The sequence below is a fragment of the Ursus maritimus genome, unplaced genomic scaffold (assembly GCF_017311325.1).
Source record: "Ursus maritimus isolate PB19 unplaced genomic scaffold, ASM1731132v1 scaffold_3, whole genome shotgun sequence".
NCBI classification, from domain to species: domain Eukaryota; kingdom Metazoa; phylum Chordata; class Mammalia; order Carnivora; family Ursidae; genus Ursus; species Ursus maritimus.
The window spans coordinates 51068791-51129738 of record NW_024425563.1 but is presented as its reverse complement, the minus strand read 5'-3'; the positions used below and the strand labels follow the sequence as shown (position 1 = coordinate 51129738).

Here is a 60948-nt window from a genome sequence, read left to right as displayed (position 1 = left end):
ATATGTATTGATGTAAATGTATGTCTATAGTATGTATCTCCTAGCAATGCTCACAAAAGGGCTTGGGAGCAAATACCTCATAAGAGCAATGAGAAAATTTAAAGCTCAAAAATTGGCCTTTAAGTACCATTGAAAGACCCATGACTCCTGGAAGAAATGGCTGATTCTACGACTAGATCACAGAAAGTATAAGACTCTGGAGCATCTTTTGGGCCAAAGAGTAAAGAAGTGCTCAAAGAATTAATGGGCTGTGTCAAAAAACAAAGGAACTGGGGCGCCTGGGTGGCACAGCGGTTAAGCGTCTGCCTTCAGCTCAGGGCGTGATCCCGGTGTTATGGGATCGAGCCCCACATCGGGCTCCTCTGCTGGGAGCCTGCTTCTTCCTCTCCCACTCCCCCTGCTTGTGTTCCCTCTCTCGCTGGCTGTCCCTGTCTCTGTCAAATAAATAAATAAAATCTTTAAAAAAAAAAAAAAAAAAACAAAGGAACTTACAGGTCTCTCACTGGCCAAATTGAGGATGATTTGAACCTCAAAATAATGATAGTAATAGATTATAACCCACTGAATAAAACTGGAAAATTGGAGACCATATTGATAGGAATAAATAAGTGAAAGAATCAAAAAGCTTGGGGTGGAATGGCATTTTTATACTTTCAATGTATCTCTTCACAAAATCCTTATTAATAACAAAGATGAAAAGAGTCATCGGCAGACACCACCTTAACCAGGTGATCAAAGTGAACACTTCAGGTAATGGGTCAAATTGAAATCGTGCACAACCTGAGAGGTGCAATGTGAACACCATGGCATCATTTCTGCGATAATCCTGCCAAAGATGCTTAAGCTGAATCCAATCACAAGAAAACATCAGATAAATCTGCACTGAGGAACTTCTACAAAGTAACTAGCTGTTAAGGTCTTGAAAGTCAAAGAAAGACTGAGGAAATGTTCCAGAATGAAGGAGGCTAAAGAAATATGGGTAAGGCTAAATAAATAAAAAAAGAAATATGAATAGGCAACAATAATTCTAAACTGGATCCTTTTCTTTTAAAGACATTGGGCAGGGGCGCCTGGGTGGCTCAGTCGTTAAGCGTCTGCCTTCGGCTCAGGGCGTGATCCCGGCGTTCTGGGATTGAGCCCCACATCAGGCTCCTCCGCTGGAAGCCTGCTTCTTCCTCTCCCACTCCCCCTACTTGTGTTCCCTCTCTCTCTGGCTGTCTCTCTATCAAATGAATAAATAAAATCTTTAAAAAAAAATAAAAAAAATAAAAAATAAATAAAGACATTGGGGCATTTGGCAAAACATGAACAGAATTTAAGGATTAGATAGTAGTAATACATCAATATTAACGTCCTGATTATGGTAATTGTACTGTGGTTATTTAAGAGAATGTCTTCGTTTGTAGGAAATAAAGTATTCGGGTGATGGGGCACCAGGTTTGCAATATAGTCTGTTATACTGTGTTTGTTAATTTTCAATATGTTTCAAGATAAGTGAATTGATTTTTTTTTTTTAAGTAAACTCTACAACCCAACGTGGGGCTTGAACTCAGGACCCTGAGATCAAGAGTTGCATGCTCTATTGCCTGAGCCAGCCAGGGGCCCCACTTAATTTTTTTTTTTTTTTAATAAACTAGGTTTAAATAAACTTGGGCATTGAGCTTACTTAAAAACTTTAAACTATGTTGTAGCAGTTATTCCCAGTGCTCCTGTAGATTCCACTGTACTCAAAATCCAAAGATGTGTGCAAGAATAATAGCCAATCATCTTAAATCACCAGGGACAAACCTGTAATCCAACAAAGTCATACTTATTGCCTCCTGGCAACCAAGGAGACAGCGAACCATAGGAATGGTAGGGTGTCTCACCATACAAAGGAAAAGACAACTGTAAGATTTGTGGGCTAGGTGGATTTTAGGTAAAATTTTATAAGCTCAAAGCAAAGCAGAGCTGTGTGCAAAGGCATCAACATCGGATCTGGACGGAGAAGTGGATATAGGATCATGTTACCTTGGAAACTACAAAATTAAGAAAAATACGTAATGTTCTTTACAGGATACCTTATCAGAAACTGCACCTGGGTAGAAATCGATACTGCTTCTCTGTGTCTAAGTGTCTTAGTTTCTCCAGGCAAGAGTGGGATGTTTCATTCTTACTGATACAATTTCAAACAGCAGCGTGTACATGGACTTTAAAGAACTAGCTTTCTCAGAGTGTAAGAATGTAGTGTTGATCCAAAGATGGGGTTATGATACTTTTCAGTTGCAGTCTGTCCTTGAAGGAAACACTGTTTCCTGTTTACCTTATAACTGACTTTTATCCGTTATCCACCTGACGAATGGCTGCGAGGATTTTTACTCTCAACAGTACGAATGAAAAATACAACTCGGTCTTTCAAACCACAACTATTCCACCCCTCCAGAGCCCTGCTGAAAATCTAAATTTCCTTAACCTGCTTTCCTCTCATTTCGGACCCTCAAGCTTTCCTTGAAGTCCGACGCCCCGCACCACGCACAAACGCGCCTCTTCCTCCACGTTAACCATTCAAGCATTCCGCTTTCCCAAGCCCAACTCAGTGAGTGGGGGCCGCCCCGCTCTTCTCAAATCCTATTGGGTAAAACCCACGCCTCTCATCCCAGGGCAGGACAAGAGAGAGAGGGGGGCGCGAGAAGATGACGTCACGGTAACAGGGAGGGACCTTCGGTTGCTTTGGGCTCTCCGTCCGCTGAGGGTGCTGACTGAAGGCCGTTCCGTGGGCGACGCCGTCGCAATGACCATTTGTCAGTTCTTCCTTCAAGGCCGGTGCCGCTTTGGAGACCGGTGCTGGAACGAACATCCCGGCGCCGGGGGTGCGGGCGGAGGACGGCAGCAACAGCCCTCAGGTGACGTTCTCCTTTATCCTCCGCGGCTGGTGGAGAAGGGGAAGGCCTGGCGCCAGCGCCGTCCGGCTGAGAACCGGCGTCCGGCGTGGGGCCCGCCGCTCGGCACAGCGCGGCGGCGCACCCGTCAAGTGACGCTGACGTGCCCGCGTCGTCCCTTTTTCGGCCCCGCCCACCGATCCCGGCTCAGGTTCTCTCCGCTGCTCCTCTCGGCTGTGTAGGGATTCGGCTGATTGTTGTTGAGGGGATGAAGACAGGGTACTAATCGAAACGATGTGTTTAGGTCGGAAGTACGTGTCAAAACTACCTTGTCTGTGGGTGGTAATGGTCTGGAGAATTGGTGTAGGTCGACCCAGACGCCTCCTTGCCTTCTGGGTACTGTTTTTTTTTCCCTTGACACCCAAAATATAATTTTTACTAAACTTTTTTTAAGAGGCTAGCAGCTGGGGTCAAAGCCTGGATTCTTAACGCTAGTTGGGGAAGTCGCAGACTCCTTTAAAAAACCTAATAATAGCTGCAAAGCTATACCGTATGCTCATAACAGTGGAGGTAAAACTGGAAGGGTGGGTTGCCCAGTTAAGAACTCTGAGCTATGAGGGAAGGGGGTGTGGAGGACCGCGTTGACCTACTTCCTGGGTCTAAGTCATTGTCAAAATTTTTGGAATTATTTAAGCCACTTGCGGACGATGTAAGGACTGTGTCCAAGGAGAGGAGGGATCGGAAATGAAACCACGCAACACAAGGTTTTACAGGTCAGATGAATAGTTAGGTTTTTATTTTCTTAGGATTGAAACTTAGTACTTAAAAGTATCAGGAAGTGGGGCGCCTGGGTGGCTCAGTTGGTTAGGCGTCTGCCTTCGGCTCAGGTCGTGGTCTTTGGGTCATGGTCTTGGGGTCCTGGGATCGAGCCGGCGTCAGGCTCCCTGCTCGTCAGGGAGCCTGCTTCTTCCTCTCCCACTCCCTCTGCTTTTGCGCGCGCTCTCTCTCTCTCACTCTCTCTCTCTGTCAAATGAATAAATAAAATCTTAAAAAAAAAAATATCACAAGATGCTGACACCCCTACCTTCCCCTTCCTTCCCTACCCTCTTTTAGGACTGTTCATCTGACCCTTAATCTACGTTGCGTTATGGTTTCACGTCTGATCCCTCTTCTTGAAGACAGCCCTTTTGCATCACCCACTATTAGTCTTGTGAAATATTTCAAACCAAAAATTAGGACTGTGGGTCTGATAATTGTGACTGTATTTCCTGAAAAAGTGTTACTTAATAGTTGACATTCTGTGGATATTCACTCTAGATGTAGTAATTAGAAAATATTGAATGGGTTGATGGATGAAGAAAGTATAAATAAAACTCATCAAGTAAACAGTATTTATCTCCCAGAAATGAATGCTTCTATAATTAATAAGTGAAGGCCAAAAGCTATATACAAAGGAAAAAAATGAACTATTTCAGTTGTGTCACCCCCCCCAAAGGATTTGGAACTTCAGAAAAATAAAATATCATTAATCCTTAAATGAGGGATCTGGCCCAGCAATCTGTTCCTTTTTCTCTTGGGTTTTATTAAGTAGTTTTAGAGTTGGGAGATGAATTTTCATGAAGGAATATATCTCCCATCATTCCAGTTTTTAATATATTTCATGGCATATCTCTTAATTCAGGCAGAAACAAGGCAAATTATCCTGGCCCCATCTAGAAAGCGATGAGTAAATGAGGTAGTTTAAGTGATAAGATTTTTTATTTATTTATTTTTAATGTATTTAAGATGTTTTTTAATTTATTTGACAGAGAGCACGAGTAGGGGGAGTGGCGGGCAGAGGAAGAGGGAAGAGGGAGCCTGATGAAGGGCTTGTTGCGGGACTCAATCCCAGGACCTTGGGATCATGACCTGAGCGAAAGGCACATGCTTAACTGACTGAGCCACCTAGGCACCCCAAGATGTTTTACAGAGACAGGAAGAGAGTCCTATTGTCTCATTGTGATAATTATGAAATAATAGAATTTGCTAATAGAACTGAATGCATTTTATTCACATGTAAATTATAATCACCCTGTGGAAGATAGGTGGGTAGGTGGTGTTTTCCCAGAGGGAAGACTAAGTCAAATAGATTTAAGCATCTTTTCAAAGACGGAGAGTAGAATCTAATTTTTTATATTCAACAAACTCTTTAGTGCATTGTCCATTTTTCAGACTTTACTACCGTATAGGCCCCAGTAGGAGAGCAAAGAATGATAAAAGACAGCTTTTTATCCTGAAGGACTTATGATTTAGGATACATCCTAAATCTACTATCAAGCAATTATTTACTTAATAAGCTTATATCAGCTGAACTTACTAATATATCATTATTTTTCTATGGATTTGCAGTCCTCTCAATCTTGTTAAACAAAAAATGCCATTAGACCATTACATGATTTGTTGGTTACAAGTAACTAAGTCAAAAATGAAGAGTTTTGTGATTTAAAATGAGTGGAAATGTGATACTTGTTGAATCTTTGCATAATGTCTGCACATTGTAAGATAATATAATGAAATTTTTAGACATTTAAAAGAGGAATTTCCCATAAAATTGTTTTATTGTTTATTTTCAGGTAGTAACAGACGTGGGTGGAATACCACCAGTCAAAGATATTCCAGTGTTATCCAGCCATCCAGTTTCTCCAAGTCAACACCATGGGGGGGCAGCAGAGATCAAGAAAAGCCATCTTTCGGTTCCTTCGATTCTGGAGCTTCAACTAGCAGGAACAGAGGATTTGGATTGTCCCAGAACCCATTTGCTTCACCCAGCTCTGATGGGCAGAAAGATGAAAAGAAACTTCTGTAAGTGGAAGCCTTCAGAGAAATTACTACTGATTTGCTAATTTTTTTCAAAAGTACCTACGGTATTTTCTTTAAAAAAGAAGTAATACATTATTAAAAAATCAGAATAAGCAGAAGAAAAAGCACCCATGATCCTATCACTCAGAGATAACCACTATTTTGCATATGTCGTAGTATATTTTATTTCACTTAAAACTATGTCACCTTTCCATACCAGCACAGTGACTTCTCAGGGCTAATTATGCTTTTTCCATTTTTCTATTGATAATCCCATATTGTGAATATCTTTCTAAGGTAGTTCTGCTTAAGTTTGTTGTAAATTATTAGTTCTTTACAAAGTATGAGGTAATTTAAAGCAATTTTTACTCTTGATGGTCACTTACAGCATCTGGTATTTTTCTTTCTAAAACTTTTACTTCAGCTACTCCGTTGAAACTGGTTTCATTTGATTTCCTTCATTACTGTGGAGTCCCTATTATTTCCTGAGCATGGTAGAATGTATGACTCAAAATAGTCCCTGGCTCTCTGTAACTGTTGCCTCAGCTCCCAGGACAGAACTTAAATATAGTCATTAGTCTTTTATTTCCCATAATAAATTAGAATGAGTGGTAAACATTTGAGCCATGTATCATATACAATTGGTTTTTTTTTTTTTAAGGTAAAAAAGCAAACAAAGCCCTCCTTCCTATATTTGATGTTGTAAAAATCCTGAATTTAATACAGTATCTCTGTGGTAGCTACCCTTTTATTGATTGTAGCATTCTGGATGGGGGAGGGAAACATTTAATTTAGAGTCAAATCTGTCCACAGCTTTGCCAATAAATTAACTATGTGGGCATGGGTCTGTTTTCCCCTTTTGCAAAATATGAGAATTAGACAAAATGATCTCTAAAGTCCTACCCACTTTAAAAATTTTATGGTTCTATATTACTTAACATGGTGCTTTCTGTCTTTTTCCAGTTAAATGATTATTGATGTTTATGATAATGAACAAAGAAAAATTGAAGTTAGTATTATATATTTTATTATATTTTAGTTCTTTAAAATATGTATAGTTTGATAGTTCTCACTTACTAAATATATTGGTTAATGGTTCAGTTTACTGGAAAACTGAAGCTATGAACTTCTTTGATATAATATTTAAAATCATGAAATATAGTTCTTAGTCCATAAATTGTGCTTTAAAGAATACTCTTCAGAAAATACAATGGGAAAAATCTAGGGGCACCTGGTGGCTCAGTCAGTTAAGCATCCAACTCTTGATTTCAGCTCAGGTTGTAATCTCAGGGTCCTGAGCTTAAGCCCTGTGTTGGGCTCCACCCTCAGCGAGGAGTCTGCTGCTCCCTCTCCCCCCCCTTTGCATGTGTGCTCTCTCTCTAAAAATAAATAAAATCTTTAAAAAAAAAAAAAAAGAAAAAATCTGAAATTATATATTTACTACAATTTAAAATTTTAATCATTGAAAATTATAAACAATAAGTTTTAACAAGCAGATGAAAAAGATCCTTTGCTCTTTTTTTCCCCCAGGGAAGGAATTATAAAAGATATGGAAATTTGGGAATCATCAGGGCAGTGGATGTTTTCTGTTTATTCGCCAATGAAAAAGAAACCTAATATTTCAGGTAATTGAGAAATTGTATGTTTTTATATACATTTTACAACTCTTATTTTCTAAAACCAAGATCATGCCAAGTAAACTAACCACAAACTTAGCTAGTTAGGAAGGTTTGGACATTGTTTAAAGTATATCAGAGATAGAGATTAGAAGATACAGTTTTGTTTTGTTTTGTTTTGTTTTTAGAAGATACAGTTCTTTTAAGATACGTAGTTCTCACGAGAAGATACTGAATCAGTACCCACCACAATTCTAATTCTGTAAGCCCCCAAAGAGTCTCTGCTTTCTTGCTTCCCTATAGGTGCAACTTCAGAACCTCTTAGCTGCCTGCAATGAATAGAAGACTCACATCCTACTTGCCATTAAGGCCTTGCCTGCCTATTCTGTTCTCCCTTTCCTCCCTATATTTCCTTCTAAAGATAGTTATTTTTTGTAAAGCATGTTGAGACCTATCCTGGAGATAATATGTGAACGTAAAGAGCTTTAGATGGGCCACAGGATAGCATTTCTTTAGAACACCCTTTTTCCTCCTGTTTTCTTTGGTCCATAGTCCCTAAGCCCTTTCTGAGTGGAAACCTAGAGCACCACACTTTTGTTTTTTTTTTAAGATTTTATTTATTTATTTGACAGAGAGAGACAGCCAGCGAGAAAGAGAACACAAGCAGGGGGAGTGGGAGAAGAAGAAGCAGGCTCCCAGCAGAGCAGGGAGCCCCATGTGGGGCTTGATCCTAGGACTCTGGGATCACGCCCTGAGCTGAAGGCAGACACTTAACAACTGAGCCACCCAGGTGCCCCAACACCACACTTTTCTAATCCCACTTTGGGTGGTCCAGGACCTCTGCCCCATTGAGTAAACAGCAAGTACCTAGCAGATGAGAGCCCTTGCAGTTCCTCAGAACTCTGGAATCCCTGCTCTGTCTCAGCTCTACCTGCTCATTCCCTGTGATCATTGGTGTCACACCAGTCCTTAGTTATTTATTCACTCAGTCGTTCACTTACAGAATTTCTTTTGTGCCAGGCCCTATTCTAAGTTCTAATGAGCAAGGCAGACAAGGTCCTTCCCTTACAGAGCTTATGTTCTTGAGGCAGGGAGACAATAAGTAATACAAATAAATAATTTCAGTAGTGGTTTTTTTTTAGATTTATTTATTTATTCCAGAGAGAGAGAGAGACAGAGTGCACGAGCCAGGGGAGGGGCAGAGGAGAGGGGGAGCAGACTCCCTGCCGAGCCAGGAACCCAGCACAGGGCTCGATCCCACAACCCGTGAGATCAAGACCTGAGCTGAAACCAAGAATTGGACACTGAACCAACTGAACCACCCAGGCTCCCCTAAAAAATAATATTTTTAGTATCTGAATATTCCATTTAATATTTGGGACATAATTATATTAAAAAGTATTTGTTATATATCTGAAATTCAAATTTAACTGGGCATCCTGTATTATTATTTACTAAATCTGGCAACCCTATTCCTGAGACCCTTTTAAAGGCTCAAAATTCAATTTTCTTAATAGTACTAAGACATTAATTTCCATTTTCACTCTGTTGACATTTGCACTGTTGGTGCAAAAACATTGATGAGTAAAACCCCTTGCATCTAAGCATGAATCAAGGCAGAGGCAACATACTATACTAGCAGACTATAGTAGTCAATGCAAAAAAAATGTTTAAGTTTTATTTATTTAAAGGATCTCTACAGCCAGTGTGGGGCTCAAATTTACAACCCGAATCGAGAGTCACATGCTCTTCTGACCGAGCCAGCCGGGCACCCAATAAAAATTTTTATTTTTCACTTAAAATTTTTGATAAAGAGGTAAAAATATTGATTTTATTAATCTTGACCCTTGAGTGCACACTTTTTTCATCTTTGTGACAAGATGGGAAGTGCACAGAAAGTGCTTCTGCCACGTACTCACATGATGGTTATCTTGAGGGAAGGCACTGAAGTTATCATTTGAGTTGTGAGCTGAACTAGCCACTTTTTTCACAGACAATTTTTACTTGAGAGAATGATAACTGGGGTTATCTAGACTTAGGTATTTGGCAACATTTTCTAAAAAAACTAATGAAGTGAACCCGTCACTTCAAAGAAAACAACTGACTGTTTATTGCCAGTGACAAAATTCAAGCTTTCAAGTGAAAATTATGCATGGCTGAAGAATCCATTCCAAGTGTAAGATGAACCACTGGATTTAATATCATAGTACAAAAAGTTAATTAATATGGTTTGAGTTTGCATTATAGCTAACCTTTAAGAAATTACAACCTGTCAAGTTTTGGTGTAGTGTGAAAGAAGAATATTACAACAGATTGAATGTAGAAGCAGATGTAATAATCCAGCAGTCTTCTATTAAAGTCAAACGTTAAAAAAATTTACAAACAGACCTCTGACTCTTTCCCTTTCAGCAAAAAGCTGATGACTCACTGAAAGTTCAGAAGAGGGTTAACATTTTTTAGCAATAAAATATTCTTAAATTAAGGTATATATAAAAAAATTTACAAACATAAGACAATGATGCTCATCTCACTAAGTTTTTATTTTTTGCTTGAAAAATAGTCTTCATTTATGTTGATGTGTAATTGGTTCCTTTTTTTTAAGATTTATATATTTGAGAGAGAGAGAGAGTACATGCAGGGGGAGTGGCAGAGGAAGAGGGGGAGAAAGAGAATCTCAAGTAGACTCCAAGCTGAGTGTGGAGCCCGACACCGGGCTCGATCCCACAACCCTGAGATCATGACCTGAGCCAAAATGAAGAGTTGGACGCTCAACCGACTGTTCCACCCAGATGCCCTGGTTTCTTATTTTTATGTGAATTAATAAATATGTTCTATATTTCTTATTTTTCATTTTAAATATGGTAAATATTGACATATATAACCTATGTAAACAAAAGCTCTTTGGGATTGTTTAATGATTTTTGAGAACATATTTGGGTCTTGAGACTAAAAAGTTGGAGAACTGCTGTCCTAATTTTTTTTTTTAAGATTTTATTTATTTGAGGGAGAGGGAGAAAGAGAGAGATCACGAGCAGCAGGGAGAGGTAGAGGGAGAAGCAGACTGCCTGCTGAGCAGGGAGCCCGATGCAGGACTCAATCCCAGGACCCTAGGATTATGACCTGAGCCAAAAGTAGACACTTAACCTACTGAGCAACCAAGGCTCCCAGCTGCTGTCCTTAGACATCAATTATAATGAATTAACTTTTCCTGTGCATCTAAAATGATACTACTTTTGTCCCCTTGAGAGAATTGAGAAAATAGTCACATAATTTTCCATGTCCTGTGGTTCAGAGGAGGAACAACTGGAAGGAGGAGAAAGTAACTGGAGGGACAGTATTCCTTTAGTTAGGGTGGTTATCCATTCTTAGGAGACAGTATTGAAGCTGAGTCCTAAGTGAAAAGAAGGTGTCACTTATTGGAATATTTGGGGAAAACATTCCTGGCAATAGGAATAACTAGTGCATAGGCCCTTGTAGGAATAAGATTGGCAAGTTTGAGGACTAGTGAGACCTGAACCGCTGGAGGAGAGTGAACTAGGGAAAGAGTCAGAGGACATAAGGCCGTGGAGTCAGCCAGAAGCCAGGTCATGTTGGGCCTAATTGTACTAGGTAGCCATGTGGAACTTTAAGCAGGAGAAGGACATGATCTGATTAGAAAAAACTCACTTGGACGATTGTATGAAAAGAAATGGTGTGTAGGGAGTGGCGAGGGTGGGAAGCAAAATAGAGGCAAGGATATGAGTTAGGAGATAAATGCTCGTGACTACCCAGGTTATAGTTATTAGTAGTGGAGACAGAATTGGTCAAATCCATGTTCCGTTTTAAGAGTAAGAACTGGCAGGATGCTGATTAATTAGATGTGAAGAAAGAGAAATGCAATGGGATTCCTAGATTTTTTTGGCCTGAACAGTTAATAAAGATGGTATAAAGATAAGTTATTAGGAGAATCCAAGGTTCTGATTTGAACGGTTAGTCTTTTCTTTATTCTGGGGTGTGGGGTCCATGGAGTTAGTGATATCTGAGTTACAAGCTAATTCTCTGTAGAAAATATCCTGAACATCCTGAACTTTCTTAAAAGTTTTCCTAATTATAAACTTAACAGCTGTTACCATAAAAAACTTGAAAAACACAGAAATATGTAAATAAAAGAAAGATCACCTGATCTCATAGAGATAACAAATATTACATTTTAAAGTCTTTCTTTCAGAATACGCACACACAACCATATTTCCTGTATACATATAAATATATAAAATTAGGATCATAGTCTAGTTTTGTATTCTACTTTGTTGTTTTCAGTTTGTCTCTACTACTAAAAATACTAGAATGAACATCTTCATATATAAAACTCTTTGTTTATATGTCTAATTATTTCCTGAGGTTAAATCCTAGAAATTCTACTAAGGGCAGAAGGTGTGAACATATTTAAGGCACTTGATGCTTATTGATAATTTTCCTCCCAGAAAAGTATCTTTTTCATTCCCTTAAAGGCAATTCAGGAGAATATCCATTTTACCACACCCTTAATAACAATAAATACCATCCATTTTTAATTTTTGCCATTAAATAAAGTATTTTATCTCTATTTTTAGTTGTATTTTTAAAATCAACTTTTTTATTTCACTTATTTACTGGCTATTTGAATTTTTTTGTGAGTTGGGTGTTTATTGTGTTCGCCCATATTAACTTATTTTTCTTATTGATTTGTAAGTACTATTTATACATTGACATTAGCTCTTCTATCATATATGTTGCAATCACGGTTTTCTCAGTTTACCATTTGCCTTTTAATTTTGCTTCTTATAGTTTCTGGCATACAGAATATTTTTTAGACAATTTTGAATGTATATGTGCTCAACCCTTTCTTTCTTTGTTATTCCTTCCATTCCATTTATCTTTAGAAAATTTCCCCCTTTGAAAATCAGATATCCAAGTATATTTTATTCTAATTTTATACTTTGTTCAACATAAGAGTATAGGCTTTGAAATTTTTCCTTATGATTATGAAAGTTTTCTTATGATCAACATCAGCATATTTTCTTGTCTAGCACTTCTAGCTTTACTATACTATTAAAAGTATTGGTATTTATTTTAAAGATTCCAATTGATTCCTCACTTCAGGTTTTACAGACATTTCACCAGAGGAGTTGAGGCTTGAATACCATAACTTCTTAACCAGCAATAACTTACAGAGTTATGTAAGTTTGTTTCCTATTCATCTACCTTGATACCAGATTAGCTGTTAATTACTGTCTTCTCTGTTTATAGTGGCTTGCTTGTATGTTGGCAAAGTGGATGAGGTCTAAATTTTTCTCAAGACAAGGCTTTTTTTATTTTCTAAATTACTTTCTTTGAAATTGGTTGGTTATCTAAAATGGTAATAATATATTTTGACTATATAACTAGGAATGTCACTATTTTTATTACAAATTTTCCAGCGATCAGTCGTAGAAGTCAGACCCTTTCATCATTTGACATTTATGGAGCGTCTCTTAGGTGCAGACACCATGATGAATGCTAGAAAAACAAAGTGAAAAAAGACAAGTCTGTTTATACATATTAACATTCCCACGTATGTCAAAAAATACAAATAAAAAAGCTGGGCTTGAATAAGTTTGGTGCCTAAAGGAAGTGACATAAGCTGTATTTTTGTGTTGTCTACAGTCATGATCAAGCATTTCAACTAGTACACATGTTTGCCTCCCATCCAGATATAACTCTCTCTGTGCTGCCACATACTTGAGATTCTCAACCAGGTGACACAAGGAGTTGGAGAACAGGGAGGGAACTACAGCTGGAACATCTTGGGCAAATTGTGCAAGTTATGGGCCATAAAATGTTGTATAAACTTTTTGTGATTTTGGCAAATAAAGACATGAAGTTGTTGGAGAAACAAACTTAAACACTCAAAATTGACTCATTATTTTTCTGTCTTCTCTCTTCAGCTAAATTCCCTCCAACAGTTAATAAATCAGTGGAGAAACAGAATAAATGAACTGAAGAATCTAAATACATCAACTAACATAGCCTTGGTGAGTATTAGAGAGTTTTCTACGGGAAGTATCTTATCTGTTGCTTTTTGCAGAGAATTTCACTTTGGAAAGCAAAACTAAAATTCTCTGTCAGGAATTATGATAGACACATTCTCAAAACTGTATCATCATTTAAAGTCACAGACCTGGAATTGCTTTCTCTTTGTTCCGTAATCAGAAAAGCACAGATAACTGCTTTCCTAAAACTATTTTTAGGGTAGAGTTTTTTACTTTGGTGGTCTAGTTTTGAAAATACTACATAAATTCAAATATAGAAAGTTATCAGCATTTACAAAGTAATTGCTCTGAAAAATGATCTGAATACACATTTAGACTAATGTATACTTTTGTGACTAAAAAACACCATATGTTCCCTGACTTATACAGAAATGCCTTTAGTACATATATACCCACTTGTCTCCAAAGATACATGGTCCTGACTGCAGCATATTCATTATCTCTGTCGATAAAGTTATGATGTTTTATTCCCATAAAAACTTCTTAAGAACCTTATTTTGAAATAATATTTTTATAGTTTCCCAGGTGATTTATGTTTCTACTTTTCTGAAAAGGGTATGAGAGTTGTAGTTGCCTAACTTAGTAAATGACTATGTGACAGTTCCAGCACCCCAACCGTTTCTTAAATATGTACTTCTTAAACAGTTAGACTCTTGGGTAAACTAATTTTTTTCACTGTTTAGTTTGTTATGATGCCATTTAAATTTTGTAGGACTTCTTGGATGTATTCTGTCCCTGAGTGAGAGGTGGCCCACCATCACCACTGCTAATGCAGAAGCGATAACTGAGTGCAAAGAACTACAGAACTTCCCTTGGGGTTAGAAGTTCCTTGCACTTTTCCAGCCTTCTAGGGGCCCCTGCATAGGTGAGGGTCTTGGACAGTCCACCCACAAGGGGCTTAGCATGTATCAGTAGTTCATTCTTTTTTTTTTTTTTTTAAAGATTTTATTTATTTATTTGACAGAGAGACAGCCAGTGAGAGAGGGAACACAAGCAGGGGGAGTGGGAGAGGAAGAAGCAGGCTCCCAGTGCAGCAGGGAGCCCAATGCGGGGCTCGATCCCAGGCCCCTGGGATCATGCCCTGAGCTGAAGGCAGACGCTTAATGACTGAGCCACCCAGTAATTCATTCTTTATGCCAAGTAGTTCATTCTTTGTTCTTTTAATCTAGGGTGGTATGTATTTAATATGTTTATCTATTTACCTGTTAATGAATATTACACTGAGGGAGAGAAGCCAGACCAAAAAAAAAAAAAAAAAAAAAGTGCATACTATGTGATTTCATTTATATGAAAAACTAAATAAAACAAACTTCATCAGCGTGCCTGGGTGGCTCAGTCATTTAAGCATCTGACTCCTGATTTCAGCTCAGGTCATTATCTCAGGGTGGTGAGATCAAGCCCTGCATGGGGCTTTGCGCTCAGTGCAGGGTCTGCTTCAGATTTTCTCTCCTTCTTCCTCCTGCTCACTCTCTCTCTCTCAAATAAATAAATTTTTAAAAATCTTTAGAAAAAAGAAAACAAGCCTCATCTATAGTGATAGGAGAGGAGTCGTTCCCTGTATCCAGGGTTTGGGAGAGGCTTGACTGAAAAGGAACACAAGGGATCTTTTAGAGGTGATGGAGATGTTTTAAATCTTGATTTTATTGCATATAAACTATACCTCAATGAAGTTGATTTTTATAAAATGCTATTGAGGCTTCCAAATGAGAGAAATGATATCTGTTTGCATTGATTAGGAAAAGATTATTGGAGGTAAAGAGTGAGAAAAGTTCCTCGAAAGGGAGATCAAAGGGGCACCTAGGTGGCTTAGTTATTTGGGTGTCTGTCTGGCTCAGGTCATGATCTCAGGGTCCTGGGATCAAGCCCCTCATCGGGCTCTGCTCAGCAGGGAGTCTGCATCTCCCTCTCCCTCTGCCCCTCACCCCCCCTCCCCGCTCATGCTTTCTCTCTCAAATAAATAAATAAATAAATAAATAAAATCTTAACAAAAAAAAGAAAAGAAAAGAAAGAAAGCAAGCAAGAAAGAAAGAGAGATTAAGATTTCATTATGCAGGGGCGCCTGGGTGGCACAGCGGTTAAGCGTCCGCCTTCAGCTCAGGGCGTGATCCTGGCGTTATGGGATCGAGCCCCACATCAGGCTCCTCCGCTAGGAGCCTGCTTCTTCCTCTCCCACTCCCCCTGCTTGTGTTCCCTGTCTCGCTGGCTGTCTCTCTCTCTCTATCAAGTAAATAAATAAAATCTTTAGGGACGCCTGGGTGGCACAGCGGTTAAGCGTCTGCCTTCAGCTCAGGGCGTGATCCCGGAGTTCTGGGATCGAGCCCCACATCAGGCTCTTTCACTATGAGCCTGCTTCTTCCTCTCCCATTCCCCCTGCTTGTGTTCCCTCTCTCGCTGGCTGTCTCTATCTCTGTCGAATAAATAAATAAAATCTTTAAAAAAAAAAAAAAAGCAAATAAATAAAATCTTTAAAAAAAAAAAGATTTCGTTATGCAGAGATGAAAGACATTTCTAGAGTAGAAAATAGCAAGAACAGAAAGTATTCTCCAGGAGTAGGAAATGTTTACTAGATTTTAATAGTAAGGTTTTAATGTAATTGTGAAACAACTTCAGTTCAAGTATTAGAATAAGTAGATTGGGTAGCCTCTAAAGGCCCTCTACGTGAAATCTAGGTTTCTTGATAATCAAGTTATAGACACTGAAATGTATTGTTAATTTTACATTATATTCATTGAAGAAATTTTTCATTTTAATATATATTCATTGAAGAAATTTAGAAAATATTTTAGAAGCATAAATAAAATTAAAATCACCCATAATTCATTAGCCAGTTGCTCTTACCTCATTGAGATTAGTCCATCTTTTTCTGTGCATGTTCATATTGTGGGCATTTTTCTATGTTAAACATATTTTTAAGTGTACATTTTTAAAGTTGAATTTGGCTGTAAAGTGTGTAGAAAAGGTAATTGAGAATTATTCATCAATTACTTTATTATTTGCCTACTTTTTTTTTAAAGCTTTCAGATATAAAGGATGGAGTAAATCAAGCAGCACCTGCATTTGGATTTGGCAGTACACAAGCAGTAACATTTGGATCACCAGGTAAATGCTAAAGTAATGCAAGACTTCATTAATTTTAGAAACATAGGATTTTAGAGGTTTTAGATCATAAAGTCTGAAGGTGTGTTAAGTGGCATTTTATTTTATTTTTTTACATTTTTATTTTTTCAAGTTTAGATTCATTTAATTAACATTTAGTGTATTATTAGTTTCAGAGGTAGAGTTCAATGATTCATCAGTCTTATATAACACTCAATGCTCATTACATCACGTGCCCTTCTTAATGTCCATCACCCAGTTACCCCAACCCCCTCCCCTCCAGCAACCCTCAGTTTGTTTCCTATGATTAAGAGTCTCTTATGGTTTGTCTCTCTCTGATTTCGTTGTTTTATTTTCCTTCCCTTTCCCTATGCTCCTGTTTTGTTTCTTAAATTCCACATATGAGTGAAATCATATAATTGTCTTTCTCTGATTGACTTCTTTTTTTTATTGACTTATTTCGCTTAGCATAATACCCTCTAGTTCCATCCATGTCATTACAAATGGCAAGATTTCATATTTTTTGATGGCTGAGTAATATTCCATTGTATATGTATACCACATCTTCTTTATCCATTCATCTGTCGATGGACATCTGGGCTCTTTCATAGTTTGGCTGTTGTGGACAATGCTGCTATAAACATTGGGGTGCATGTGCCCCTTCAAATCCCTGTGTTTGTATCCTTTGAATAAATACCCAGTAGTGCAGTTGCTGGGTCATAGGATAGCTCTATTTTTAACTTTTGAGGAACCTCCATACTGTTTTCCAGAGTGGCTGCACCAACTTACATTCCCACCAACAGTGTAAGAGGGTTCTTCTTTCTCCACAACCTTGCCAACATCTGTTGTTTCCTGAGTTGTTAATTTTAGCCATTCTGACTGGTGTGAGGTGGTATCTCAAGGTTTTGGTTTTATTTACCTAATGCCAAGTGATGTGGAGCATTTTTTCATATGTCTGTTGGCCACTTGGATCTTCTTTGGAGAAATGTCTGTTCATGTCTTCTGCCCATTTCTTAATTGGATTATTTGTTCTTTGGGTGTTGAATTTGATAAGTTCTTTATAGATTTTGAATACTAGCCCTTTTTCTGATAAGATATTTGCAGATTCTTCTCCCATTCTGTCAGTTGTCTTTTGGTTTTGTCGACTGTTTCCTTTGCTGTGCAAAAGCTTTTTATCTTGATGGAGTCCCAGTAGTTCATTTTTGCCTTTGATTCCCTTGCCTTTGGAGATGTGTCTAGCAAGAAGTTTCTGCAGCTGAGGTCACAGAGGTTGTTGCTTGTGTTCTCCTCTAAAATTTTGATGGATTCCTGTCTCACATTTAGGTCTTTCATCCATTTTGAGTCTGTTTTTGTATATGGTGTGAGGAAATGATCCAGTTTCATTCTTCTGCATACGGCTGTCCAATTTTCCAAGACCATTTGTTGAAGAGACTTTTTTCCATTGGATGTTCTTTCCTGCTTTGTCGAAAATTAGTTGACCATAGAGTTGAGGGTTGATTTCTGGGTTTTCTATTCTGTTCCATCGATTTGTTTGTCTGTTTTTGTGCCAGTACCATACTATCTTTATGATTACAGCTTTGTAATACGGCTTGAAGTCCGGAATTGTGATGCCACCAGCTTTTTTTTTTTTTCAACATTCCTTTGGTTGTTCAGGGTCTTTTCTGGCTCCATACAAATTTTAGGGTTATTTGTTCCAATTCTGTAAGAAAAGTTGATGATATTTGGATAGGGATTGTATTAAATATATAGATTGCACTAGGTAGCATAGACATTTTAAAATATTTGTTCTTCTAGTCCATGAGCATGGAACTTTTTCCATTTCTTTGTGTCTTCCTCTTTCTTTCATGAGTATTCCGTAGTTTTCTGAGTACAGATCCTTTGCTTCTTTGGTTAGATTTATTCCTAGGTATCTCATGGTTTTTGGTGCAATTGTAAATGGGATTGACTTCTTAATTTCTCTTTTCTTCTGTCTCGTTGGTGTATAGAAAATACAACTGATTTCCGTGCATTGATTTTATATCCTGCTGAATTCCTGTATGAATTCTAGCAATTTTGGGGTGGAGTCTTTTGGTTTTTCCACATAGAGTATCATGTCATCTGCAAAGAGTGAGAGTTTGACTTTGCCAATTCAGATGCCTTTTATTTGTTGTTGTTGTTGTTGTTGTTGTTGTTGTTGTTGTTGTTGTTGTGTGATTGCTGGGACTAGGACTCCTAGTACTATGTTCAACAGTAGTGGTGATAGTGAACATCCCTGTCATGTTCCTGACCTTAGGGGAAAAGCTCTCAGTTTTTCCCATTGAGAATGATATTCGTGGTGTGCTTTTCACCAGATGGCTTTTATGATATTGAGGTATGTTCCCTCTATCCCTATGCTGTGAAGAGTTTTAATCAAGAAAGGATGCTGTACTTTGTCAAATGCCTTTTCTGCATCTATTGAGAAGATCATATGGTTCTTGTCCTTTCTTTTATTAATATAGTGTGTCACATTGCCTGATTTATGGATGTTGAACCACCCTGGCAGCCCAGAATAAATCCCACACAGTCATGATGAATAGTCCTTTTAATGTACTGTTGGATCCTATTGGGTAGTGTCTTGGTAAGAATTTTTTCATCCATGTTCATCAGGGTTATTGGTCTGTAATTTCCTTTTTGGTGGGGTCAGGGTAATGCTGGCCTCATAGAACAAGTTTGGAAGTTTTCCTTCCATTTCTATTTTTTGAAACAGCTTCAGAAGAATAGACATTATTAGTTCTTATTTAAATGTTTGGTAGAATTCCCCTGGGAAGACATCTGGCCCTAGACTCTTGTTTGTTGGGAGATTGGGAGATTTCTGGTGACTGCTTCAGTTTCTTTGCTGGTTATGGGTCTGTTCAGATTTTCTATTTCTTCCTGTTTCAGTTTTGGTAGTTAATGTGTCTCTAGGAATACATCCATTTCTTCCAGATTGCCTAATTTGTTGGCGTATAGTTGCTCATAATATGTTCTTATAGTTGTAGTTCTTCGGTGTTGGTTGTGATCTCTCATCTTTCATTCATGATTTTATTTATTTGGCTCCTTTCTCTTTTTTGATAAGTCTGGCCAGGGGTTTATCGATCTTATTAATTCTTTCAAAGAACCAGCTCAGTTTCATTGATCTGTTCTGCTATTCTTTTGGTTTCTATTTCATTGATTTCTGCTCTAATCTTTATTAATTCTCTTCTCCTCCTGGGTTTAGGCTTTATTTGCTGTTCTATCTCCAGTTCTTTTAAGTTTAAGGTTAAGCTGTGTATTTGAGACCTTTCTTATTTCTTGAGAAAGGCCTGTATTGCTATATACTTTCCTCTTAGGACCACCTTTGCTGCATCCCAAAGGTTTTGAACAGTTGTATTTTTATTTTCATTTTTTTCAATGAATTTTTTAAATTCTTCTTTAGTTTCCTAGTTGACCCATTCATTCTTTAGTGGGATGCCCTTTAGCCTCCATGTACTTGAGTTATTTCCAACTTTCCTCTTGCGGTTGAGTTCAAGTTTCACAGCATTGTGGTCTAAAAATATGCAGGGAATGATTCCAATCTTTTGGTACCATTGAGACCTAATTTGTGACCCAGTATATGATCTATTCTGGAGAGTGTTCCGTGTGCACTTGAGAAGAATGTGTTTTCTGTTGCTTTAGGATGGGATGCTCTGTATATATCTGTGAAATCCATCTGGTCCAGTGTGTCATTCAAAGCCCTTGTTTTCTTGTTGGTCTTCTGTTTAGATGATCTGTCCATTGCAGTGAGTGGGGTGTTAAAGTCCCCTACTATTATTGTATTATTATTGATGTGTTTCTTTGATTTTGTTATTGTTTTATATATAAACAGCTGCTCCCATGTTAGGGGCATAAATAGTTACAATTGTTAGATCTTCTTGTTGGATAGACCCTTTAATTATGATACAGTGTCCTTCCTTATCTCTTATTTCAGTCTTTGGTTTAAAATCTAATTTGTCTGATACAAGGATTGCCACCCCAGCTTTCTTTTGATGTTCATTAGCATAATAAATGGTTCTCCACCCCCTCACTTTCAGTCTGGAGGTGTCTTTGGGTCTAAAATGAATCTCTTGTGGACAGCATATGGATGGGTCTTGCTTTTTTAACCAATCTGATACCCTGTGTCCTTCGATTGTGGCATTTAGCCCGTTTATATTCAGAATAACTGTTGAAAGATATGAATTTAGTGCCATTGTATTACCTATAAAGTCACTGTTTCTGTATATTGTCTCTATTCCTTTCTGGTCTTTGTTACTTTTGGGCTCTCTCTTCACTTAAAGATCCCCTTTAATATTTCTTGCAAGGCTGGTTTAGTGATCACAAATTCTTTTAGTTTCTGTTTGTCCTAGAAGCTCTTTATCTCTCCGTCTATGCTGAATGACAGCCTTACTGGATAAAGTATTCTTGGCTGCATATTTTTCTTATTTAGCACCCTGAATATATCATGCCAGTCTAAGCCTGCTGGGTCTCTGTGCATAGGTCTGCTGCCAGTCAAGTGTTTCTACCCTCGTAGGTTAAGGACCTCTTGTCCTGAGTTGCTTTCAGGATTTTCTCTTTGTCTCTGAAATTTGCAAGCTTCACTATTATATGTCCAAGTGTTGACCTATTTTTATTGATATTGAGGGGGTTTTCTGTGTCTCCTGGACCTGAATGCCTGTTCCGTTCCCCACATTAGGGAAGTTCTCAGCTATTATTTGCTCAAATATGCCTTTTTCCCCCCTGCCCTTCCTCTTCTTCTGGGATCCCAGTTATTCTAATACTGTTTTGCTTTATGGTATCATTTATCTCTTGAATTCTCCCTTCGTGATCCAGTAGCTATTTATCTCTCTTTTTCTTAGCTTCTTTATTCTCCATCATTTTTTTTAAGATTTTATTTATTTATTCGACAGAGATAGAGACAGCCAGCGAGAGAGGGAACACAAGCAGGGGGAGTGGGAGAGGAAGAAGCAGGCTCATAGCGGAGGAGCCTGATGTGGGGCTCGATCCCATAACGCCGGGATCACGCCCTGAGCCGAAGGCAGACGCTTAACTGCTGTGCAACCCAGGCGCCCCAATTCTCCATCATTTTGTCTTCTATATCCCTAATTCTCTCTTCTGCCTCATTAATCCTGTTAGATCCTCCATTTTTTATTGCATCTTATTAATAGCCTTTTTGATTTCGACTTGATTAGATTTTGGTTCTTTTATTTCTCCAGAAAGGGATTCTCTAGTGTCTTTTATGCTTTTTTCAAGCCCAGCTAGTATCTTTATAATCATTATTCTGAACTCTAGTTCCAACATCTTACTTACATCCATACATTAGGTCCCTGGCAGTCAGTACTGCCTCTTGTTCTCTTTTTTGAGGTGAGTTTTTCTGTCTTGTCATTCTGTCCATAGGAGAATAGATGAATGAGAGAACAAAATACTAAAATAGCAAAAATGATGCCAGAAAAATATACAGTAAACAAATCAGAAGAGACCCAAAACTGAACAGAAAATTTAAAAAAGAGAGGGAGAGAGAATATAATCACACAGCTGAACAGAACAGAGCAATAGAAGAGATCCTGGGTATTTTGGTCTGTTTGTTAGAAAACTAGATCCCAAAATTGTAAAGAAGGAAAAACTTATGTATGTACAAAAATCAGATTAAATATAATGAAAGGATAGAATGTAATGTAAAAATAAAAATTAAAAAAGACTTAAAAGTGTTGATAAAATAAGAAGTTGGTTGAAAAGGAAAAAGGAAAAAAAAAAATTTAAAGACTGTAGGGCACCTGGGTGGCTCAGTCAGTTAAGCATCTGCCTTCAGCTCAGGTCATGATCCCAGGGTCCTCGGATCGAGCCCCCACATCAGGCTCCCTGCTCAGCGGGAAGTCTGCTTCTCCCTCTCCCTCTGCCTGCCCCTCCCCCTGCTTGTACACATGCTCTCTCTCTCTCTCTTTCTCTTTCTGTTAAATAAATAAATAAAATATTTTAAAAAATTGAAAAACTGAAGAATCATGAGAAAATACCACAAATTCTATATACTATTTTCCCCTAGCACTGAAATTTTGCAGTTCTCTGTGATGGGTAAACTTGGTCTTAGTTGGATGTTCTTCGTGATCTTCTGGGGGAGGGGCCTGTTGCACCGATTCTCAGATGTCTTTGTTCCGGACAGAATTGTTCTGCCCTTGCCAGGGGGCCAGGCTAAATGTAAGTCCTCCAGATTGCTCTATGTGGCTTTTGTTCCCCGAAGGCTTTCCATGCTGTGTTAGAGGATGAGAATGAAAATGGTGGCCTCCTGATCTCCAGCCCCAGAGCTGAAAGCTCACACCCCCAACTCTTCAGTGCACCCTCAGCGAAAAGCTGTCTCCCTGGTCTCTGCTAGCACTCTGTGCTCCCCCAGCCTGTGACTGAGTGTTTGTATCTCAGGCATGCAACTCTGTTTCAAGTCTCCAAACCCTGCAGACTCCTGGGGCTCACACGTGCACCACTCCTTCCTGGGGGAAGAAGCGGGGGGTCTCGCCACAGTTCTGCTGCTTCCTGAGCCCCTGCTCAGAGAACGGTCGCCCGACTGTACCACAGTTCGCGGTTTATGGCAACACCTAGCAGAAAGCCCACTCCCGAGCTTGAAGTTTGCAGCTGGCTTCCCCACTCTGATGCTTGGGAACTCTGCTGCACTCAGGTCTTCCTGTGTCCCCTGGGATCCTGAGATCACACTGTCCCACCTAGGATTCTGCCCCACTTCACCACTTGAGCTCCTTTCAGGCAAGGATGTGCCTCACCTGAGCAGACTTCTAAAAGTTCTCATTTTGCACTCCCCTGCTCTATCACTTTCGGGTAGCTGGCTTGCAGAGGCTCCCTCCCCCTGCAGTTTATCTTCTGATACATCACCTTAGATTCAGCTCTCCGCATCTCCTACCTTGCAGAAAGTGGTCACTTTTCTATTTGTAGAATTGCAGCAATTTTTTTCTTTGTTCTCCACTTGAGTTCACCAGTGTTGAGAATGATTTTTTAGCTAGCTATCTAGCTGAATTCCAGGGACCGGACAAAACTAAGGTCTCCTACTCCTCCACCACCTTCCTCCATCTCTTTAAGTGATTTTTAAATCATTCTTGCAGATTCTACTACCTTCTATAATGGAGCTTCAAAGAATTTGTCTCATCAATCTTTAGTGAAGTAGGGGTCAGACTGGGCACGTTTTTTGAAAGACCCTATGGCTCCAGCTTTCAAAGTATATTTTAGGAATGGTTTTCAAAAGTTTTATAGGAATACATAGTAGCTATGGTAGCAGCACGTTGAGGACCTTCTTTTCACTGTGTATAACAGTATAGTATTGTCTCAAGTGACACTACTATATCACCTTTTTTTTTTTTACTTTAAAAGAAAAATTGTTTTAAATTAGGATACAGAGGTAAACAGTGGTTCACAGAGACAAAAAGGCAAATTAGGACTGAGATGTTTGAACTGTCATAAAAAGTATAAAAATAAAAATGGCAACTCAGGAAAAATTTTACCCAAAAACTAGAGATGTCAATTATTAAAGTAGGATTTCATCAGATTCATCTTAGTTGAGAGATGGAAGGGACTTGAGAATCATTCCATTTATACAGGAGGAAACTGAGATGAAGTGACCACTCTACATTTGCTTAAAAGAATATAGCTAAGGAAAGAGTTACTTCTTTGCTAATGGATGTAGCTGATTTATTTGGGGTTGAGGCAGAAGGTGAAAGTCCACCTCCTAATCCCAGAGGTTTCTCAAAGCTGTCTCCATGAGTGAGGACAATCAAGTGAGATCAGTACAGCAGAAAGATAGGACAACAGGGTTTAGTGGGTTTGTTCTAGCTTCTTACTTTCACTTTTCCTTCCATCCAATAAGCTTCTTAACATCCAAACATGGCAGAAATAAGGAAAAAAAGGAGGGGTGGTTAATATGGCTACATTTTCTGACTATAATAGGTTATTTTTTTCCTTTTTCTGTTTTTTTGTAGGTTTTCCAGTGAATAACAGAAGCAGTGCTAATGCTCAGAATTTTAGTTTTAAACCAAGCTCTGGATTTGCCTCTGCCCCTTCTGGAAGTCCTTCTGTGTTCGGGAATCCTCCAGCATTCGGAGCTGCATCCTCTGCCAGTTCTGCCATCACTACTTCTGCTCCAACGTTTGCATTTGGGAAACCTGCAGTCACATCTGCTGCTTCATTTTCTTTCAAAACTCCTGCAGCTTCTGGTTTTGGATCACCTGGATTTTCAGGATTTCCAGCTTCCATGGCAGCAGGCTCTTTTGGAGCTCCAGGGGCCCCGGCGTTTGGAAGTGGCAGTTCTGTGGCTGGTTTTGGTAGTCTAGGCTCACATTCTCACACTGCTTTTTCCAAGTCATCTGGCAACACCTTTGGAAATAGTAGCATATCCACCTCTCTCCCAGTCTCAAATGGTAGCACTACAACAGATAATGATTTATTCACACCCAAGGATCAACTAACAGGAGAAGAACTGGAGCAATTTCAATCCAAGAAATTTACTCTGGGGAAAATTCCTTTAAAGCCACCACCTACGGAACTTCTAAATATTTGAAAGGACAATTTTAAATACAGAAAAGAACATCCCTTAAAATTGTTTTGAGTGGTTTGTATAAAATTGCTTTGAGTGGTTCAAATATATATGTATATATGTATATATGTACATATATACTTATAAGGAATATAAGCTTTCATTAATAACTTTAGGGGTCTTGAAATTCAATACTTTCTTCTAAGTAAGGCATAAAAATACTCAGCAAGAGTTTGGGTTTTTTCTTAACTTTAATTATGAATGGAATTGAAAAAAAGCTGTCAGTGTGCACTGAATAAAGTGCTTTTCTCATTCTATATCACTTTACTGTCTTACCCTTTAAAGGTTTACCTTTAAACATTTTTTTTAGGAAGGAGATCATTTCTAAAGCCATTAGGGGGGAAAATGCTTAAATATTTAGCTTACTTACCAAATAAACATCAGTAGCATGACTATCCTTCATGTTAAAGAAAATTCTCCCAGAGAAATGACAGTTGTTAAACTTCTTTTTATTTTTCAGACCTACAAGGCATTTTTCCTCATAATTTTGTTCCCCCTTCAATTTTGACTCTCTCATGGAATATAAGCTTTCATTAATAACTTTAGGGGTCTTGAAATTCAATACTTTCTTCTAAGTAAGGCATAAAAATACTCAGCAAGAGTTTGGGTTTTTTCTTAACTTTAATTATGAATGGAATTGAAAAAAAGCTGTCAGTGTGCACTGAATAAAGTGCTTTTCTCATTCTATATCACTTTACTGTCTTACCCTTTAAAGGTTTACCTTTAAACATTTTTTTTAGGAAGGAGATCATTTCTAAAGCCATTAGGGGGAAAAATGCTTAAATATTTAGCTTACTTACCAAATAAACATCAGTAGCATGACTATCCTTCATGTTAAAGAAAATTCTCCCAGAGAAATGACAGTTGTTAAACTTCTTTTTATTTTTCAGACCTACAAGGCATTTCTCCTCATAATTTTGTTCCTCCTTCAATTTTGACTCTCTCATGGACCACCATTTGAGTTTTCTTCAACAATTTTAGACCGATTTTTATCGGGGCCTAACTTTGTATAATTCTATTTATTCCTCATATCCCATCAAGTTGGCAGATTGTAGGAGCGATGGAAATTGTGGTCTCATGTGAACAATATGTAGTGGGATCAGGACGCACCAGCTCTGGTGAGCTTCTGTTAGAATTCTCAGACAAATACAAAATTAGAATGATATTATCCAGGAATACACTTGTTTTTTTTTTTTTTTAATGATTTTTTATTATATTATGTTAGTCACCATACAGTACATCCCCGGTTTCCGATGTAAGGCTCGATGATTCATTAGTTGTGTATAACACCCAGTGCACCATGCAATATGTGCCCTCCTTACTACCCATCACCGGTCTATCCCATTCCCCCACCCCCCTCCCCTCAGTAGCCCTCAGTTTGTTTCTCATAGTCCATAGTCTCTCATGTTTCATTCCCCCTTCTGATTACCCCCCCTTTCTTTATCCCTTTCTTCCCCTACTGATCATCCTAGTTCTTATGTTCCATAGATGAGAGAAATCATATGATAGTTGTCTTTCTCTGCTTGACTTATTTCACTTAGCATTATCTCCTCCAGTGCCGTCCATGTTGTAGCAAATGTTGAGAATTCGTTCTTTCTGATAGCTGAGTAATATTCCATTGTATATATGGACCACAACTTCTTAATCCAGTCATCTGTTGCAGGGCATCTCGGCTCCTTCCACGATTTAGCTATTGTGGACATTGCTGCTATGAACATTGGGGTGCATATGGCCCTTCTCTTCACTACGTCTGTATCTTTGGGGTAAACACCCAGTAGTGCAATGGCTGGATCATAGGGTAGCTCAATTTTTAACTTTTTAAGGGACCTCCACACTGTTTTCCAGAGTGGCTGTACCAACTTGCATTCCCACCAACAATGTAGGAGGGATCCCCTTTCTCCACATCCTCTCCAACAATTGTTGTTTCTTGCCTTGTCTATTTTTGCCATTCTAACTGGCGTAAGGTGGTATCTCAGTGTGGTTTTGATTTGAATTTCCTTGATGGCTAATGATTTTGAACATTTTTTCATGTGTCTGTTAGCCATTTGTATGTCTTCATTGGAAAAGTGTCTGTTCATATCTTCTGCCCATTTTTTGATTTGTTTATTTGTTTCTCGTGTATTGAGTTTGAGAAGTTCTTTGTAGATCTTGGATACCAGTCCTTTATCTGTAGTGTCATTTGCAAATATCTTCTCCCATTCCGTGGGCTGCCTCTTAGTTTTTCTGACTGTTTCCTTGGATGTGCAGAAACTTTTAATCTTGATGAAGTCCCATAAATTCATTTTATCTTTTGTTTCTCTTGCCTTTGGGGATGTGTCATGAAAAAGGTTGCTTTGGCCGATGTCGTAGAGGTTGCTGCCTATGTTCTCCTCTAGAATTTTGATGGATTCCTGTCTCACATCGAGGTCTTTCATCCATTTGGAGTTTATCTTTGTGTATGGTGTGAGAGAGTGGTCAAGTTTCATTCTTTTGCATGTAGCTGTCCAATTTTCCCAGCACCATTTATTGAAGAGACTGTCTTTTTCCCACCGGATGTTTTTTCCTGCTTTATCAAATATTAGTTGCCCAAAGAGCTGAGGGTCCATTTCTGGGCTCTCTATTCTGTTCCATTGGTCTATGTGTCTGTTTTTGTGCCAGTACCATGCTGTCTTTGTGATCACAGCTTTGTAGTACAGCTCGAAATCCGGCATTGTGATGCCCCCAGCTTTGTTTTTCCTTTTCAACAGTTCCTTGGAGATTCGGGGTCTTTTCTGGTTCCATACAAATTTAAGGACTATTTGTTCCAGTTCTTTGAAAAACGTTCTCGGTATTTTGATCGGGATAGCATTGAAAGTGTAGATTGCTCTGGGTAGCATGGACATTTTAACTATGTTAATTCTTCCAATGAGCGAGCATGGAATATCTTTCCATCTTTTTATGTCTTCCTCAATGTCTTTTAAGAGTGATTTATAGTTTCTAGAATAAAGGTCCTTTACGTCTCTGGTTAAGTTAATTCCAAGGTAACGTATGGTTTTTGGTGCTATGGTAAATGGGATGGATTCCCTGATTTCTCTTTCTTCGTTCTCGTTATTCGTGTACAGAAATGCAACTGATTTCTGAGCATTGATTTTGTATCCCGCCACGTTACTGAATTGCTCTATAACTTCTAATAGTTTGGGAGTGGCTTCTTTTGGGTTTTCCATATAGAGTATCATGTCGTCTCAGACATGTTTTGATCTCCCTGTTCCCTCAGATTGAAAGATTAATATCTTGTATGTATACATACAGTTGATCCAAGAAGCCAAAGACTTGTCATGAGTTGAGGCTTATGTGTCAGAGGTCTGTTCTCCTCTCTCAAGCCTACATAATGACATAGCTTCCACTACAGAACAGTTACCTGACACAGATCTGGGATTGAGCTGATTTTTTAATGTGAAAATAGAATCTTTCCTACTAAAAGATATGCACCCCAAATGATTTTAGTGTTTATGCAGAGAATTCAGTCATCAGAGGATCCAGATTCTATGTTACTTCTTTCAAAGAACTGTATGACTCCCAGCTAACACTTCTGGAAACCGAAAATTTGGGATAGAATCTGTAGCCAAGGGGTGTATTTTTGCAACCGTCCTTGGTATAGAAAGAGTAAAAAGATTCTAAGTTCCTGCTTTGGTCTCAAGCTCTAAAGAGTTTCCAATGTTTATTCCAACTTATAGTTCACTCCTAGGATTTTCCTATGTGATGGAATAAACCCTATGCTACCAGGCTTACCAGTCTCCTGTGAGTCCCAGTCAAACTTACCAGTGGCCTGGAGGCTCTAAGGATGCAAAATAAGGATGTAGTGTTTCTAAATTTGCCTGATTATAAGCATTACATGAGGTATTTGTGGGGGTTTTGGTGGGTTTTTTTTAAGATTTTATTTATTTGACAGACAGTGAGAGGGAACACAAGCAGGGGGAGTGGGAGAGAAAGAAGCAGGCTTCCCGCTGAGCAGGGAGCCCGATGCAGGACTCGATCCCAGGACTTTGGGATCATGACCTGAGCCGAAGGCAGATGCTTAACAGCTGAGCCACCCAGGCACCCAAGGTATTTGTTAAATTACCTATCCAGAATAATATAGCCACTAGGCTAGGCCTGGGGACGTCTTTTTTACCAAGTGTTTTATGAGATTCTATAAGCAAGTTTGGGAAACAGGAGCCTATCTAGCTGCATTTAGGCTACTTAGTAATATGCGATTTGTGAGTTTTGTTGTAATTGTTGAAGTCTATTTTATGTGCTTGTGCGTGTGCGCACATGCACACACACACAACGTGGTGAACTTAGATCCAAGGTGGTCAAATAGTGCAGTTGTCAAAAAGCACAAATAAGCGCTATGGGTTACCCAAAAGTATGAGAAACTAAAGCGAAGGAGTTCACAAAGTAGAAACCAGCAGTATGCATGCATACTGTATCAGGAGGCCAAGAAGGTCTGAACTCCTAGACCTAGCTAAGGGGCTGCAGGGCTTCAGAAAATCAGAAACAGCTACCAATGAGGTGGTGGCCAGGTAGACTGGGTTTTAAGACCCTGAGAGGGAGTGGAAGGGGAAAAAGCAACCACAAGAGTATGTGCCACCATCTGGATTTATTCAGTGAGGCAAGAACCAATTCTGGGAGAGCTGGTCTAACTGGAAAGCATACCCCCAAATAAGCAAAAACCGCCTCCCTTAACAGCTGCTGCAACAGCTGTTTACCTAGAATGGGAGCAAATGACAGAATTGCAAACAAGGTTTTATTACAAGTAAACTGATTAAGCTAGCTTGGTTGTAACAGCTGAGAGCTGATTAGAAGAGGAGAGAGAAAACAGCTGATATTAATGCTATTTAAAAGGCATAACATGTACACAGTATTACTCCTAAGGATAAAATAATTTAATCTACTGTCCAGCAACAGGAAATCTGTTAATTATGATAGATTCATATATTGGAATACTAAACAACCTTTCTAAATGACCTAAAAGAATAGGGAATAACTTGGAAAGGCTTTTATTCTGTAGTCAATGGGCAAAAGCCTATTATAAAATCCCAAGCACAATGTGGTCCAATTTTGGGGGGAAGTGTATATTCATGGGGAAAGGAAAGCCTAAAAGTTAATAATAGCTCACATTTTTTACTGTAAAAAAGCCCCCGCATAGCATTAAGTTTACCATCATAATTATTTTTAAGTGTATAGTTTAGTAGTGTTAAGTAGCGTGTACAATATTCACGTTGTTGTGTTACAGGTCTCTAGAACTACAGAACACTGAAACTATTCCATTGTTTGTATGAACCACATTTTCTTTATCCATTCATCTGTTGATGGAATTTGGGTTGCTTACACCTCTTGGCTACTGTAAATAATGCTACAGTGAAAATGGGTGTGCAAATATCTCACTGAGATCCTGCTTTGAATTCTTTTGGATATGTACCTAGAAGTGGGATTGCTGAGTCAACGGCAACTCATGTTTAGTGTGTTGAACCTATATGCCACTTTTCATAGCAGCTGCACCATTCTACATTCCTATCAACAGGGTTCTGATTTCTCCATGTCCTCCCCAACACTTATTTTCTTGTCTTGATAGTAGCCATCCTAATAGGTGTGAGGTGATATCTTGTTGATGTGATTTGCATTTCTCTTACAATTAGTGATGTTAAGCATCTTTTCAATTGCTTATTGGCCATTTGTATATTTTCCTTGGAGAACAGTCTATTAAAGCCTTTCACCTATTTTTAATTTTTTTAAATGATTTATTTAGGGGCATCTGGGTGGTTCAGTCGGTTAAGCATCTGCCTTTGGCTCAGGTCATGATCCTAGGCCCTGGGATCAAGCCCCACATTGGGCTCCCTGCTCAGCGGGGGCTCTGCTTGTCCCTCTTCCTCTGCCTCTCCCCCAGCTTGTGCGCTCGCTCTCGCTTTCTCTCTCACTTAGTCTCTCTCAAATAAATAAATAAATAAATAAATAAATAAATAAATAAATATCTTAAAAAAAAAAAGGCAGAAGAAGAGAGAGAATCCACAGGCAGACTCCTTGCTGAGCACGGAGCCTGACACGCTCTATCAGAGCAGGGCTGTATCCCAGGACCCTGAGATCATGATCTGAGCCAAAACCAAGAGTTGACTGCTTAACAGAGTAAGTCACCCAGGCACCTTCTTTGCCTATTTTTTAATCCAGTTATTTGTTTTCTTGTTGAATTATAGAAATTCTCTGTATAGTTTGGATATTAACCCTTTATCAGATATATGATTTGCAAATATTTTATTTCATAGACTGCCTCTTTACTCTGTTTCCTTTGACATATAGAAGTTTTTAGGTTTGATGTAGTTCCTTTTGTCTATTTTTGTTTCTGTTGACTGTACTTTTGGTATTATATTCAAGAAATCATTGCCAACTCCAGTGTCTTGCTTTTTTCCTGTTTTCTTCTAGGAATTGTATAGCTTTAGGTCTTACGTTTAGGTCTTTAATCCATTTTAATTTATGTATATGGCGTAAGGTAGGAGTCCAGCTTCATTTTTTTTGCATGTGGATATCTAGGTATCCCAGTACTATTTGTTGAAGAAACTGTCCTTTCCCCATTTTCTAGTCTTGGCACCTTTGTCAAAAATTATTAGGGTATATAACTAAGGGTTTGTTTCTGGGTTCTATTCTGTTTTGTTGGTCTATACATCTGCCTTTATACCAGTACCACACTGTCTTAATTAGTGTTTCATTGTATTATGTTTTGAAATCAGGAATTGTGAGGCTGCCAATTTTGTTCTTCTTTTTCAAGATTGTTTTGGATATTTGGGATATTTTAAGATTCCATATAAATTTTAGGATTTTTTTCTACTGCAAAAAAAAAATTGCCATTGGAATTTAATATGGATTGCACTGAATCTTTACATCATTTTGGATAGTATACATATTTTAACAATATTAAGTCTCCCAATCCATAAGCACAGGATGTCTCCATTCCTTTGTATCCTCTTTCTTTTCTTTTAGCAATGCTTTATAGTTTTCAGTGTACAAGTCTTTCACCTCCTTGGTTATGTTTATTCCTAAATATTTTACCCATTTTGATGCCATAGTAATGGGATTATTTTCTTAATTTCCTTTTTGGATTAATTATTGGTAGTGTATATAAATGTAACTGATTTTTGTGTGTTGACTTTGTATCCTGCTACTTTGTTAAAATTATTAATTGTAACAGTTTGTGTGTGTGTGTTGAGTCTTTAAGGTTTTGTACATATAAAATCATATCTGTGAACAGATAATTTTACTTTTTTCCTTTCCAATTTAGGTGCTTTTCCATTTCTTTTTCTTGTCTAATTACTCTGGCTAGGAATTCTAGTACTCTCTTGAATAGTATTGATGAAAAGAGGCATCTTCACCTTGTCTCTGATCTTGGAGGAAAAACTTTCAGTCTTTCGTGGTTGAGTATAATGTTAGCTATGGGGTTTTCATATATATATGTATTTAATGTTAAGGCAGTTTCCTTCTATTCCTGGTTTGTTGAATGCTTTTATCATGAAGAAGTGTTATATTTTGTTAAGGGTTTTTTCTGCATCAACTGAGATAATCATGTGGATTTTGTCCTACATTTGCTAATATGGTGTGTTATATTGATTGATTTTTTATTGTTGAACCATCCTTGCATTCTAGGTGTAAATCCCATTTGATCATGTTGTATAATCCTTTTAGTGTGCCTTTAATTCAGTTTACTAGTATTTGGTTGAGGATTTTTACATTGTTACTCATTAGGAATATTTTTCTACAGTTTTATTTCTTGTGTCTTATGTAGTTTTGGTATCAGAATAATGCTGGCTTCATGGAATGAGTTTGGAAGTGTTCCCTCTTCAATTCTTTGGAAGATTGTGAGGAGGATTGGTGTTAATTCTTGAAATGTTTGGTAGAATCCTTCAGTGAGTCATCTGGTCCTGATTGGGAAGTGTTTGATTACTGCTTCAATCTCCTTACCAGTTATAGGTCTGTTCAGATTTTTTATTTCTTTATGATTCAGTCTTGGTAGGTTGTATATTTCTGGGAATTTATCCAGTTCTTCTAGGTTATCCAATTTGTTGTTATAGAATTTTTCATAGTAGTCTCTTATAATCCTTTTAATTTCTGTGATATTAGTTGTAATATGCACTGTTTCAATTATAGTTTTAGTTATTTGAGTCTTCTGCCTCTTTTTCTTAGTCTAATTAGGGCATTATCAATTTTGTCAATCTTTTTGAAAGACAGTATCTAAGTCTGCTGAGGCTACCATAAGATATCATACACTGGGTGGCTTAAAAAACAGATATTTATTTCTCACAGTTCTGGAGGCTGAAAGTCTGAGATCAGGGTGCCAGCATGGTCATATGCTAGTGAGAACCCTCTTCCTGGCTTGCAGAAAGCTGCCTTCTCCCTGTATGCTCACATGGCCTTTTCTTGGTACATGAAGACAGAGATCTCTCTCTCTCTCTTTCTCTCCCTCTTGTATATGGGCATTAATCCCAACATGAGGCTCCAACCCTCACGACTTCATCTAAACCTAATTATCCCTTAAAGACCCCACCTCCAAATACTATCACATTACTGATTAGGGCTTTAATATATGAATTTGAAGGGAGACACAAACTTTCAGTCCATAACACACCAACTCCTGATTTTGTTTAATTTTTTAATTGTTTTTCTATCCTCTATTTCATTTACCTCTGCTCTAATCTTCATTATTTCTTTCCTTCAAAATTTGGGTTTAGTTTGTTCTTTTTTGTCCCCTCAAAGTGTAAAGTTAGATTATGGATTTGAGATCTTTTTTTAATGTAAGCACTTACCACTATAAAATTCCCTCTTGGTATTGCTTCTGCTGCATCCCATAAGCTTTGGTATATTAGGTTTGTTTTCATTTGTCTCTAGATATTTTCTAAGTTCTTTTGTGATTTCTTCTTTAACCCATTGGTTAAGAGCATTTTGGTTAGTTTCTATGTATTTGTGGATTTTCTTTCTTTTATTGATTTCTAGTTTTATTCCACTGTGGTCAGAGAAGATACTTGGTATAATTTCAGTCTTCTTAAATTCGTTAAGACTTATTTTGTGGCCTAACCTGTGGTCTACCTTAGAGGATGTCCATGTGCACTTCAGAAGAATATGTATTCTACTGTTGGTTTAAGTGTTCTATATACATCTGTTGGATTTAATTGGTCTATAGTGTTGTTCAATTCCTCTATTTTCTTCCTTCTGGTTACTCTAGCCATAAACAAATGTGGAGTATTGAAGTCTACAATTATTGTCTTGCTGTGTATTTCTCCCTTCAGTTCTGTCCATGTTTGCTTCATATATTTGGGAGCCCTAATATTAGATGCATGTATATTATAATTGACCCTGTTATTATATAATGTCCTTCTTTGTCTCATGTGACAGTTTTTGTCTTAAAGACTATTTTGTCTAAATATGGCCTCCCCTCCTCTCTTCAGGTTCCTGTTTGCATAAAATATCTTTTTCCATGCTTTCACTTTTAGCCTATGTGTGTCTTTAGATCTAAAATGAATCTTATAGACAGTATATTAGTTGGATCTTGTTTTTTATCCATTCAACTCATCTGCATCTTTCAGTTGTGTATTTAGAATCCATTTGCCTATAAAGTAATTGCTGACAGGTAAGGACTTACTATGGCCACTTTGCTCATTGTTTCCTGTATACCTTAGGGTTCTTTTGTCCCTCTTTTCTTCCTACTACCTTATGTTTCATTAATTTTTTAATTTTTTTGTAGTGACGTTTTTATTCCTTTCTCATTTTCCCTTTGCATATATTCCATAGTTTCTTTGTGGTTATCATTGCAATTACATAAAACATCTTAAAGGTGTAATAATATATTTTAAACTGTTAACAGCTTAACTTCAATTGCATATAAAAACTCTGCCCCTTTACATAAACTCTGTATCCCCCACTTTGTTATTGAGGTGTAAATTACCTCTTTTTATATGACATCCATTAGCATATATTTATATATAATTACTTTTTATGCTTTGTTTTTAAAATTCTCTAGTAGAAAGTGATATATGCACCTACATTATAATACTACATAATTCTACATTTATATATTTACCTTTTCCACAGGAGTTTTATATTTTTTATGGTTTGGGTTGCTATTTATCATCCTCTCACTTCAACTTGAAAAATTCCCTTCAGCATTTCTTTTTATTCCCAGCCAGTTTATGGACATGCAGTGCTCAGGCATTGACCACATACACCCACAATGGACACAGCAGTTTCTTTCACTGCTGCTTCTCAGTCTTCTGGTTCTCCTCATGTTTGTTGAACCAGCAGCACGTGGCACACATTTTCTTGGGCCACAATTCCAGGGGCTTGTACTACTTGCCCTTGTAGAATCTTCCAAGATTCTCTTTCTGAGACTGGTTAATGTGGTGAGAGCACAGGTGATGGATTTGTGAACAACTTGGATCTTGGACAGCTTGGATGCCACTCTGCCTGTCACATTGGAGACATGCGGCTGGGATAACTTCACCTTCCAGTTGTCCAGCTCTTTCAACATTTCCTTCTCCTTACCTTGAAGGTCTTGGGACTTAATATTGGCCATGGCTGCACAAACTACCACCTCTGCCACCTGCTCCAAGGGAAAGAACCTATCAGCATTTCTTATAGGGCAGGTCTAGTGATGAGAAACTCTCAGCATTTGTTTATCTGGAAAAATCTAAATTTCTCCTTTGTTTTTGAAGGATAGTTTTCCTGAATATGGTATTCCTGGTTGGCACTTGTTTCTTTCAGCATTTTAAATATATCATTCTACTCCCTTCTAGCCCACAGTGTTTCTGCTGATAAATCTTTTGATAATGTAATAGGAGCTCCCTTATACATAACAAGTCACTTTTTTCTTTCTGCTTTCAAGATTCTCTTTGTGACTTTTGACAGTTTGATTATGATATGCCTTGGTGTAATTCTCTTTAGATTTATCTTAGTTAGAGTTTTTTTGAATTTCATGAATTTGTGTGTCCATTTCTAGTCTCAAATTTAGGGAATTTGAGGCCATAATTATTCTTCATTTATGCTGTGTACTCCTTTCTCTCTTTCTTCTTCTGTGACTTCCGTAATGTATGTATTCTTCTGCTTTATGGTGTCCCACAAGTCACTTAGGCTCTCTTCATCTTTCTTCAGTCTTTTTTCTGTTTGCTCCTCTGCCTAAGTAATTTTGAAAGTCCTGTCTTTCACTGATCCATTCTTCTACCTTCTACCTATGTTGAATAATTTTTCAGTGCAGTTATTATTCTTTTCATTTTCAGAATTTCTATTTGGTTCTTCTTCATAGTTTTATCTCATCATTGATATTCTCATTTTGTTCATGCGTTATTTTCCTGATTTTGTTTGGTTGTCTATCTATGCTCTCTTTTAATTCATTGAGCATTTATGATGGCAATTTCAAATTCTTTGGTAACTCATAAGTCTCCATTTATTCAGGGTCAATTTCAGGAAATTTAATTTTTCCTTCAAATGGACCACATTTCCTTGTTCTTTGTATGTCTTGTTATCTACTGTTGGGATTTTGGCATTTGAAAAATCAGCCATCCCTCCCCAACATCACAGTCTGGTCTTGTACAGGAATGACATTCTCAAGTCAGCGCCGCTAGATAATCTGGAAACTTCTCAAGCCTTTTCTGGGGGTGTGTCCTTTTGGGGCTTGTGTGTAACCTAATTGAAGAGGTTTGCCTGTTTCTACTCAATACTCGCCATCAATATCTGCCTGTGCTACTGTGGCCTCACTGGTGCTTTAGTATGCCACGGCACTGGAGTGCCACTTAACGTCTATCTGTGGTACTGCAGACTCTGGTTCATGTTGATCACTTGTTCTCTGAGGCCAAGCTCCCAACCTGGCTCCTGGTTGTCAGACAAGATATAAACCAGTCCCTTCAACAGTCCACCTAAAAAGAATGTTGGGCCTACACTTTGCTCCTTTCCTCCCCGGAGAGAAGATGGGAGTTAGGTGTTTCCTCCCAGTAGCACTGCACTGGTTCAGAGGGAGGGGCCCTGGCAAGAGAAAATGTCATGAACTTTCCTACCAGGCTTTAATGTGGTTGGCTTTGCACTCACCTAGAGTGCAGGAACCTCTTGCCTGGGTTCTATATTTTTTTGGACAATTGGTCCATGCATTGCTGTTAAATCTGTGTCTCCACGGGAGAATGAGGGTGGAGGGCTTCCTATTCTATCATCTTGCTAATGTCACTTCCAATAGCTCTAGTTTTTATGAACTTTTGCAATGTTTCAGATGATGTTTTAAGTGCTTTATATCTATTAGCTAAATTAATCCTCACAACCCTATGCTCTAGGTGGTATTATTATGATCCTCATTTTCTAAGTGAGAAAATGACCTATCCAAGGTCACCCAACTAACAAATGGTTAAATTGTTATTCAAACACAGGACTTAAAAGTGCATGCCTTTAACTACCATGCTATACTAGATATTAGATTACGGGTTTTCTTCTTCTTGCTTTTTTCTACAATATACATGCATTACCTTTGCAATACATTTATCTCTCATTTTTCTAATAGGTATGTAATTTGTAGGATGGAGTTTAACATTTTTGGATGGCAAAGGCCTTATTTTAGCAGGATTAGTTATTTCAGTTAAATTAATTCCTCTAAAATTCAAGATAAATGAAATACTCAGAAGGTACAGATGTCTTACCCCTTCCTCCCTCATAAGCTTCCATTTCTGTTTCTCTTGCCCTCAGCCAAGGAAGAGTGTAGGAAAAAGCCTAAGACCTTCCAGCTGGAGTGAAGGTAGGTGCCTCTCCTTACTCCCTTCCAGCCCTGTTCTTTCAGTTCTTCATGCCCATCAAATTGGCAAAAATTAAAGTCTGATGAAAACAGGTGTTGAAGAAGATGCAATATTGTGGAGACTCTGAGCTGTTGATACGAGTGTGGATTGGTGCAAGCACTTGAGAGAGTAATTTGGCAATGTCTAGTAATGTTGAAGATGCACATCCCTTACAACCTAGTAGTTCCACTCCTCCGTAAGACCATTGCTCCTCAAAGTGTGGTCCTAGGACCAGCAGCATTGATACCACCTGGGAACTTAATACAAATGCGGAATCTCAGGCCCCACCCCAAACCTACTGAATCAGAGTTCACCTGTTAACAAGATTTGCCAGATGATTGAATGCACCTGAATGTATGAGAAACAATCATATGTGGGAAAAGACATGTGCAAATCTATATATAGTATTGTTTATAGTAGGAAAACATTGAAAACAACCAGAAGTCCATCCGCAGGATAACACATATTTGGTAAAACAGGATATATCTGTACAACAATTTGAGTTACACGTATATACAACCAAAAAGTACCAGTGCAAAATGATATGTATGGTATACTTTTTAAAGTACAAAATGCAAAATAATATTATATATTATTTGTGAATATATAAATATAGTAAGGGAATAACAGCATGAGAATGATAAGCACAAAATTCAGAGTAGAGTTTGCTTAGGGAGGGAATAAAGGAATGAGATTTTGGAGGCATATGCAGGGTACTTTATCTTTGTGACATTTACTCTAAACTTAATACAACAATGGTAACATTTAATAGAGTGGATGATGAGTACATAGTTATTCATTATGTTATTTTCTATACTTTTCCATATACTTGAAATAAGTTTACACATTTGTAAAGATTTAATTTAGAAAAAAAAAGAAATGCCTTCTTTCCCACTCTAAATTGGGTATTATCAAGTAGCTTTTAGATTTCTGAAGTGATACTATGAATCAACTGGTTTGTCAAATTGTATCCACGTGTTTTGGATTAAATATGCCACTCTGGTGCAGCCTGTCTTCCAATACTGAAGCACAGAAAGGAAAACTAGGGAACTGACTGTGGATGTAGACAATATAATTTTTGCTACCATGCTGATGAAATATTAAGGGTACACAGTCAAATATTTGTGGAGCAAAATGAAAATTATACCTGATTTACTAGTTTGTCTCTCTACTTACACCAGACAAGGAAGATAATCTATGCTATATGTTACCTATTTACCTTGAAGCTCTTTTTTCAACCTCATGTCATCAACCAGCTGGAAGTCTTGTCTTGTATCCTTGTCATTTATATTGTAGACAGTATTCAATCCTGTCCGCGGTGATGCAGAGGAAAAGAGGATTCTCTGCCATTAATGTTTCTTTTGACATAGTGGTTGTCAAGCTTTTTCCACTTGGAAAACTTCTAGTAACTGCATGACTCACATCTCCTTTCCACCAGGGGGAAAAAAAAACTCAGGAGAAGACATTACTGGAATTATTTTGACCCAGAAGCTACTCAACTCCAGGACATTTACATAATTCAGTAGAGAAAACACAGTCTTGTATAAGAAAAAGATTGCCTGATTTATTGGAATTGTTGCTCTCTGATATTAAGAACCCACCAAATGCAAATGCTACCCTAAGGATTCAGTCCTGCGACCTACTGAGCTGGTTTGGAAACGACCCTGAAGGATTATGGAAAGTTCCAAACAAAGTGTCAGTTCTCTCAAGGAGCTCATTGTCAAGATGAAGATGAACAAGAATCAAGTCATCTATGCAAACGCAGGCAGTAACATGTATACAAAGGCACTGCAATGAGGACATCAAAATGCTAGAGTGGAGTTAAGGGAATCATAAGGAGCTATCATCAGCCTGTGGTAATTTTCCAAAGGAAATGAATTTTAATAGTTCTGAGACAGAAGTGAAATCATAATGGGAAGGAGAAATAGTCAAAGCAGTCAGAAGTGAGCTTGTAAATAGAAATAAACTGAGCCCAGGAAGATTACATTAACTTTATTATATAGAGTTTGAAACGCTTCTTTATCCCTTTAGATAAAGAATCTTTACTAACTGGGTGAACTTGGGCCGGTTAACCTTTACAATCCTTTTATCTGTAGAATAGGTAATATCCACCACCTGGTGACTGTATGGCTCAGTAATGAATGTTACATCCTTAGCAGGGAAATTATGCTTGATAATTCCATTGGTGAGCAAAAATAATGCTTGTTCATGATAGAGAATTCAAACCACATAGAAACTCATAAAATGAAAATTATTCTCCCTCTCCCAATGGCATTGTCTTTAACATTATTGTGCATGTTTCTCTCATTTTCATACTTTATACACATTCTACTAGTTATTATCATTATCAGTGCTATCATGCTGTGTTTCGTCTTGTCACCTAACAAAATGTTTTGAAGAACCTTCCAAATCAGCACATATATGTTTACCTCACTGTTTTTAAAGGTAATATTCCATTGTATGTCCATTACTTAATTTATTTAACTATACCTCTATTCATGGCCAACAATGCTTCAATAGGACATACTAGAACATGTATCTTTTCACCATTGTGTGTTTTGTAAAAATGAAAATGCTGAGTTGAAAGTATGAATAGTTTTTATTTTAATAGGCTTCATTAGATTGATCTTTGAAATGTCTTACTGATTTATCCCCTCCTTTCCTCCCATCTCCCCACCATGCAGGTCCTGAAAACAGAAGACATAACCTACTTACATTTCAAAGGTAGTGAATTTGTTGTCATTGAATATATACAGCAATAAGAGCAATTAGGACTGGGGGCTAGATCAGTAATGTTCCCATCAGTCCCTTCCAGTGAGCCCCCTGGACTGCTACTGCATGGACAACACTTCAGATCTTGTTGGCTTTTTTTTTCCATCAAAATTAGAAAGACCCAGAGAGACTGGATTTCCAAGTGTTCTGAAGATGCCCTCTGTCCTGTAGATAGGTTTTCATAATGTTTGATGGCTGAACGTACAAGTCTGTATGTTGACAAGAGAGATGAATCTTATCAAAGCACAAAGAAAAAAAAAACATTATTAGTGGAAAATACCACCTATGGCAGCTCACCCATGGGGGCAGAAGTAGAGAAAGGTGGTTCTAAGAAATGGCTCCAGCTTTCTCACTGGCCAAGCAGCTTCTAAGAAGCCAAACGTGAGACCGAAATGGGCAAAAGGGAAAGGAAAATGAAACTCTATTGGGGGGAGGGGGAGAGGGTCTATCCCCAAGTGACTGAGGCACCTCCTGGCCTCACCTGTTTCTTCCTCTAGCTTAGACTGCACAGCGCATCAGTCCAACCACTCTTGAAGGTACATAACTGCAACTCCTATGCTCCTTTCCTCCAGGCACTTTCCTGCCAACCTGAGACCCTGGGAAGCTGTCTTCCATGACCAGCACACCCGCAGAGCAGTGTAGCTGCTACAGAAAGCTATGCTGTGACGTCAGGACCTTAAACATCTCAGTAACACTGCTCAGGAAGCCACACAGTTCCTCCAGGGGGCTCAGCCCCTGCTCCCACCTAAGCTTTTCTCCCTTTCTTTCTTTCTCTCTCTCTCTCTTTCCTTCCTTCCTTCCTCTCTTCCTTCCTTTCTCTCTTCCTTCCTTTCTTCTTTCCTTCCTCCCTTCCTCCGTTCCTCCCTCTCTCCCTCCCTCCCTTCCTTCCTTCTATCTTCTCTACACTCAACATGGAGCTCCAACTTACCACCCTGAGATCAAAAATTGCATGGTCCACTGACTGAGCCAGCCAGGTGCCCCCACCTAAGCTTTTCTATACCATCTAATCTGTCTTCTCTCTCAAAAAATTACCCTCTTCATCCTTCACTGAGAAATTAGAAGCCTCAGACAGGACATTGGTCATTCCCTTCTGTACTCCAAAGCCAGCCCTTCACACAGGCTATGGGACACCACCAGTTGTCCACTCTCCTCCCGAATCACCTGCTCTTCCCCTTCGCTGAGTCCCCCGTAAACATCACATGTGCTGGAGCGCCTCTCTGCTGGGAAAAAACGAATGCAAAATGCTCTTGACCTTGTCTTCCAAAACCACCCCAGCTCTCTGTTTCCTGTAAAAGCCACACTTCTCTAAACCTTGTTTCACTTGACCACTCTCCTCCCCCACCCATTCCCACCTCACTCTTCAACCTTTTTCAATTTGTCTCACCCCTTATTCCACTGACATTGTCCTTGATAAGTTCTCAGTATCCGTGAGGCTTCTGTCCAGGCGCCCTCTTCCAACTGAAAACAGTCCTGCAGCAGCTCCAGACCTTACATCTCTTAGAGAGTCAATGAAGGAGAAGGATCTCTATCCCAGGATTCCCAAAAAAATCCTCACAGCCTCTCCCTGGCTCTGATCAAGGCCACATGTCCATCCTGGGTCAGTCACAGAATACGCAGAGGCTCTTCTAATGACCTGACCAAATGCCGAAACAAAGATCTACCTCCTCCTTTTTAACAGCTGCATAATATTCCATTGCACAAATGTATCATGATTTATTTGACTTCTCCTTTGCTGAAGGACATTTGGTTTTTCTAGCAATTTCCTAACACAAATAATGTCGCACAAGATGCACATTCTAGGACCTTGCCCACGGACATACACACTCACATCACACAGTTCTTTCTTTATCAACCTCATCAAGCACATGACTGCTGAATTGTGCTTTTTGTGCTTTTAAGGAACTTTCCATCATACCACAAAAATGTCACAATGTATGTTCATGTGACCACGTTGAGGAAGAGAAAGGGAGAGGTGACCTGGAAGCTGCAATGTCTGGGCATTTTCTTCATTTTCTTCAGACCTCCAAATGTAGTCCAGCTGTCAATAGAGGGGCTCTTTGAAGCTGCCCCTAAAATTAGAAGGAAAAAAAATGCTTCAAATTTCTGTGGAAGCCCCACTTGTCTTCTAATCTCTCTGAGTCAACTTGGTAGAGGTGATGGGGGAAACTTTCTCCTAATCTGTTCTGCCCTTACTCCCACCACAACAGTCCAAAAGAACTGGTAAAAACTTTGAAATTTCCAATTTCTCTCCTTTTGCCATTGTTTAAGGGCTGCTATGACCCAAGCCACAGAAAAAGCCACTATCACAACCTTCCAACCTCCATCCACAAAGAGGCGACCTTGCCCCCAGACCAATGCCTGACTTCTCAGCCTCTGTCTTGGTCCCCTGGCTTTGTGGGGAATGGCCTTGCCTGTCCCACAATGCCCTTAACACGCCAAGCCACCACCTTGAAGCCATGAATCAGCACTTCTGGTTAAATGAATGCAGCATCTCTCAGAAGTATGTCGTGTGTCCTTTCTGCTTCTGAGATCTGAGTTTTAAACAAATAATAATCACAAACCTCTCTGAGCTAGCCTCAGTTTTGAAGTTCTAGCATCCAGCTCTACCATTGACCAGGTCTCCAGTTAATACCCAAATACACTTCCCATCCTTGTTTTTGTTGCCGATAAACTTTCTCTTACATGACCTTGCAGAAAACTTACTTTTCCAGATTTTTCTCTTTTGCTTTCACATCCTCCCTTGTGCCCTGACAAACCACCACCAACCCCATTTGCCAACCCTTACGATAGAGGTCCTCTTCCTCCTCCTTCTCTCCCCATGCCCACCATGGAGTGAAAACACAGCCTGAAAATATTCTCTCTCCAACCTCTCTTTGATGGGACCCTCTCCCCTCTTCCAGTGTGCTCCACTCCGTGGGGACTCTCAGAGGAAGCCACAGCCCACTCTGGAATACAGTCTTCCTGCTGGCCACATTTGCTGATATTTTATAACAAGACTTTCTTTTACTGGTGCTTGGTAAACTGAATGAACAAGTACTGCTCCTAAAATACAGAGAGAGCTTATTATAACTGCCAGCATTGTTTCTAAAGGCTCTACAAATGCTGCACTATTGGCATTAGTAAACATGTTTGTTTTAAAGACAGTGTTACCCAAAGAAGCCTCAGAACAGAGGTAGGAAAGGCGTACAAGTTACAGATCCTAACTTGTGATTATTTTGGTTTCCCGAAGCCTATCTTCTTTCAGTCTATAATAAGGTGTGTCTACACATATGGCACTTAAAGGACAGCTTCTCTACTCCTCCCAAATCCCACCATAGCCAATGCTGTTCTGGGCAGCCCTAGGAGACCCCGGATCTAGTTTCTCCTTCAGAGTGTTGCAGGCTGTGTCATGCCTACCACTGGAGGTGCAGGAGAGGACTTCAGAAGGTACGTGAACACATCTGTTTTATTTCAACAAGTTTTCAACATTTATTTTACAATAGATTACAGTAAATTATCTTTCTATAGATAGACAAAACATAACTGGAGTATCAAATTCCTACGTTTGGAGTACTATTACTTAGGAAGGGATTAAAGTATTGTTGTAGATTCAAAGATAAATATTAAGTAAAAACTATAATAAAAAGTACACAGACATAGGGCATCTGGGTGGCTTAGTCGGTTAAGCATCTGCCTGCAGCTTGGATCATGATCCCAGGGTCCTGGGATTGAGTCCCGCATCGGGCTCCCTGCTCAGTGAGGAGTCTGCTTCTCCCTCTGCCTGTTGGTCCCCCTGCTCTCTCTCTCTCTCTCAAGTAAAATTGTATTTTTTTAAAAAGTACACAGATCAGAGAAAAACCACAGAAGTGGTACACGAATGGAGCTGAGGACCCTGCTCTGTCTCCTGCTGCCTAAAACATCGTGGTGCTTCGTCAGAGTTCAATAATGTGATGCCTGACCCTCATGCACACTTCTCCCGGCGATATTCTGAATTAGCTGCCGGAGGCAAGGGAACTGAGCCTGGTGGCTGGTTTCTGTGCACCCCCTTCTGCATAGCTGGTGCGGCGAGGCCAAACCCACCTGCTGCACTAAATGTGCTGATTCAGGGGTCCTGAATCATCTATCTGCTATCTATCTGCTCAGTGGCCAGTGAGTTGATTTGGATTTGTTTCACTTTTGAGAAAGAGGAAGAGGGTGGTAGTGATCTCCCCAGGAGCCCTGAACAGCTGACTCAGGGTCATGGGCTTGTGGGCCTGGCAGCCTTTCAGTGTCAGGCTCAGGCCCTCACAGAGCAAATCCCATGACTCCATGGGACTGCCCGGGTCACTGCTGTGCCAGAATGCTCTTGTGAAGGATACTGCTTAAGTGAGTAGGTCCAAAAAAATCTTTTATCTTAAAGGAATTTTATGAGAAGAGGGCACTTGCTCTTATCGGTTTTGATTTATTTTAATAATTGTCATTTAATTTATCGAGTTATAACTTTTTTTCTAGAAAGGGTATGAAATGACTAATAAGAATACATAGAGTAAGTTAAAACTTCAACAGATGAGGGAAATGGGCCCAAAGGAAAGCAGGGTGCAGGAAAGATAAAGTGGAACCAAGAATGAGTACTGTCACCAAAATGTAGAGTGGTGGTAGCCAAATTGGCTCTGCTTCCTCACGTCAAGACAGCAAAGGCAACAATGATGTATGTGGTCCATGGTGACCTTACCATTTTTTTTTCTAAAAATAGAACACAAACCGCTGCTCAAGAGAGGGCCAAACACCGCATGTGCTGAGATCAAAAAGAAGTTTCTGGTGTACGTGTGATGTAGTCCACAGGTCCTCATAATTTCTCTGGGATGTCCCATAGTGGCCTCACAGGGCTGTTTGGTACCACATCCTTAATCAGAGCAGGGGGCCTCAGGCCAAAGAGAGCATTGGAAATCAGTGCTATAGGAGCCAAGACTGTGCTCTTTGGGAACACATCTCAGCTGCTTAGCTTAACTCCTAGTGGGTTTTGGAGGGCCTGCTGGGGCGGTCAAATAGGACCTCCATAGCCATTATCTCTAAGCCAGCTCTGCAAACTCTTCAGCATCAACGAGTTCAAAGAAGCCCTTCCTGACACAGCCTAGGGTGTGGCTGTTGCACGCCGCAGAGCTGTGCGCGCTATGGCCCTCGCTGGAGACAGGATCCGAATTGGCTACGTAATCTGTGGGCCCGGTGCAAAATGAAAACGCAAGACCCCTTGTTCAAAAATTAAGCCTTTCAAGGTGGCGACAGCAGAACAGGAAAGCAACCACAGGGCGCTTGTAGGGATGGAGCCCTGTGGGACTGCACGAGTCATACACCTATGAAGCCAGACCTGGGTGCAACGAATATCCTCATGAAAAATTGGAGAAACTGAAGAGAATGCAATAAATGAGTTAATGTTTATAAAGTGTTTAAAACATTACCTATCACAAAATAAGCTCTGTATATGTGTTTGTGTTTGTTATATAATAATTATTATTGTAACTAATAATTATTGTTTTAATTAATAATATACCAAATGCAAATACACAATACACTGTTTATTAGTTTTTTGTTGTTGCTGTTTCCATTATTATTATTATTATTACTATTATTTATGTATCTGAAGTTTAGCAAAAAGGACCAGGCTGGAGATCTTTTGGAGCCATCAGCATGCAGCAGACCTTTAAAGGTATGGAAGTAGATGGGCTCACCTAAGGAGTGCATGCAGGTAGAGGACTGGAGCACTGTGACTGCTAGGGGTCAAGGAGTTGGGAGGAACCAGCAAAAAAGATTGAGAAGGAGGAAGAGGACAGGAGAGTGTGGGGTCCTGGAATCCAAGAAAAGTTGGTATATAGAGGAGGAAGGGGACCTGTTGTATTTGATGATGCTGTTGGGTAAAATAAGATGAAAACTCAGGATGGACCATTGGATTTGACAATATGGAGGTCACGGTGACCTCCGTAAGAGCTGTTTCAACACAAATGGTGGGGTAAAAACGCTGACTGAAATGGTTTGAGAAAGGAATGGGAGGAGAGGAGCTGGATGCAGTGAATGTGGACATGCTTTTCAGGAGCTGTGCTACAAAGAGCAGCAGAGAACCGGGATAGCAGCTGGCCAGCAAGCCTGGGAACCTCAGTCCTATAACTGAAAGGGACTGAATTCTGCTAACGTCCACATGAGCTTGGAAGAAGACCCTGGGGTCTAGAAAGGAATGCAGTCCAGCTGACAGCTTAATCAAGATCTGTGGGATCCTGAGCAGAGGGCCCAGGTAAGCTGTGCTCAGACTCCTGAGTCATCAAAATTGGGACCCAATGAGTTTGTCCTGGTTTAAGCCACTAAGTCTGTGGTAATTTGTTATGCAGCGATGGATAACTAATACAATGGACTAAGTATTAAAGAATATTAAGGAACTATTATAACTTACAATTCGGAATTACAAAAAAAATGTTCTGTTTTTTTAGTGATGCATATTGAAGTATTCAGGAAATGTCTGGGATCTGTTTTAAAATAATAGTAAGCAGGGACACCTGGGGGGCTCAGTCCGTTAAGTGTCCGACTCTTGATTTCAGCTCAGGTCATGATCTCAGGGTCAGCAAAGAAAGGGTCTGCTTGAGATGCTTTCTCTCCCTTTCCCTCCCCTGCCGTTCGCGCTCTCTTTCTCTTTCAAACAAATAAATAAAATCTTCAAAAAATAATAGTAAAGAAATAAAGAGATGAAAAATATATGAGGAACGTATGGCAAAATATTGCTAGTATGAGACCCAGGTGATGGATATAGAGGGAATCATTGTGCTATTCTGTTTTTATGTATGTCTGAAGTTTTTCATAATAAAATGTAAATACATATGCATATAGATACGTGTGCTTAGAAAGAGTTCAGTCTTAAATCCCTTTCCCTTCCCTCTTCCCCTCCTCCTGCTTCTTTGTGTTGTCTCCTAACTGTCCCTTTAATTTGTCTCACTTAAGAGGGTGTCCCCCTTTGGCCTGCTGTCTTTCTGATGGGTGTACCTGTTAAATAATATTTTCAGGGGCATCTGGATGGCTCAGTCAGTTAAGTGCCTGCCTTAGGTTCAGGTCATGATCTCAAGGTCCTGGGATTGAGTCCCGCATCAGGCTCCTTGCTCAATGGAGCCTCTCACTCAGGCTTTCTCTCTCACTCAGGTTTTCTCTCTCTCTCTCTCTCTCTCAAATAAATAAATAAATCTTTTTTTAAAATAATAAATAAATAAATAATTTTTCATAATTCTCTCCTCTTAAAAGTGGGATTTAAACAGCAGCCCTGTGTGTCACAGAGTCTGGTGAGAGCTGACCCAGAGGGACGGGAACCTCCTCGCAACGGGGCCTCTGCTTGAGGCCCTGGGGCTGAAGTGTCCTGGAACAATGGCCCTCATTCGCAGCAGGGCTGCCTTTCAGGAGGCTGGGGTGCTCTCCTGGTGCCAACCCCAGCTGTCTTTTTCACCATTCTGAGCTCTTCTCCGCCACCTCGGCTGGGGCTTCATTCTTTCTCAGAAACCCCATTCCTTCGGCAAAAGCCACGTGTTCCACTCAGGCCCCATCTGACAGCTGTGGCCCCTGGCCTGGCCCCACAGACGCTCACTGTTCCCTTTCACAGGCTTGGAGGTGTTCCTGCCAGAAAAGTCCACTTCCTTTACGCGTCTCTTTCTCATGGTGTCACTCTTTTTGGCCTTGAGTGTCATGCCAATTCCTTGCACACTCGATGAAAGGATTCAGGGGCAGAGAACTTGAATCAATGGGGTCTTTTTATTTTTGAACATCAGTAAACAGCACAAATCAGTTCAATGAGTTCAGACTCCCAATTATTTCCATGCTTGCTGCAGTCTCTACCCAGCATTAAATCCCACTGAAAATGCCTCTTGTTATCTCCAGCTAATGAAGAATGTCGCTCTTTTTTCTTGGTTTGAACACACTCCAAAACATTGGCCTGAAAGATCAATTTAACGCTGGAGAGCCCTGAACACAAGAATCTTTAACTTTCCCTTTTATACAGCTCGCTGGCATTATTCTAATAGTTTTCTTTCCTCTGCATTTTATTCTGCTCACTGACAGTATTTTTATCTGTTTGGTTTGTAAAATGCAATCATTTATTTCAAGACTAATGAAGACATGCCAGATCTTTTCCAGGGACTAAGTTACAAATGATATAATTCGAGAGTAAAAGCTCCAGCTAACTTGTTAATTTGTCAAATTTGTAACTCCATCAAAATGGACTCTTCTCACCATTGTCATTCTCAATATCCAGGCCGAGGAAGGACACTTCAAAGTATATTTGTGGCACCAGCAAAGAACACGGCCCTCTATATTTCTTACTTAAAAGTAGTCAGTGGTATATTTATTGAAAAATAAAACCATGGAGTAAGTCTTTCTGAAAAAAAGATTTAAAGCAAAGAAATCTGTGTATTGTCCCTTGTAATACTGACTGCCTCCATTATTTTCAAAAAGTTAAGCCTTTTATGATTAATCCACTAATACCCACAGCATAAGCAGTGAAACCCTCAGCGCAGGGAGAGGATTTAGGACAGATCTGGAACCAGACTGTGGGGGTTCAAATTCCAGTTCCAGTACTTACTAGCTGTGTGACCTTGGACAAATGACTTCACCTCTCTGTGCCCTAGTCTTCTTTTCTGAAAAATCAGAACAATTAAAGTACCTACCCCAGGGGTACCTGGGTGGTTCAGTCGGTTAAACCTCCGACTCTTGATTTCGGCTCAGGTTGTGATCTCAGTGTTGTGAGATGGAGCCCCACATCGGGCTCCAAGCTCAGCGGGGAGTCTGCTTGAAATGCCCTCCCTCTCTTTCTCTCCCTCCACCCTATCCCCCCACCCCCCGTTCCCTTTCTAAAAAAATTAAAAAACAAAAAACCTACCCCAGGCAGGTTGCTATGAGGATGTAAAACACTTAGATTATGGTCTAGCATATGAAAAGCAATCAGCACTGTCATTGCTGTCAATGTCATCTTGGGTGACTGATGTTCACTCTCTCTCCGGCCTCACCCCCCTGCAGGATGGTCCTCCCCCAGCACTGCTCCAATCCTTCCCCACACTCTTGCTTCCTCACACCTACCTGTGTCTCACAAAAACCTCTGGCAGTTGTTCCTTCATCAAGCCTGCCATTCCACCTAGGAGGAAAATGCCTTGTGGCGGCATGATAAATTAGCCAACTTTCACTTGGAAGACAGGCATGATCAGGAAACCCCAGGTCACAACATGAACCAGAGCTGGTTTTTCAAGATGCACATGACTTTTTTTTTTTTTTAGTTGCTGTTTCTTTTAATTTTTAATTTTTATTTATTTATTTTTATGTAAAGTTCGATGATTCATTAGTTGCGTATAACACCCAGTGCACCATGCAATACATCCCCTCCTTACTACCCATCACCAGCCTATCCCATTCCCCCACCCCCTCCCCTCTGAAGCCCTCAATTTGTTTCTCAGAGTCCATAGTCTCTCATGCTTCATTCCCCCTTCTGATTACCCCCCCTTTCTTTATCTACCAAGACTGAAACAGGAAGAAATTGATTTTTTAAACAGACCAATTAATTATGAAGAGATTGAAACAGTGGTTAAAAACCTTCCAAAAAACAAAACCCCAGGGCCTGATGGATTTCCCGGGGAATTCTACCAAACATTCAAAGAAGAAATAATACCTATTCTCCTAAAGCTATTTCAAAAAATAGAAACAGAAGGAAAGCTACCAAACTCATTCTATGAGGCCAATATTACCTTGATCCCCAAACCAGGCAAAGACCCCATCAAAAAGGAGAATTACAGACCAATTTCCCTAATGAATATGGATGCCAAAATCCTCAACAAGATCCTGGCTAATAGAATTCAACAGTACATTAAAAGGATTATCCATCATGACCAAGTGGGATTCATCCCTGGGATGCAAGGGTGGTTCAACATTTGTGAATCTATCAGTGTAATAGATTTTATCAACAAGAAAAAAGCCAAAAATCATATGATCCTCTCAATAGATGCAGAAAAAGCATTTGACAAAATACAGCATCCTTTCCTGATTAAAACCCTTCAGAGTGTAGGGATAGAGGGTACATTCCTCAATCTCATAAAAACCATCTATGAAAAGCCTACAGCAAATATCATTCTCAATGGGGAAAAGCTGGAAGCCTTTCCCTTAAGATCAGGAACACGACAAGGATGCCCACTCTCGCCACTATTATTCAACATAGTACTTGAAGTCCTTGCAACAGCAATCAGACAACAAAAAGGGATCAAAGGTATCCAAATCGGCAAAGAAGAAGTCAAAATGTCTCTCTTCGCAGATGACATGATACTCTATATGGAAAACCCAGAAGAATCCACTCCCAAACTACTAGAAGTTATAGAGCAATTCAGCACATGACTTTTTAAAAAAAATATTAATCTATATGAAGAGAGTTCATTTTATTCCTCCGTTTGAGACACATGCCTAGCATTAATCTCCACATGTCTGTTCCCTTGTTTTATTTCGTTATTTCTGTATTCTCTTATTCACTTTCCTCACTACCATATCCCCCCACGCACTGTTGTGTGTTTAAGGTGACTGTCAGTTTCCCAGTGCTTGGTAAAGGGGGTGTGCTGGGGAATGCACGTGTCCTTCTGTTACATAAGTGTTTCCTGTACCTTTTTCCTACAGTCTTAAGATCCCTGTGGCTATGAGGACTTCAAGGCTTCTCCGAGCTGCCTGGTACCCTGGGTGCATATCCTGACATTTGACACTCCCCTTCCCCAGGTGACAGACAGCCAGGTTGCCCCCAACCATCCTCCACAACAATTTGGGGGAAAAGGGGGTTCCTCAGAAGATGGTCTTGGAAAATCTTGCTACTACATGGATAAAAATAAAACGGAATCACCACCTAACACTGCATACAAAGTGAACTGTAGCTCGATGAAAGACCAAAATCCAAAATCTGAAACAATAGGATTAATAAAAGAAAGTGTGGGTAAATATCTCAGGGGCAGGGGCTAGGGGGAGAGCTTCCTCCACCATACCTCAAGAACAGAAAAGTCCTGGAACATTTCTTCCATTCACATTGGTTTCCAGTCCTCTCCTATCTCTTAGCCCTTCGCAACTGCCCAGAGGTTTTCTTTTGTGTCAGGACAAAAGTGGAAGAACAACAAAACTTTAAAGCCTGTCTTTTCCCTACTTCTAGTTTTCCCTTCCTGTAAATTAAAAAGATTTCTTTTTTTGTAGGTACCCCCTTTGCACAGCACAGGGGTTGGTAATCTATGGCCCATGGGCCAAATCCAGCCTGTCTTGTAGTTAAGTACAGCTTGCTAAGAAAGTTTTTTTATATCTTTAAATGGTTGAGGGGAGAAAAGAACATTCTTTGACACTTGAACAATATGCAAAATACAAATTTCAGTGTCCACAGAGAACTTGATCTAGTATGCCCTCCACTTACAGGAGAGGAAAATATTCCCTGAGGCTCCCCAGCAGCGCTCCCCTCCTGGTATGAGCGGGAAGTGGATCACAGGGGCTAGACCTCCTGGTCTTGGAGAAATAGAGATCTTCCCCCAGAGCTCAAACAGCATCAGGAAACAAGGAATAAGAGAAAGGCTTTAGGGTAGGCAACAAATAATGCCTGCCCCAAGTCTAACGGTGAGTCTGCTTTTTTACCTTGGCCAGGCAACCCAGAAATTTGAACACTTTGTTGTGAGCAGAATGAAGCAGTAGCGTAATTCCAATCTTTCCTAAGACAATAACTCATTTTAAAACAGCCTAACTTTCCCAAATAGTTTTAGATGGTTTTCAAACCATAGAAGCGCCAGAGTCAGCTGAGTATTTTACAGTCTTTTTTCTTTTTTTTCTCCTTTCCTTATACTTTTCTTTCTTTTCCCTTCCCTTTCCTTTTCTTAAGATTTATTTATTTGAGAGGGAGCGAGAGAGAGAGTGCACAAGCAGGGCCAGGTAGGGGGCTGGCAGGGTGGGGAGGGGCAGAGGGAGAGGGAGAGAAACCCAAGCAGACTCCACGCTGAGCACCAGACGACACAAAGCTGGATCTCACGACCCTGAGGTAGGACCTGAGCCAAAACCAAGAGTCCGATGCCCAACCGACTGTGCCACGCAGATGCCCCTCTGCTTGGCCTTTTCTCATAAAATGTAATATTCCCCAGTCAGGACCGTTCTGCCGCTGCGTACTCGTGGGTTGAATGGGTCCCACAGACCCCTTGTACTCCAAGCCCTCGTCTTCCTAATGATGGTTCATCAGGGTCTCCGGAGGCATCGTTTGCAATGGTGAAACAGCAGTCAAACAGAACCATAGCAGAACCATGCAAACTAAGCAATGACTTACAACCACAGTTGGCTGCCGCGTGTAGAAAAGAGAGCTGAGCGTGAGCTCACAGGCGTGGAGGAGACAGGAGCTGGCGCCCAGCCTGTGAGCGGGGCCTCATGAGTCAGAGCCACGGGCCCAGAGCACGCCCCGACAGGTGGCTCCTTTGATTCTCCAGACTCCCGAGCTGCACTTTCTGTGCGTGCCCCTCTGCACGCTCCATTCAGCAGATGGGCAAGTGAAGGCACCGTAAACAAGGACTGAAGTAATACAACTTTAAAGATAGAAATCCTGAAATGCCAGCTCCATAGACAGTTCTGATCTGGTGGGGTTTGTATACATCTAAAGCCATCTGGCTGTTCTGCCTGCTCCCTATCATGGTTCCCCAACTTGGGTTCAGTCTGTGACTTCGGTGAGATCTGTCCCCACACCCTTGCCCTGTCCTGTTCTGACAGCCGCACCTGCGCTAGATGCGTCAGGCACAGATAAGTCCATCCGCACAGTCCTCCCCACGGAAACTTGGAGGAAATGGGGGTGTTTGAGAAATTACAACCGTAAACAGAGGAACGAAAACACTTCATTTCACAAAGGCAGGGGCCTTGACCAGGCCGGTACATTGTCCTGACTTTGTAGATGTCTCCTAATGTCAGATGGTAGTGAGGAATTGGTCAAAAGAACAACAAAACAGATTTAAATGTTTAAGCTTTAAAGCATTGGTGACTGCAACAAACCGAAGTCTATCCAAACTTCTCCCAGAAATTCGGATATAGCTATGGAGGTGCTCTGTGCTTTAGACATGGCACTTTCCATGACCCATTATTACCGGCACCTTCAACCCACACACAGGCACACACTCAAAATTATAATAGAATTTGCATTCTGGGGTGAATGGGTGAGAAGAAAGGGAACCAAGAGAGCTGGCTTCAACTCCCAGGCACACCCCCTGGCCCAGCTGGGATCCGTGGATCCGAGGAGAAGCCAGGAGGAGGCTGTGGTGGTGCTGGGCCTTGAATCTGATTCTGCTCAGAGGTCTCAGGCTCTGGAACGCCATCCTGTTTTATTTTATACAGCTGGGCAGTCTGCACTGAGCTGTGTTACTTTCACATTTCCATATTTAGTTAAAGGGATTGAACAAAACCCCCCGTATTATTTTATAAAGGATGAATGAATATATACCATGTAGCAACAAAGCTGAAAAAGCTTTACAATTCACATGATTAATAAAAGAAAGGGGGCGCCTGGGTGGCTCAGTCAGTTGGGCATCCAATTCTTGATTTTTGGCTCAGGTCGTAATCTCAGACCCTGAGATTGAGCCCCACAATGGGTTCCGTGCTAGGCATGGAGACTGCTTAAGATTCCCTCTCCATCTCCCTCTACTCACCCCACCCCCTCATGCTAAATGAATGAATGAATGAAACGTAAGTAGATATACAAGGGTGTTATTGTCCAAACCCAGTGAACTAAGAAAATGATGAAGTGGGGTGCCTGGGTGGCTCAGTTGGTTAAGTGTCTGCCTGCAGCTCAGGTCATGATCCCAGGGTCCTGGGTTCAAGTCCTACATCGGGCTCCCTGCTCAATGATGAGTCTGCTTCTCCCTCTGCCTCTGCCGCTCGCCCTGCTTGTGCTCTCTCACGCTCTCTGTCAAATAAATAAAATCTTTAAAAGAAAGAAAGAAAGAAAGAAAGAAAGAAAGAAAGAAAGAAAGAAAGAAAGAAAGGAAAAAGAAAGAAAGAGAAGAAAGAAAGAAAGAAAGAAAGAAAGGAAAAAGAAAGAAAGAGAAGAAAGAAAGAAAGAAAGAAAGAAAGAAAGAAAGAAAGAAAGAAAGAAAGAAAGAAAGAAAGAAAGAAAGAAAATGCTGAACGTAAAGAGGGCAAGCTGGGAAACTTCTGCAATGTAGCCTCTGATAAAAACTGATCTATAACAAGGAAGAGAGGGTTCTTGTGTGTGAGAGCTGTCTTTTTACATCTATGTAAATATTTTCAATGATACCACATTCTAAACATGTTCCGAATTTTCTCATGTATACTAAAATCAGAACAAGCTTGCTTCTTTTTATGTGAATGAAACTTTGTTGATAAATTTCATGTGACAGTTGGACTGGTGTCTTACTGACATGAGGCCTCCAAACCTCAGTCAACGATGTTCCAGAGCCTACCCCATGCCTTGGCCTGTGCTAGGAGATGGACGTATTTCTGGTTAAATCACATCCTCTCCAATCTAAAGAATTCAAAGTGATCAACAGTTACTGGAAGATGAGATGCACTGGAAAGGGGGTAATATCACTTACGTGGTATTCCTGCTCAAAATGCATAACCTGAACCTAAGCACGAGGAAGCGTCAGACAACTCCAAGGTGGGGGTGCTCCATAAAAAATCGGCCAATAGTCTTCACCAGTATTAATGATGTGAAAGATAAAGTGGCCTGAGGGAATGTTCTGGATTAAATGAGACTAAAGAGGCGTGACAACTAAATACAGGGCATGATCTTGGATCGGATCCTGAATGGGGGAGGGGCGGGGGGAATGCTCTAAAGGATGTTATTGGAGTAACAGGAAAGATTTGAAAATGAACTAGGAATTAGATAGTATATATTATGTTCATGTTAGATTTCCTGATTTTTATAATTGCACTGCACTTATTGTTAACAGATTGCCCTTGATTTCAGGAAATACCAGCTGAAGAGAAGAAGGGTAAAGGAGCATGATGTCTGCAATTTGTTTCATAAAAAAACAATAACATGAAGAAATGTGTATACGTGTGTATATACACACAGCATATGTAAGTTCGAAGGCATATGTGGCATAATGTTAAAACTGGTACATCTGGTAAAGGGTATATGGGAGTTATACTCTTCTTGTAACTCTTCTGTGTGTTTGCAATTATCTTGAAATGAAATTAAAGTTAAAAACAGGTTATGGAAACATACCTTCCGCTTCTGAAATCACTTGCCTTGAGAGATTCCGCTCTTGGTTAACACTGAAACATTATCTTGAGCAAGACACTGATGATTAAGTTGAGATGAACAAGTTTTACAACCAAGTTTTGCAAGATTTATTTCCACTTTGAAAAGAAAGCTGGAGACGGACAGTCGGGGTGTTGGGGGCAGGGAATAGTCATTAAATCAATTATGTGTAATGACAACTCGACCTCTTTATCTCCTCTCCTGGGAAATCAGTCAGAGTAAAAAAATACCAGATGAGTGTGCATTAAAATATACTCCCCACAACACTCACTTTCCATCAAAATCAGGCTGGACCCGCCACCCTGGCTACATGTCACCCTCGCAGCTGGCAGACCTCAGCCCCCCTCCGGCCCCTGCTCCCCTCTGGGCCGTGGGCCCCACAACTTGCTCTGCCTGGAGCCGCACAAGCCCCAGGCCATGCCTCACCCCCTGGAGAAGCTGCTCCTGTCCCTCCCGAGCAGCGATGTCCCTCCCATACACCAGCCACCGGCACGTGGGCCAGGGAGCACCCACAATGTGCTCATCTAAGTGACACGCGTGCTTAAGTGTGAACCCAAAGACTGCAGGAAAAAAAGAATACAAAAGATCTCGTTAATAATGTTATATATACATTGGGGCACCTGGCTGGCTCAGTCGGTTAAGTGTCTGCCTTCAGCTCAGGTCATGATCCCAGGGTGTAGGGATTGAGCCCCACATCTGGCTCCCTGCTCAGCGGGGAGTCTGCTTCTGCATCTGCCCCTTTCCCCCTGCTCGTGCTCTCTCTCTCAAATAAATAAAAATAAAATCTTTAAAAAAATAATGTTATACATCGACTACATGCTGAAATGATGTTTTAGATATGTTGAATTAAATAGTGCATAGTATTAAAATAATTTCAATAGTTTCTCATTACTTTTTAATGTGGCTAGCAGGGAATTTTATTTTTTTTAAAGATTTTATTTTTATTTATTTGAAGAGATAGAGACAGCCAGCGAGAGAGGGAACACAAGCAGGGGGAGTGGGAGAGGAAGAAGCAGGCTCATAGTGGAGGAGCCTGATGTGGGGCTCGATCCCATAACGCCGGGATCACGCCCTGAGCCGAAGGCAGACGCTTAACCGCTGTGCCACCCAGGCGCCCCTAGCAGGAAATTTTAAATTACATATGTGGCTCACATTATATTTGTATGGAACAGCGCTACCCAGATGGCACAGAACAGCCCCCTCTTTTGCGCCCTTGGTGTATGCACCCTAATGTATCCCTCCTCTCAGCACCTACACACGCTTCCTCCCTGGGCTACTGCCCCCTACAGCACTGTAAGCCCAGAAAGCCCAGTTCCTTATTCTCTTTATCCTCAGTTCCTAGCACCATCCCTGGCACACCCAGCAAAAGCCATTGAGGAGTTAATCATTAAAAATTTTTAAGGAATCATAATTATTTTAAATCAAGGTGAAATTCACATACTATAATATTTTAAAGGGAACAATTTGGAGGCATTAGTACATTCACGGTGTTGTGCAACACGGCCTCTATCTGGTTCCCTGCATTTTCATCATGCCAAAGTCAAACAAACCCCATGCCCATTAAGCAGTTATTCCCCAATCTCTCCTGCCTGCAGCCCCTGGCAATCACCGATCTGTCCTCTCTGGGGATGTGCCTCTTCAGGACATTTCATATAAACGGTATTATGCAATACGTGTCTGCTTTCTTTCACTTAGCAGAACGCTTGCTAGGGGCATCCACACTGTAGCAGGCATCAGAGCGTCTTTCCTTTTTTTTTTTTTTTTTTTAATATTCTCTCTTCTATTCATATTATTCCTTCCCACTTGGAATGTACCATCCCCATGCTGTGCTTATTCAGCTTAACTCAGCAGTTAAGACTAAGTCAACTCCTATTTTCTCCATAAAGACTTCTCTGCATCTCTCGTCGTCTCGGAACTCCTTTAGCTCTATCTTTGCAACTTAGTTTAAATGCCACACATCAGTGCTATTTAAGATTGGTTCTAAAATAACCCAGCAGATAACCGTGTGTGGAGGAGGATGAATGAAACAAGCTTGGTCAGATATCAATGATCATTGAAGCAAGTGAGGTTGATTACACCATTCTATTTTTGTGAAAGTTTAAAGGTTCCCAGAATAAAACATTTCAAATAGCATCTCACACTATTACCTGTTCTAGTTAATATCTTACCCTCCCAGTGAGATCATATGCTCCTTTGAGGTCCCAGATTGTCATTCATGCCTTGGTGGGTAACGGCCACCCTAGAAAAGTGGACTGCCATCCATGTTTGTTGAATTAAATTCTATCTGAGGTGTTTAAAATTTTCATTGAGAAAAAGCTGAATTTAGGTATGAGAATCAAGGTACAAGATGCTGCTCTATTTTTAGCCTCTGGCCTTTCTTCTATAGTCAAAACCCTTTTGGTTTCTGTTCTAGCTTCTTCTGTCTTGGGCTTACAACTGATCTCTAACGAATGAGCAGAATGCACTTACTGTAGTATTCTGAACCATTTTTAGATAATCCCTAATTATCATAAAACTGGAAGCCAAGTTTCCATTCTGATGTCTACTTTGGCTCCTCCTCCCTTCTTTCTCCATGGACCCATTCTGTTTCTCCCTTCTCTGTCCCTCTATTCTGTGGGCACCAAAGGAGCATACTTATCTTTGCTTCCGAATTCACACAACAAACTTTCACATCTTATGTTCCTGTCACACTAAAAATACAGAGAAACTAGGACTTCAAAAGTGTGATAACCCATGTGTTACTACACCTACTGCTCTTTTTAATTTCAAATGGAGCCAGTAGTTCCATAAGAAGGGTCACGTCACAAATTGTTTGCATGGGGACACCTGGGTAGCTCAATCCAACTTCTGATTTCGGCTCAGGTCATGATCTCAGGGTTGTGAGATCAAGCCCCACATCAGGCTCTGTGCTGCACATGGAGCCTGCTTGAAATTCTCTCTCTCCCTCTCCATCTGCCCCTCCATGCTCCCTCGCTCCCTCTGAAAAAAAAAGGAAAGAAGGAAAGAAGAAAGAAAGAGAAAGAAAGAAAGAAAGAAAGAAAGAAAGAAAGAAAGAAAGAAAGAGGGAGGGAGGGAGGGAGGAAAATGTTTGCAGCCAGCACTCAAGAAGAAAACCCCTTTGACCGAATCTAGCGTCCACTTCCTTCAGGTAGAAAATCAGGCTAAAAATACAACAACGCTGATGCTTTGTGATTTCAGAAGTGACCAGAAAAGAAAGCATTGACCTTGGTGATTCATTTTCTCTTCTTTCCCTGAAAGCCTAGGAAAAATATTTTGGAGGAAGAATAACTTCAAAACTTAGTAAACCTGGAAACAAGAGAGTTTAATTACTTATTCATGTGGAGAGCACCCAGACAGGAGACACTAAAGAAGCAGACACAAAACAAAAGTCTCTTGAGTCATTTGTTAATGCTTAAATCTGAAAACCATGACTCTGATTGTAACACGTTAAAAAGCACACTTCAGGACAAGGCAGTCACATGGGCTTTCTCTCTCTCTGAACCGATTCTTTTATCTTTCGTTTGTTCTTGCTTTTCTGCTCTGCCAAATATCAAAGGCTTTGTTTCAACAGGTCTTGTAATCTTTGAGAGGTGTTTCCCATGACTGCTCTCATCACAAATACTTCTTCATAAACAGAGTTTTTGTTAAGTCATCTGCTGTATAACTGTGATAAAGCAGAATCACGGCCCCTAAAGATGTCTACATCCTCACCCCTGGAATTTGTGAATAGTTCTACGGCAAGGGGGGTTAAGATTGCAGATGGAGTTGAGGTTGCCAATCAACTGACTTTGAGACAAGGCAGTTCATCTGGACCGTCCAGGTGAGTTCAGTGTAATCATAAGATTCCTTACAAGTGAGAGAGGAAGGAAGGAGAATCAGTGTCAGCATGATTCCCTGGAAGAAAGACTCGACCAGTCGTTGCTGGCTTGAATGCTGGACGCGAGTTACGAACCAGCCGGGAAATACAGTGAGTCCTCTAGAAGCCTGAAAATGCAAGAAAACAGATTCTTCTAGAGCTTCTCTACTGACACTTTGATTTGGGCCCAGTGAGACGTATTCCAGAATTTTGACTTCCAGAATATAAGGTAATAGGTGTGTGTTGTTTTAAGCTTCCAAGTTTCTGCAATTTGTTTCAGTGGCATAACAACAGTTGTTAATAAGAATTGGGGAGAAAAGGACCTTAATTTTTACTATCTTGCTTAAAAAAGCCAGTTTGAACTGAGAAATTTCTAAAATTAAAAGTGTTAACTCCCCGCTGCCTGCCACTGCCCACATCCCTCTTTGGGGGGCTGCTGTAATCATTACCCCTCAGGGGCAGCTCCCCAGGGCGGGACTGTGGCCACCATGAGGGCTGTCAGGAACCAGGACGCTTAGGGGCAGTTTAGTCCATTCTCAAAAGTTGACTATTTTCTCAGTATCAATTCCAAACAGAATAATCACGTTGATAATACCAAGTAATTGAGATGACTCCCTTCTTTCAATAAACTAAACTTAATTCACGGTATGATTTTATTTAAAAAAAAAAACCCTTGAGAAAATTTCTTATGCAAAATAACCCCGTATCTGAATCCTACAAAGTAAACTACTTTGTATGCTGTCAGCTGTGACAATCAAGGCACTGATTATCTGTCCAATGTGTAGTGCTTTGGAATGAACAGCTTCTGGCTCCTTCCTCACCTCCATCCAGCTGCCTCCTGTGTTACCTATTGTCCTAAGTCATGCCCATCTTCCCTTGAAGGAGCAGGAAGGAGAGAAGACATAAAAGAATACTTGATCACTCTGTCTCCCTATTCATCAAGGTTTTGTTATAGGAGTCTGACACTTTCCGTTTACTTAGTGACAGAGGTAGCTAATGTGGCCAAACATAAAAGCTATAATTGAGGGCTCGGTGGCTCAGTCAGTTGGGTATCTGCCTTCGGCCCAAGTCATGATCTCAGGGTTCTGGGATCAAGCCCCCTTGATCAAGTGTCAGGCTCCCTCTGCTCTCCCCCCACTCCCTGGCTCATACTTGCGTGCGCTCTCTCTCTCTCTCTCTCTCTCTCTCACTCTGTCAAATAAATAAAACCTTTAAAAAAAATAGTAAGTTTTCCCTAAACTGAAAAGCCTTTTTTATAAAAGTTACACATGTTGGTTGGGGG

At 39.9% G+C, this 60948-nt stretch overlaps 1 protein-coding gene and 1 pseudogene across 4 annotated transcripts; one reads left to right on the top strand and one right to left on the bottom strand.

The window, feature by feature from the left end:
- Window positions 1-1787: 1787 nt before the first annotated feature.
- On the top strand, window positions 1788-51431 carry NUP42 (nucleoporin 42). 4 transcript variants are annotated; one of them, XM_008686384.2, is made up of 14 exons: window positions 1790-2882; window positions 5471-5699; window positions 7227-7321; window positions 12434-12510; window positions 13258-13344; window positions 16377-16461; window positions 24417-26148; window positions 37727-37775; window positions 39251-39668; window positions 40497-40536; window positions 41157-44010; window positions 46184-46246; window positions 46628-46825; window positions 51211-51431. In XM_008686384.2, the coding sequence occupies exons 1-7, from the start codon at window positions 2771-2773 to the stop codon at window positions 24992-24994; spliced, it is 1263 nt and encodes a 420-aa protein (XP_008684606.1). In that variant the 5' UTR covers window positions 1790-2770; the 3' UTR covers window positions 24995-26148; window positions 37727-37775; window positions 39251-39668; window positions 40497-40536; window positions 41157-44010; window positions 46184-46246; window positions 46628-46825; window positions 51211-51431. The 4 variants fall into 4 exon arrangements, with proteins under 4 accessions (XP_040500128.1, XP_008684606.1, XP_040500127.1 ...); XM_040644193.1 differs by lacking the exons at window positions 37727-37775; window positions 39251-39668; window positions 40497-40536; ... (2 more) ...; window positions 46628-46825; window positions 51211-51431 and adding an exon at window positions 3553-3631 and having other exon boundaries at window positions 1791-3169; window positions 24417-25717; XM_040644192.1 differs by lacking the exons at window positions 37727-37775; window positions 39251-39668; window positions 40497-40536; ... (2 more) ...; window positions 46628-46825; window positions 51211-51431 and having other exon boundaries at window positions 1791-3169; window positions 24417-25717.
- On the bottom strand, window positions 35212-35579 carry LOC103659045 (annotated as a pseudogene).
- Window positions 51432-60948: the final 9517 nt, after the last annotated feature.

Excerpts from the sequence above, each read along its gene's own strand:
- NUP42 (XM_008686384.2), top strand. The coding sequence starts at position 2,771 with ATGACCATTTGTCAGTTCTTCCTTCAAGGCCGGTGCCGCTTTGGAGAC. Across the intron at positions 5,700-7,226 it reads AAAGATGAAAAGAAACTTCT|GGAAGGAATTATAAAAGATA; the intron begins GTAAGTGGAAGC and ends TTTTTCCCCCAG. Across the intron at positions 7,322-12,433 it reads AAAGAAACCTAATATTTCAG|GTTTTACAGACATTTCACCA; the intron begins GTAATTGAGAAA and ends TCCTCACTTCAG.